The 72,089-nt window shown below is 48.7% G+C and overlaps 1 protein-coding gene and 2 pseudogenes across 1 annotated transcript; 1 reads left to right on the top strand and 2 right to left on the bottom strand.

Moving 5' to 3' along the window:
* The first annotated feature begins 14,484 nt into the window (after positions 1-14,484).
* Positions 14,485-15,322, top strand: LOC120682510 (protein indeterminate-domain 16-like). Its single transcript, XM_039964463.1, has one exon. It carries the CDS (start codon positions 14,571-14,573, stop codon positions 15,174-15,176), a length of 606 nt encoding a protein of 201 aa, XP_039820397.1. The 5' UTR covers positions 14,485-14,570; the 3' UTR covers positions 15,177-15,322.
* Positions 15,323-29,478: 14,156 nt separating this feature from the next.
* LOC120680678 lies at positions 29,479-31,935 on the bottom strand (annotated as a pseudogene).
* Positions 31,936-49,619: 17,684 nt separating this feature from the next.
* On the bottom strand, positions 49,620-60,847 carry LOC120681065 (annotated as a pseudogene).
* Positions 60,848-72,089: the final 11,242 nt, after the last annotated feature.

Here is a 72,089-nt window from a genome sequence, read left to right as displayed (position 1 = left end):
GTTATCCGACATATCCAAATCCGTATCCGTACGAATCCGATCCGTTTCAATCCTAAGGGATGGAAGCTGGAAGAAAACAGAAATAAGGTTATCCGAGATATCCGAATCCGTATCCGTGCGAATCCGATCCGTTTCCATCCTTAGGTGCATGCATGATATGTGGAGGACGTTGCAGCGCAGGCAGAGGGCGAAAGAAAGAATCTAGAGGCATCCCTACTGCATATCAGATCAGACATGGTTATAATTAATTAATATAGTTTGTGATGTAAGACCTTGATCATGATAATGAGTCTTTATAGGATAAGAGCTGACTGCCCAATGCCAGAGATGATGCGCTATACCTGGTGACAGATTCTACATTCCCTATGACCAGCGTTCTGGCCCTCACTCAGGTTAAGATATATGTAAAGCTTGCTTGAGACAGTGTAAGGTCAGCGTCTCTCTCCCTTTTCCAATGACCTGAGCAACTGTGATGCCTGCAAATGTTGACAACACACCACCCTACATGAACTCGCACAGGGACTTGTACTGTGTAGTGCTGTGATGTGCCCAAAGTAGTGGCTTTTGGAGCAGTGGTTTCCTTGAAAGTGCAAAAGCAAAGGATGGAGAGCTAGGCATAGCAAAGGGAACAGTCAAAGATGTAAATGGGAAAAAACCCTTGTCTTGCGGAGCTGGCTGATTCATGCTATGCATACTTCGCCAAAGGCTCTCTTTCTCTTGCACCAGGTGTGGCAGCTGCCACCGTTGAAGGACCATGATGCCAAAATCATTGTCCAAAAGGACAGGCTCTTTGCCTCAAGCTCTCATACCAGCATGTCACTAGCTCACCACTAGTAGTAAGTAGTAACATTGGTGACATCATGTGATAAGAGTAGTAGTGGCATGTATTGGTGCAGTATTACAGTAGCCGTGCTAGCAGGCTAGAATTAAGTTAGTGGAGAGCACAAGGGCCCCTCAAAACCAAGAAAAGCTGGCCTAGGTAGAGCTTACATGCATGCATGGATACATAAATTCATGGTGGCCTGACATGCTCCATGTCCCCTTTGATCCCAGCTTTTCCCCCACATAAAGCAAAACCCACGCACTCGGATGCACTTGTTGGATCTTGTGCAGTCTTTTTTCCCTTTTAATTTTACCCCTGCATGCCCTGCCTTCTTTTTACCATGCTCCAGCAAAAGGTACTGCGTGCACCAAAAAGAAGGATTTGGCATGCTATATTCTCTGTAATATTATAACCAAGCATATATATAGGATCTGCTAAGGCTAAGCACAGTTCATCGACAAACATGGATAATCCTTATATATACATGGTCTTGCATAACAAAAAGTGTATATTTCAGCGGACTGATTAATTGTTTCAACAGACAGGTGAAACGGAGAATTTTGTTCATTTCTCTCACTCAAGTTGTACTGATTTCAGCTGCTTCTTTTTTTTTGGAAGAATAGTATTTGATGACACTCCTTCCGCAAATTTAAATTTGAGCTAACCAACCTCAAATATAATTAAGAGAACAGAGGGATTACCATACGATTTACGCACAAACACCGTACCCCTTCTATTCATCATATTCCAGTACAATATATAAACTTCATCAAGAAAACTAAATTAAGATGGCACTCATCATAAGCACATGCCTCCGGACCACATGGAATTGACAAACACACTTTCGCGAAAGGTTTGCATGCATGGTTTCCTAACATGACCGATCAGGATGTCACACCCAAATCAGTTGGGGTTTGCATTGCATATATGGTTGCTAAACACTACTAGCGAGCTAGGATCTTGGCAGACAAGGCCTACACATGGTGATGTAATCTCCCGGGCAAAAGCTAGCGCGGCAGGCTGCTTTACCCCATGCAGGTGCCTGGCTCTCTGCTGGTAGTCCGGTGGCGCCAGTCCGGCCGTTAGCCAATGACTGATTTGGAGTCACCTCAACGCGCCCCCCATCTTTTTCTCGCCACTAAGCTCTGTTATCTGGGGGAGCGCAACCCCTGCAGGTGTGCCAAGACTGCGAGAGCACGGTGGGTGTCGTCGTAGCGGCAGAGATCCCCAGGGAAAATAGAATCATGCATCTTTTTATGGCCCCTGCCCCTGTATGTGCCCTGGATGCATGCAGGCCTTGGTTTTTTTACTAGCTAGCATCTCGATCACTCTAATTGATGCATGCTGTGTGCAAAGAGTGAGTTAACAGCTGGGGGCATCACTGTCTCTACCACTTTGGGCAGTTGGACGACCAGCCTTTATACGCCCTACCGAATGGTTTCTCTAGCTTTCCCATATACGTACTACTCCCTCCGTTCCAAATTATAAGTCATTCCAAGAATTTTGGAAGTCAAAGTTTTTTAAATTTGACCAAAATTATATAACAATGTAATAACATTTATGATAGCAATTAAGTATCATTAGATTCTTTGTTAGCTATATTTTCATAGTACACCTATTTGATGTCCTAATTTTTTATGTTTCTCTCTATAATTTTGGTCAAATTTTGAGATAGTTTGACTCTCCAAGATTTTTGGAATGACTTACAATTTGGAACCGAGGGAGTAGGCATTATTCCAGAAACAAAAAAAATCATGTCAAATTAAATGCTTTATGCTTAGGGGGGCAATAAATTGCATTGTAAGCATGTTTATATTTGTCACTGAATATATAGTGGGACTGGGAGTATAATTAGAGCCAGATACATGGGTACGGTAACAAGCAGAGACAAACACAAGAACTCGGAAGACCACGCGCGCGCACAAGAATTAGTGAACGCTCCCAATGCAATACACGCACAAAGCAGTAGATCAAAGCTGCAAAAGAGCAAAGGCAACGATCGAGGCAAGCTCCAAAGAAGAAGCTCCAATGCCTGTAGCCTAATTGTGTTTCCATCATCTATCTCTCTAGATCTCTCTCAGTCTCTCTCCGCCTAGCTTTTCGAACCCCTCGCGCCTTTTGTGTGGTTTCAATCTTTTTTACAGGGCGGACAACCTAGGCCTACCAATAAAGCTCTCGCCCAGCATGCACGCACCCAAGCAGGCATGCATGAAACTTCTCCCCGGCCGTCTCGCGCGCGCGCGGGAGGGTCGGAGAACATGTACGCAAATGCAACGCATTATTGCGCCATTGCCAACCCGTAAAGCTAGACACGCAGCATGTGGAACAAAAGCGGCCATGAAAGAACATCCTGAGCTCCCATCTGTGCCCCATTCCGGATTTGGTCGGCAGATAGCTAGCTCATCAAAGGTCATCCGTGCATTCACTAGGTAAAAAAGAAAACAATTCAAGGTCTTGCAAGCATAATTAAAAGCGCGAAAAAACCCTAGTAGATTCTCCTTCTTAAAAAAACATCCATATTTTCGTAATAGTCTACATTAGAGTACTAACAGCTTGATGCATTTTTTTTCCGAAACTTGGTACGTACATGGACCGAGACGTTCACATTGCACGAATGCACCACTACGGGACTGTGCCTATTTGCCGTGTGCCAAGGGCACACCGCAAAGCCAGTTTACACTCGGCAAACACTTTGCCGAGTGTAACACATGGCAAACAGCTCACGGCAAACAGCTCACGGCAAACAACAGCCGGCAAAGAGCTAGTTTGTCGTGTGCTACATTTCAGGCACACGGCAAACACTTTGCCGTGTGCATTATTGTGCACACGGCAAAATAAAGTGCACTGGTGGCAACCCCGTTGAACAGCCTGTTTGCCGTGTGCCGTAACAGTAGGGCACACGGCAAACACAGCAAACAGAGAACCGTTGAACAGCCCCTTTGCCGTGTGCCCTAGCCCAGGCACACGGCAAACGCAACCCCTTTGCCGTGTGCCCTGGCCGAGGCACACGGCAAACATTGGCTCATTTGCCTTGTGCCCTGGCCTTGCACACGGCAAAGAATGGCACCTTTGCCGTGTGCCATTGCCCTGGCACACGACAAAGGTGCGTTTCAGCCTGTATTTTTTTTTAATAAATAGCGTATATATAACCCCAATCAAATATACAATGACATATGCAGTTCATATATACGTCGATACAAATCCCGATAATATTCGATACGAATCCATACAATACTCGAATCAAATCCATACAATAGTCGATACAAATCCATACAATAGTCGATACAACTCCATACAACAGTCGATACAATATAGAAGTCCAAATGCAAAGCTGCATATAGTCGATACACTAGTCCATACAACATATAGTGCATACACTAGTCCAAATGCAAAGTTGCATACAGTCCAAAGGTCATGCTAGTCACGGGGCAGACGGCGGCGGCGGCTGTGACCATGGCGGAGGCTGCGAGTAGCGCTGCGCGAAAGCCATCCACACTGCTGCGGCGTTCTCCTGAGGCGACATGTCTTGATTGACTGGCACATCATTGGACGCCGCCGACTGAGGCTGCACATAATTATTGAAGATATTATATGCGTTAGCCAAGATTAGAGTTTGTTAGTCATTATTTCAAAGTCATTGTAGTTATACCTGAAGTCTTTAGTTCTAAGTCATGCTGGAGTTGTTTTATTAAGCAATAGAGAAATTAAAAATGATGAACATTGCTTGGATTCGAGTTGTTCTATTAAGCTTTGTTATCCCAAAATAATCAATGCAACTGACTAAGATTTAATTTAGCTCTTTAGCTCTAAGTCACGCTAATTCCTAAGTCTGTAGCTCTAAGTCTTTAGATATAAGTCATGCTAGAGTTAGCTATCAATCAAATTGCTAAATCACTATGACAAATGAAATTAGAAGAATGTGAAGTCACTCACAGGCGTAGGAGTAGCTGCACGATAAGGAAAAGGAGAGGGAGTGAATGGCGGCGGCGGCGAAAGACCCATCGTCGAGCCCAGAGTCTGCATGTACTGAAGAGCCATATCCAGCTTTTGGCGTTCGACCTCCTGTGCTTGTTGAAACTGTCGCTGCATCACCTCCCACTCGGCCTGCCACTTCGCCTCCTGCTCCTCCTGCTGTGTTTGGAGCTGTGCTTGGAACTCAGCTTGCATTTGGGCCTACAATATGTTATTAAATGGTTAGAATTCAAAACAAACATCTTTAACAATCAAGGAACGACGAATGAAACAGAAATAACCTTCAGTTCCGCCATCTGCATCTCCGTAGTGCTTGGCCGTGGGCGTATGGCCGGGCTTGAGCTGGTGCTCCTAGCTCGAATCTGTGCAAGAGTGGGAGTACTGGCCGTGTCGATTACACTGTCACCAATCCAGTACCGGCCATGCTTCTTGCCTCCTCCCACCCTCATGACGATTTCTGCATCAATGGGTGCCGTGCTTGGATTTTACTCCGGCCCATGGACTTCCATTGCCATTGAGTTGTATTCATTGAGGCGGCTGTGGACGGTCGCATTGCTGTATGCTTCTGGAGGGGCATTAGGGTTGTAGGTGACATCGGATGTCGCCTTCCTTATGTGGGCCAAAGCCCACGCCTTGATGGGGGGGGGGAAGGCTCGCCTTCATGTGATGCCGACTGTAAAAAAAGTAGATGATTACAAATTGTGTACTGTTGAGCGTTAAAATGAAGAAATGAATTCACATACCCATCTGGCCGCGTACTGTCGTAGGTGACTGTTGCCCTGATGGTGCGGTGCACATGGCATCATCAAACGCCGCTGTCGGCAAGACTCGTGCATCTCCACCCAACCTTCCGCATACCACCTGTCGATTATCATGTCCCAGCACTGTTCATTCCCGGCTAACCACCAAGGAATCACCTGCAGGTCATACATGACATATAAGAAGATCAACTGTAACGTACTTCATTTTAGCAAAAGTCAATATTAATAATATTGTATATTTACCCTCATATATTGTTCACGAGTCAACCTGAGGTTTCGCACAACCCCTTTGTTGGTCTTCACTTTTTTGATGCGACGTTTGTAATCACAGTTCGCCTGGATGCGCGCCTCATAGAGCATATCCGCCACCAGCTTGTGACAGACCGTGTTTGCCACCTCGCGCGCCACGGTCATCATTCCCTCCTCGCACCTGTAGAAATCCTGCACATGATGATAAACGAAGCCATTATATCAAGAATGTCCAATTAATGAGATGTATTGACAATTATAGTGCGTACAAGACTTACCCACAGTTCCTGCAACACCCGCTCTGCCTTGCTCGCAAAGCACCTGCCTTCCCGGTCTGGTCTATCAATGGCTTGGATGTAGTGCTCCCAAGCCGACGCCAACTGAAGATGTCCATCAATCTCGATGCATCCAGGGTAGTGGTCCTTGCAATGTAGGCCCAGAATGCTATTGGGGATGCGTTTGTGAACACCTGGAATGACGATTACAAAGCTCCTGCAAAAAATATTTGTGTAAAATTAGAATTGAAATATATATAAGTACGAAACATAATGAAATCGGCTCAAGTTACTTACCTTTTACCGTCCGGCCGAATAATCGGCCATTGCTCGAGCGGTATAGGTCGGTTCGGGAGACGAGCGGGGCCTCGCATCCAGACAGCAGGTATGTCTCCCTGGTCGTCGTCCTCCTCACTAGAGGCGTCCTCCTCCTGCTCCTGCTCATGCTCCTCCTCCTGCCCGTCCTCCTCCTCCTCCTCCTCCTCCTGCTGCGGCGGCTCCTCCTCCTCCTCAGGCGAGGGTAACCTCGCGCGAGGCCCCCTCGTCCTCCTGCTGCTCCTGCCGCTCCTCGTCGTACGTGATGGGCCAGCGTCCTCAGCTGGTAGAGGTACCGATGAACTTGCCTCACCACTCCTCCTCCTCGTCCTCCCTCCAGCCATCTGGGAGGACTCACCTGTCCCAGTAACTCTGCGTAGCACGGCCTCCAACGACTGCATCATACCTCCGCCGCTCCCCACCATCTTTGATCTATCACCTGAAATTAAAAGGGGCAAACCAATCAGAACAATAATTAGAAATTAATTAATGCAAGTAGTAAAAAAATAAACAAAATCCGAATATGTATTACAAATTAATTATTGCAAGTAGTAAAAAACAAACGTAATTAGAACAAGTGAAAAACTGATATAATTGTTGAAAATACGGATCTTACATGTATTAGAAATACTCTTCAAGATCGGGATTAGCTAGATCGTAAGTCTCATCATCGCTATCACGTCCGTCGATATCATCAATGGCGTGCTCCAACGGAAGAACGCTTTCATCATCACTGTCATTGCCTAAATGTAATCGCTCAAGTAATTCCAAGTCCTTCGCATTATGAACCTCATCCCTGGCATCCTCATGAACAACACTTTCATTGTCTACTTCCATTCTGATTGCTTCAGTTAAATCTATTTGGAAACTCCCTTGTAGCCCATCTTCTTGAAAGAACTCTCCTGCATATGTGTTTGGGTCTATGTTGTAATCTTCATTGTTAGGGAAAGGTAGTTTACTGTGAGGGGACACCTTATACACAATATCCCAACCCTTGAGACGATTGTCGGTTTGGCACGGGTATGACAGATAATAAACTTGTGTCGTCTATTGAGCTACATCATACACATCGTCTCCTGGGTACACGGATGACCGCTGAATTTCGACTAGCCCAATTTTCGGGGTACGTCTCACAGCTTGAGGATCAAACCAATGACATTTGAATATGACAGGTTTCAGAGGTACGGACCCATGAAACGATAGTTCGTATATTTCTTCAAGTGTTCCGTAGTACTCGAGCCCATCGTCTCCTTGCATAAAAACTCCGGTATTTGTTGTTCTTCGATTGGGCCGAATCTGCTTGTGCTTTGTTGTGTGAAAGCGTTATCCATTCACGTCATAAGCTCCAAATGACTTGACCCTATAGGAAAAGCCATTGGCAACCTACCGCAACTCGGCACTCATAGACACATCATTTTGTGCTTGCAAGTTCGTCTTATTATTCGCACGTACGAGCAACTTGTAATGCCATATACTACAAATGAGCTGAATTGGACATTACCTTTTGTTTGAACCAAGAAATGAAATCAGGCCTTCCATTTCCCGCGCCCTGTCTAAGTAGGGTCTCAGTTTCATGGAGGCTAGGCGCCCTTGATCGATGCCAAAATTACATATGAAATTCTCTGTACAAAAGACGAAGGATAGGGTTGGATGTAGAAAAGGGAAATGACTTGAGAACTAAATGAATGCTGAGAACTTACTCTATGGATGGCAAAACTTCGGAAAGGTTGGTCAACACATATAGCATGATAGCACGCCACTCTTGAATATCCAAAGTCTTGATGGTTGCAGCACTTGCACTTCCAAGTTGGCCTCGGAAAAAGGCTCAGGGTGGAGTTAGATTCTGCAGTATTGTAACGAGGGAGTGGATTATGGATGCTAGGAAGGTTGTCAGCATAGTATTTTGACGTGAAGTTTGATACCTCCTCCAGAATGTATGCCTCTGCGATGGAAGCTTCAATTTTGTATTTATTTTTACATTTAGTTCTAAGTATCGTTTGACACCTCTCAATTGAATAGCACCAATGGTGTTGCACGAGCCCACCCATTCGTGCCTCGTACGGGAGGTGCAAAATCATAAGCTGCATCGGATTGAAGAAGCCGGGTGGAAAAATCTTCTCCAGCTTACAGAGCAACACATGCACCATTCTTTCCATTTCTTCGACTACTTTTAGAGATAACTCCTTAGCACAAAGCTGGCGGAAGAAAAAACTCAACTCTGCCAGCACTTGCCAGACTTGATCAGGGAGGTAGCCTCAAACCATAACTGGAAGAAGCCGCTCGATCCATATATGGTAGTCATGACTCTTGAGCCCATTGATTCACATAGTGGTCAACTTCACACCCCTCCTCAGATTCGCCGCATACCCATCACAGAACATCAAGGTTTGTAACCATTCTAGAACTTCTCTCCTCTAGGCCCTCGTCAGAACGAAATCGGCCTTAGGCTTTCTCCACGCCTTGCCTGATCCGGGAGGCCTCATTTCTAGCTTTGGTCTATCGCATAACATTGCTTGATCCACTCTGGCCTTAACATTATCCTTTGTCTTATTAGAAATGTCCATGATTGTCCCGAACAATGCCTCGCCGACATTCTTTTCGGAGTGCATCATATCAATGTTATGTGGAAGAAGAAGATCAGCCATATAGGGGAGCCTCCACAAGCCCGACTTCTGCGCCCAAGTATGTTGCTCACCATATCCCACAAAACCCCCACCTTCAGCATTGATCACAAGACCATCTAATTAAGCACGAATGTCGGCACCCGTCATCATATGCAGTGGATGGTTTTTAACTTCAACACCTTTCGTAAAGTTCTTCTTATCTCGTCTGAATGGATGGTCAAGAGGTAGGAATTGACGATGTTTATAGAACGAAGAATACTTGCCACCCTTCCGCAACCAAATGAACATCAAAGCTGCCTTGCATACTGGGCAAGGAAACTTTCCGTGGACACACCAGCCACAGAATATCCCATACGCCGGCAGGTCATGCAGGGAATAGTGGTACCAAATATACATTCTGAAGTTTGTCTTTGTAGCTCGATCGTATGTCCAAATCCCATCGTCCCAAGAACGGAGTAAATCATCAATCAGGAGCGCCATGTACACACTCATATTATTTCCAGGGTGTCCAGGAATTATCAACGACAAGAATATGTTCTGTTGTTGAAAAATAACGCCAGGTGGGAGATTCAGTGGGATAACGAACACGGGCCAACAAGTGTAAGGGGCAGCCGCCATTCCATAGGGATTGAAGCCATCTGTCGCCAGCGCAACACGTACATTACGAGCCTCCAAAGCTTTGTGATTGTGAATCCCGTCGAAATAGGTCCATGATTGAGCATCGGATGGATGCACAAGCTTATCAGGATTGTAACGAGTTCCCATTTTGTGCCATGTCATCTGCTTTGCGGATTCCTCGGTCATGAACAGATGTTGGATCCTTGGTGTGGGCAACAGGTACCGTAGGACTTTCACGGGGACTGCGAGCTGCCTCTTCTGACCATCACCAGAGTCTACCTCCACGAACCTAGAGGATTCGCACTTTGGACAGTACTTTGCTTCAGCATGTTCTTTCCTAAATAAGATGCATCCCTTGGGATAGGCATGTATCTATTCATATGGCATCTTCAGTGCACGAAGGAGTTTCTGTGCCTCATACATGCTCTTTGGAAGAATGTGCCCTTCTGGAAGCATGCGGCCAATAACTTGTAACATAACATCAAAGGTGTCTCGACTCAAGGTAAACTGGGACTTCGCGGCCATTAGGCGGCCAATGGAATCCAGCTGTGAAACCTTGGTATGACCGTGAAGGGGTTGCTGAGCTGCAGCCAACATATCATAGTACGCCTTCGCGGTTGCCTCTGGCTCCTCCTCCTCCCTACGTCCTTCATCAAAGTGTGCTTCATGAAAGTCATCTAACATGTCTGCAACCCCAGCATCAGCGTCATGTTCTTCGATGCGTAGCCTAACGACCTCGTCTCTCATACGATTGGCTTCGTCGTGGTAGGTCCACCGGGTGTAGTCTCTCGTAAATCTATAATTGCAAAGATGATTCGTCATGACTTCGCGTGTTTGTTGACGCGTGTTTCCACATTTGTTGCACGGACACCAGGTGGTATTGCCTCTTTTGAGCTTTGCAAATGCTCCGTCCAAGAAAGCCTCAATCTTGTCAATCCACTCCCCGAACAACTGACCCCCACATTTCCATCCAGTATACATCCACGCACGGTCATCCATCCTCTATCATATCAATGAGTAATATAATATAAAAGATCATCCTTGCAACTACACGATGTCTACCAATTCTAATAGGTTAAGATAGGTCCTAATCTCACCCGAGAGGATGCGTAGCTGGGGTTGGTTCACATGCTCTATACCGATCTGAGGCAGAATTTCGGCAGCACCTCCCCGCTATTCTCCAAATACACGTCCCGGAAAAGGAGATTGTGTATCCGGAGAACAACGAGGAGATGATGCCGAGACTCTATCTCGGATCGGCGTAGACCATGAGAACTAACCCCATCTACGCACCCTACCGGGCTGTCCAAAAAACGTGGACAATTCGAAACAGATACGGTCATACATATGCAAAGATCTGCATATATCCAACCATATCTTCTTCGAACAGGTGACGCCTAACTCGGTTACCTCCTATACGAACATGATCTCGGAAGTGGCCGGTGGCTGGGCTTACCGAGTGTCGTCGGTGTAGGCGTCGCCGGACTGGTGTGGGCTCGCAGTTGGAGTCATCTCCGGCTTGTCGGACTGGCGTGGGTTTAGGGTCTCGTGGAAATCACACGGCTGGACGCGGGCGATGCAACTGTAAGAGATCAACACATCCATTGGTCAAATAGCATGACATGCAAACCTGTAAATATAAATCTGAAAAACATCTATTGGCTAATAATTCACTAAGCACCTCAAAACAACAATTACACTAACCCTTTTCAAAATATGTGAGCAATTATTTATATTGTGTTAGCTAAGATCAGCACAGATGCATTCATAAAAGATGTTATCTTCTAAATCATTTACTCTAGTTAACCACACAATGTCGCGACTAATTGTTTCAAATGCTCAAGTAAAGTAAGCAATGACCTCACTGCGACGTGGACGGCCCGGCGTAGCTGTGACGGCGCTGTGGCGGCCCGGCGTAGCCGTGTAGACGGCAATGCGGCTGGCCGGTGGCGGTGCAGGGCCCGCCGGTGCACCGCTCAAGCCTCGGTGGCTGGTGGGGCGGGGCGGCGTGCCTGCGGGAAGCTTCGGGGCCGCCGGGTGGTGGTGGGGATGCGGCGCCGGCGTGCTGGAGGCGGGACCGCGGCGCGCCGGCGTGGTGGAGGCGGGGCCGGGTGACGGAGCTGTGAGCGGCGGCCGGCAGCGCAGCGGGTGTGCCTCACAGCGGGGCACGGGCCGCCGGGGGGCCGAGCCGGCGTCCCTCCCCGAAGAACGCCCATGGGAGGGCCGGGGCGCCGTGCCTCCGCAAAGGCTCCTAGCCGCCAAGTCGTGGCGGGGCCGCGGCGCCGGCGTCGTGGAGGCGGGACCGCATCGAGCCGGCATGGTGGAGGCGAGCGGCGGCCGGATCGGGTGGCGGCGCTGCGGGTGGGTGGCGGCACGGCGGGCGTGCGGGTGGGTGGCGGCACGGCCAGGCGGTGGCGTTGCGGTGGGCCGGAGGCGGCGCGGCGAGCGGGTGGCGTCTTGGAGGCGGGACCACGGCGAGCCGGCGTGGTGGAGGCTAGCGGCGGCCGGACCGAGTGGTGGCGCGGCGAGTGGGTGGCGGTGCGTCGAGCGAGCGTGGGAGGCGAGCACGTGTGTGTGGTGCGTGGATGGGCCGGCCGTGGACTGAGCGCTAAGTATTGTGGCCGGCCTTTTGCCGTGAGCCTAGATCCCGGGCACACGGCAAAGACACTGTTTGCCATGTGCCACGATCCAAGGCACACGGCAAACACTGTATTTGCCGTGTGCCCCTGTCCTAGGCACACGGCAAATAAATTATCTATTAATATATATTTTCAGTGAACTAATTCAATTTCAAAAATTGTTTCATGAAATTTTATCAAATGAGCTTTGAAAACACATTGCCAAAGACACTAAACAACTCACGTTTTATAATTCAAACCAAAAAAATTCTATTATTTCATGTGTTTCAAATTGTATCAACCAAATCATTTTCAATTGTGTGTTTAACCAAATTTGATTTGACAAACTTTAGTGTCTATTTGGCCAAAGTGCATAAACATTACATGTTGGGTGATTCTTTTCTAAAAAACATTATTTCATGTGGTTACAACTCGATTTTAATGTATATTAAGATGAAATGGTTTAACCGCAAAATAAATTTTAAAATCAATATGTGGATCCGAAAAATGACCAAATTTTGGCATTAAGAAATCTAAGTAGCATACTGCATATAGAAAAATTTTAAAATTGAAAACCCAATTCGACCATCACTTTGACTTGGAATACGTACGATTGGGTCTTAACCACTATGGACCTTCTCTGGATATGCTTGGGTTAGTAAGGAGTGCACGTCAAACAAGCGAGAAACCGACTCCATTTTTTACCATAGCCATATGACACGAAATTATTGTATCATGAAAATTTTTAGGATTTTTGCACTTCATATGCTATTTATAAAATTTTAAAATGATTCGACCTCATGTTACCATTCATGGTTCGGGATAAGGGTAGTCGATATTGCCTCTGAATTCATACACACGGCTTCAATTTACAGTCAACAACATGAATTTGATTTTTAGATGAATTTTACTACAATGTTCAAATCCCTAGCAGTACAAATCAGACTTAAATCAAAGAAATGTGGTAAATCAATTTAAATGATTAAATATAGCAAAGACAATTAGAAAAATACCAGATGTTAACATCAAGGTCAATTTACTACAAGTGTATTTCTGAAAAATTTGGGACTGCTAATTTAACTTTTTGACCAATATTTTGCCGTGTGCATGGGCCGAGACTCACGGCAAAATTGGAAAACACACGGCAAAAGGTGTTGTTTGCCGAGTGTCCCTGCTGGGCACACGGCAAAACATTTTCCCGTTACGGATTTCAAAACATTTGTCGTGTGCTTAGAGTTTACCGTGGGTTTCATCAGTAAGTACACGGCAAAGTAATCAATTTGCCGAGCGGCTTATGTTTGCCGTGTGTTGTAGTCAAATGCACACGGTTTTGCCGTGCGTCGAATCTGCGGCACACGGCAAAGACCACTTTTGCCGTGTGCCCGATATATGGCACACGGCAAATCTTGTGGCACACGGCAAAGCTTGTGACACACGGAAAATGTGGCATTTCCTGTAGTGCACATCCAACCTTCTATTATTAGCGAGAGCTTAATAGTGCTTTCCATGCGAAGAGGACGCAGAGGCAACAAAAACAAAGCAAATGCGCCATTTTGACACCAAATTTCAATTTTTGTTTTTGTTTTTATTTTTTGAACGAACCACACAAGATAGTGCGTGTTTCATTGATATAGCAGAAAAGTACAAGGCTACGGCCCTGGAAGGTCATAACTAGGAAAAAAGAAAAACAAAACAGAAAATAGAACTCACCCGGTTGGATTGGGACATCAACCCAGAAAACTCAACAACTCAACTTACCCGGTTGGATTAGGACATCAACATAGGAACTCATCCACTAGATTGTGTTTTTTATATCCACAGAAGAAAACAATAAGAACAAGCTAGTATACATGCATCATGGAAACGACGTCAAAACTCTGGGCTATGACCCCTGATATACCAAGTACCGAAATCGCACATGGAAAACAAGTACAAACTATGCATAGGCAGTCTACAAAAAGTAGCAAAGAATTTGATTAGATGCAGCTGCGTCCAGAAGCTAGGTTGGTGTCCAGGCCTTTTGATCATCCTGGACCACACAAATCAGCAGCTGCCTAAACCATGCACTGATGTCCGTAACTAGCTGCACTGTCTTTATTTCAGAAAATAACAAGGGCGTTTCGGTAAAATCACATACTGATCTGCTCACTAGCTAGCTTGCTCTCTCTGAGTCAGAGGTTACATATAGACACCATACAACTACACAAAGCTAGCAATATTACAAACAAACACCACAACACCTACCTACCTAGCAAGAAGGTCAGCAAGTAAGAGATACCTCGTGCCGACTTGTTCTCCCTTCTTGGTTTCTTTCCATGGAGGAGCAAGGCCAGAGGGAGATCCAGCTCCAGCTGCTGCTGCTCCCCGCGCCGGCAGGCCGAGCCCTCTGCGACAACGTGCCAGCGGCGCCACCCAGCGACGCGGACCACCCGCAGCTGGACCTCGACCTGTCCATCAGCATCGGGCCGAGGCCGAGGCCGCACCCGGCCGTGGCGCCACCGCCGCCGCCAGCGCCGCCGCCGCGGGGGTCTCCACTCGCGAACGAGAACAGGAGAGCGTCGGGGGTGATGATGGCGGCGGCGGCGGCCGGCGCGAGGCAGCAGCAGCAGCAGCAGAAGCACCAGCAGCAGGCGGCGGCCGACGCGCGCGCGGTGAAGCAGCAGGCGGCGGAGCAGGCCCGGATGGCGTGCGCCGAGCGCGCCTACGCGGAGCGCGTCCGGGAGCTGGCGCGGCGGGAGCTGGAGCTCGCGGAGCGGGAGTTCGCGCGCGCCAGGGCGATCTGGGAGCGCGCCCGCGAGGAGGTGGAGCGGGTGGAGCACATGAAGCAGATCGCGGCGAGGCAGCTCGTCGGCTCGGCGGCGTCGTCCGCGGCGGCGCTGGAGATCACCTGCCACGCCTGCATGCAGCGCTTCCACCCCTAGTCCTAGCACGCTGCGCTCGGTACCTGTATGTGATGCGCAGCTGGTTGGCGATCGATCTCGACAGCTGCTACTATTGTTGTAACTCTTTCTCCATAGCTTTTAGCTCTTGTGAATTAATGCCATGCCGCCATGTTACTTCAGCGTCAGATGATCATCGTCTGGTTCATGCATGTTCGATGCACTCGACAAAAGGAGAAATGCTTCTCTTAGCTGCCACTCCGTTCCGTCTGCAAGCTTAGTTTACAGCAGCTTCCTAAAAGAAAAAGAAAAACAACCACGTTGTGTAACAAAACAAAAGGCTAGTTGTACAGGGCTAGAAGAAAGAATTTAGAAAAAAAATAATATTTACATTTGGGAAAACTATAAGGAACTAAGTTAATCTTAGTTGGCGGAAGGTGGTGGACACTTTTTTTTTTGAAAGGGAAATAGTTCTAACCTCTGCGACCGCACAAGGCCAATTCATTACAGATTTCAGAATACGGAGAAATGAAAAGAAATAGGTTTTATTGGACAAAAGTAAAATTATATGAAATAAATGTGTTTGATTGGACACCATCTAGGTTCGTGAGTCTTTTGGACATGAATTTGGATATGTATTTCTTCTTATTTACAATTTCACCTAGTTCTTTCTATAGTCAAGTTTTAAAGTTATTTTTATTAGGGTGTTGATAGTGTACAAGCAAGATCATGGACCATTGGACCGTCGTCAGACGGTCCACAATTGTTTTTCTTCCTCCAGACATTGTTCTGGTTCTTACTAATTCCTCCAACTAATCAAAAGCAGCAAGGAACCACGAATTTGGCTAGTGACATCACTCCCCTATCTCTTACCCTCCATAGGCAGTTCCTAGAGGCTTCCTCGTATCTGAGCCCACCTTTGTGTATGCCATCACCGCCATGCTCCCACTATTGACCTGCCTTCAGCCCCTTACACTGGCGGCTAGCCAGTGGCAAAGCTAGAGCAACTTGGAAGGAGTGCACTAGCCTTGTGGGTGCATGAAGTTGAGCTATGGGGGTGCATATATTGTGAAAAATTAGATCTAATCACTGTTTTTGCAAAAAAAAAATTGAGTGCATAGGCACCCCCTAATTACTACAAACATTCGCCCCTACGGCTAGCAGCGCCTTGCCATCACACTTACCACCATTCACCATCGTGATTATTAGGGTCAGGCATGGTGAGCTTGCTGCCCGTCATGGACGGATTTTAGAGGAGAATGCCCCTCAAGGTTGGAGGAGAAGAGAGAAAAAGCGAAGGTGAAATGGAGAAAGAATGTGTTTTCTAACCAAAACTGATATATCACAGTACACGACAACCACAACGCCCATTGTGAAGATTACCACAACAACAAAGTTGCAAGCGAGTGGCCAACTCAATGGAGATCAATAGCCACCCTCACGCTGTATCAACATCCACCGTGGGAGGGATTTTCCAAGATGACGCCTCTATGAAGAAAACAATGCCCGCAGATGCCGCCATTGCTGACCTGGAAACCTGTACTATAGGTTTTTTATTCTAAATCCCTCGATACTAAAAGAGGGGGCTCACAAAAGTTTCCTCTAGCGAGGGATGCGGTAGTGCGGTACCAAAGATCTCAGTCAATCTCAGCAAAAACCGAAAACTGATTAGGGTTGTAGCCTGAAAACCTCTCACCTCACAACCACAAGTGTGTCACGTGGGCCACTGTTTGCCGAGGGCCCTCGATATGTGATGTATGGAGAAGGAAGAAGAATAGATCCCCCAACCTTCAACCTACCTCCGCCATGGTGCCTTGCTATGCATTTACATCACCTGAAATCATCTTTGATTCAAATCCTCGTTCCCAACGTGCGTGGAGCCGTGGACTATAGTTGGCGTACCCAAAATGCATAGCCAGGTGTCGTACGTATAGAGATGGAAGAAAAAGCCCCCAACCTCAAACCTCTACCATTATGCCTTGTTATACTTATACATCTATCATCACCTAAAATCATCCTTGATTAAGTCTTCCAGCATATAGCAGGTGTGTTTTTGTAAAGATATCGATGTAGATCTGATTGCCTATTATTTGCTACCGAGTGTGGATCCGTTTACACTGAAATGTACGCGATCCGACTAACTAATTATACTGTTTGGCCCATGAAGCATTGGTGAAGTTTTGGGTGAGCAGGAAAGCAATCAAGTCAAAACTGCATACGCTTTTTGAAATCCCTAATTTCAGTTAACCGTGAAGTACGACCTGATGCTGCATGGTTCTCATTCGGCCGTAAACTGTACATGGACACTGTTAGCAGAGACTGTGCAATGGACTTAAAGATGATGGTGTTTCCATGCATGCATATGCGAGGGTAATAACCACACATGTCCTGTCATCAGAGAGACCTTGATGTATCAGGGCCTCAGGGGGGGTCAGCACAGTGCCTTCCGTGCCCTCTGAGTTGAATGGTGTACTGTTCAGAGCTGAATGTAGCACAATAGTTTCATCCTACCTCTCAGCTAGCCAACGTTCAGACATTGTTGCCACTACTACTATACTTTCTACACTGCAGTGAAGATACGGCAACACGGCGAAGAAAGAGGCGACGAGGTACGTCGCCGTATCTGAGTGCATGATGGGTTCTGATGAATACAGGTGCATGCAAGGCGATCGAGCATGGAGATCGAGACGTCAGGCGGTAGTAGCAAATGATTGAGGCGGACGAATCATGGGCGCGCCGGGATCATCAGCAACAGAGGTGGCTGCTGGCTGGCTTTGGTCATGTTGCCGGCCGGCCTTTTCATCAACGGACCAAACAGGGCGGAAAAGAACAATCACGCACAGTACTCCTGGTACCATCTGCTATCAGGAGCTCAAGACTGAAAGCACAGGACAGGGTACCCATGTGCATTCCCGGCACACTTCGTCTATTCTCACTCACTCACTCACCTAGGTCAGTTCTTTGCTCTTGCAGCCTTGCAGCCTACTCAGCCTATGACTATGATGCGGCCACTCCATCACTTCGGCATCAACTTTCATTTTTTTGGCTCGCAAATGAAAAGAAGAAATCAAGCTCTTGTTTAGTTGCATCTAAAATTCCAAAACTTTACAAAATTTTCCATCACATCGAATCTTTGAACGCATGTATGAAGTATTAAATGTAGCTAAACAAAATAACTAATTACACAGTTTATCTGTAATTTGCGAGACGAACCTTTTAAGCCTAGTTAATCCATGATCGGATAATAATTATCAAATACAAACGAAAATGCTACAGTACTAAAATTCCAAAAGTTTTTGCAACTAAACAAGGGCCGAGAAAGATTAGAGAGGCATTCATGGGACTAGGTATCTGTCTGCCCGACTGACCGACCTCTCAACTCGCCGGCCGTCACCGTTGCGTCATCGCCTGCGACCAAGCAGGCCAGCATGCTCCACTCCACAGGCATGCATCGCCGAAAAAGGAGCTCCAGACAAAAGTTACCCTCTCGCTGCTCATTGCGCTTACTTCCCTACAAGCCTGACTCCGCTCTCCCCCAAGAACGCAAGTCAATTGCCTAGCTTTCATCAGAAGGTACCACACTGCGTCAAGGAGGGCATCATGATGCCACTGCAAGGATCACATCCGTGCTGCACATTCGCTCCTAGCTTTTTTCCCTTTTGAAACCACCCGCCCCCATCTTTCTTACTGAAAAGATTGGACGAATCATGGGTGCCCCCGAGCATTGCGGCATTATTGACCTTATCATTGATGCGAAAAACTGCCTCCCCAAGGAGGTTAACTAGAGGTAACTGCATTTACACTGCTAGAAATTCCCGCATTAGTACCGGGCGGGAACCCCCAATTAGTACCGGTTTCCCGCCTGGTACAACCAAGACGGTACTAACCTGCCAGCAATTTAGTACCGGACGTTGCACCCGGTGCTAAATGGCGCAGTTAGTACCGGCTGGTACCTCCAGCCGGTACTAAACTGCTGCCCACGCTGCGCTGGTATACATCCCACAATCACAATCACAAAAAAAATCATATGAATACATCTCAATCGCACAATCTTGTGGTCTTACAATCACAAGAAAATATCACAATCACACCAAAAAACACCTCCTGACAATCAAAAAATCTTCAAACAAAATTCCTCACAATCTTGTCGTACAAGGGACGGAGGCCAACCGCACCTCCTCGCCGGGGCTGCCGCGTCACGCCATGCCTCCAGGCCTCCCGGCCGAGGTAGCGCCGCACCTCCAGGCTGGGGCCGCGAGCGCCTCCTGGCTGGGGCTGCCACGCCGCGCCTCCAGGCCTCCCGGCCGAGGCCGCGCCGCGCCTCCAGGCTGGGGCCACGCGCGCCTAGCCCACCTCTTGGCTGGGGCCGGCGCGCCCGCCACTTCGCAGGCCAGGACCGCTGCGCTCGTCGCGCATCAAGCCAGGCCGGCCGCCCTCCGCGCCCGCCGCTCCTCAGGCTGGGACCGCTGCGCTCGTCGCGCATCAAGTCAGGCCGGCCGCCCTCCCGTGGCTCTTCCTCCCGCCGCCCCTGACCTGGAGAAGATAGAGATGGAGAGAGGTGAGACTCAGAGAAGATGAGGATGAATGCTGGATGGAATGAATGGCCGGGGGAGAGAAAAAGTATAAGGCCAAGAACCATCGGCGGGGCATTTAGTACCGGGTGCAGTCTTCACCCGGTACTAATCCTTCTTGGCTCCAGTTAGTACCAGCTGGAGGCACCAGCCGGTACTAAACTGCTACAGGAGGGAATCTAGCCGTTGCTCCCCGGGGCACTGTAGCCCCGGCCCGGTACTAAATGGCTGCTTTAGTACCCGCTGAAAGACAACCAGTACTAACGGCCGCGGACGAATGTGCGTTTTTCCAGTAGTGTTAGGACAATGAAGATTCCTGAAAGGATTGGCAAAGTGATTACGCCGATGATCGAGCTGTAAAGTTCACAGCTTAAGATGCATGCTCAACCTATATATACTAGCAAACAAAAACAAGGTGCTGAAGCTAGACATATGTACTGTGCTATGTATATGTACTGCTCACACCCATGCTCTATGTCCAGTTATGCAAAACCAGTGAAACACATGAATAGTTTCGGCGAAAAGATAAGAGCATTTCCAGGAGGTTAGGTGTAATACTAGCTAAAAATCGAGAGTTGGAGGTTAGGTAAAAAATATAAAGCTTCCAAAACTAAGAGCTAAACCAACAGAGTAGCAAAAAAGCTGGACTCTCCATATTCAAAAGAGGTCCACGTCAGCTTCCCCCACCCCATCTCCACCCCCGTCGCGCCACCGGCAGTGGCCGTGACCAACACTGCCGCCTTCCTCTTCATCACGGGCGGCCCTGACCCCCATCTCCACATCCTATGACCCCATCTCCACCTCTATTGTTCCTGACCCCATGTCCACCCCTGCCACGCCGCCGAGGCGGAGAACGGCATGGGCTTGATGCGCAATAGCGCGGGTGGCCCAGCGGCCCGTCGGCGCGCGAGGTACGCGGCGGCGGCGGCGGCCACCGCGGTGAGGACGACAAGTACGGCCAGGGCCGCGGCAGCGCCGACCGTGACCTGAACCGGCATGCCGAGATGGAGGGAGGTCCTAGCACCACCGCTGCCAGAATTGATTGGGAATGCGAGGGCACGGTTGGCATCTTAGCCCCTTGCGTAGGCGTAGCACCTCAGGCCTTGCACGCGGCGGCGGCGGGTCAGGGAAGGCGTGGCGTCGAGGGCTGGAGGAGGAGGAGGCGGGACGAGGAGGGCACGGTGGAGGCACCGTGTTCCCAGCTGGAGGAAGGCGGCGGCAGGACGAGGAGGGTACGGTGGAGGCGTCGTGTCCTCGCCCGGAGGGAGGCGGCGGCGGGATGAGGAGGGCACAATGGAGGCATGGGCAGCGGCAGGAGGTATGCCTCTGTTTGCCATGGCATACCCATCATTTAAGATCAAACATTAATAAGTATGCATTTTTATACATATCATGTACATTCAGTCTATGAAGAAATAAAGCCCACTAGTTCAACAAAGGAGAAACTTCCTCCCATCGGTAGCGGGGGTGTTTGGTTACTTAGGCTTATAATAAGCCCATCCCATAAGCCTCAAATAAGTCTCATCCCATCCAAACACATAGGCTTAAACGTGAGGATTATTATAAGCATCTTCATAAGCCCAAAAGCTCTTCTAAGAGGTCTTATGACGTTTATTTCCTATGGGCTTCACTAAGAAAACAACAGTTTCCAACTCCTACCCTCCACAACCCTATCCATTCAGCCCCTACAAAGCTCATTAATGAGGGCCGGGGCACAAAAGTTATTAGCTAGTAAAGAGACTTATTATAAGTGCATACAACCAAACACCTATTTGGGCTTATTATAAACCTCTCCATGTGAGAGGCTTATGGACTTATAATAAACCTCAATTAACCAAACAAGTCCAGACTCACGTAGTCGCGTCTCGCGAGTGGCGAGTCACATCGTATCACCCCTTTCCTCGCTCACCTCAGCAGCGGCGCATCGCGTAGGCTGCAACGGTGCATCCTCGGCTCTGCGGTTGGCGCTCGACGGCTGCCCCACTCACTCACTCTAGCGACCGGCGGGCAGCACCAGCACCTCGCATCCTCGCCCCCATCGGCCATCACTCGTGGGCTGTGATTACATTCGTTAGGCGGTTATATTTGCTCGGCATACCCAGCTGTAAATTCCTGGCTCCGCCACTGAATGGAGGCACCGCATCACTGGCTGGAGGGAGGTCGCAGCGGGACGAGGAGGGCACGATGGAGGCGCTGCGTCCCTGGCCGGATGGAGGCTGTGGCAGGACGAGGAGGGCGCGCGGTTGAGGCGCTGCGTCCACGATCGGAGGGCGATGACAGCAGGGAAGCACTGCGTGATGGCAGGGATTGGTCAACAGCGCGACAGCAGCAGGGAATCGACGGCAGGAAAGAGGTGGGGGCGCGTGAAAGAGGCGGAGGAAGAGTCCCGGGAGGGAGATGCCGAGCGGTGGAGGCTCGGCAAAGATGTCAAGCGAGGGGGAGGAATGAAGAGCCGTTTGGTGAGGGCCAAGCTATAGCGACTCTGTTGGATCCCTTTTTTTGGGACGGATTCACAATTTTTACCTAGCCAGACTCTTTTAGAGAGACTCTTGGAGATGCTCCTACCTCCATATCCTTCCTTTCTAGTGGAAAAAACTGCCAGCAGTTCGGTCATTACTATCAACTAGTAAGTCGTGAGATTCTGCATTTATGCCACTGAAAAAATGATCAAACATTACAGATCCTGGACCTCCAAGAGTTCTTGCATGGAGATCTAGAATCAGTTACCATAAAATGGAAAGGTAAAGATCAAAGGAAACATGACAACAGCTATGATCCAAAACTTGGAATTTCTAGAACAGGAGCTAACAGGTGATTAACTAGCACATATACCTTTTCCCTCAAACAAATAAAGGAATCAAACAAACAAGATGCTGATTGTCTGAAGGATTGACGAGGACAGATGTCTTATTCCATTGTGCAGCTATACCAGTTGTCTAGCAACATTTTTCTCATCAATTGTAAAAATTAAAATAGACTCCTATAAGGAAGATGAATTTGTACTTTTTTCAACACTAAATAAAAATATATATTTTTTAGAAAGGCAATTTTGTAGCATAAGAGAAAATATAATGAACTGAGTTAATCTGATCTTGCTCAATAAATCCATGATAGACACGCTGGTTGGATGATGGAAATAATTGACGATGAATCAAACTACCTTGTTGCTAAAGTTGTTAGGGGCATGCAGAGAGATAAGATCATGTGACCTCCTTGTCCAAACCAACAAAAAGAGAAGAAAGAATTGCAGCAAACGCTGCTGGTGAGAGCGAAATGGCACGACAATGAACATAGCTATCCGAGGGTCTGGTCCTGCAGGTGACCACCCACAGGTGAAGTGATGCATGTGCGATGAGAGCTTTGTACCAAACCATATGCCGGCCAGCAGGGTGGGGATACATGCATGTGCAATGCAGGCCACCACTGCGACAGAGCCGTGTTCCAACTCGGAAAGGCGAACGATAGGGAGCCAACCGTACCGAAACCCATGGAGATGTGAACTCTGAATCAATCACTTTAATCCCATCTTATCTTACTATTACTAAGTCTCCACGTGAAGCATCCGGCCATCAATCAGACAACTCTAATCATAATAGTCATTGGATCTGTAATCTTTCATAAGAAATTATCCACCTCCACCATTATGAAAATAGACTAAAGTAACCTCCTAAACATATATCTAAATTACTCATCTCTACTATTATAAAAAAATCTGAATAAACCCCTAATTTTTATGTAAATTACCCACCTATGCTATTATATAATAATGCACCAATAAAAAAATTAAATTACTATTTCTATTATTATTAATTATTAATATATTATTTATATAAACATACTACCCGAAATATGTGTCATCATATATTCAAATGACTAGAAAAGATAAGAATACCATGGAGGTGTGATGCAAAATGAAAGATATTCGCTACTACAAAAATCTTTTTTGAGTCGGTTGAAAAATATTTTCAGATGTATGCAAACACAACCGCCTCTGACCAAACGTCTCTGTAAATGAAGCATTTAGAAAGACTATTGCCTGCCCGCCTATATTAATCAAATAGAAAAAACAAAAAAAATGCAAAGCCTGCCGAGCCCATTGGCCGCGGCCGCCGCCGCCCGCCCGCGAGCCCGAGTGCAGTCGCCGCCGTGAGCCCGACCGTGGCCACCGCTGCCCACCCGAGGCCGCCGCCGCCGCCGCTCACAGGATCTCGTGGAGGAGGAGTGCCTGAGGGGGGAGCGAGGGGGAGGGAGAGAGACGATACACTTTGTGGAGAGGGAGAGAGATGGCCAGGAGAGGGAGGAGTGCGGGGGGAAAGAAACCCTAACTCGTCCTTATATACTCCAAGTAATATATTGGGCTGAGATGGGCTGTTTGGGCTCCGAGATGGGCTCGGTCTATTAACCGAGGCAGACTTTTATAATTGGATCGCATCTGAAAATAGGAGTATCAACAGACCGCCTCGCTATTAATTAATTTTGCGAGGCGGTTTCTTTAACCATCACGGTTAATAATAAATGACTACCTCTATTAATGCTGATCATTAATGGAGACGGTTATTTTTTATGCCCACCTCAAAGGTGCTAAAAATGTTGCAGTAAATCACTTTTTGTAGTAGTGTATTGTGACTAGATAATAATAACTATGTATTTAAAATATGTGTTTAGAATATTTAATAGATGAGTCGTGAGATATATAATTGCAATTACTAGTTATAAATTATTTTTTATTAATTCTAATTTGCTCGTGCGGGAGCACCGATTGATAGGCTAGTGATTATTAGCCAGGATTGTTCATCAGGAACATGATCTTAACTCGCAAGGATGAAAGGGAAAGGAGCACCATAGAACTAGTGGACTCGAATCAGCTGCGAATCTTCAAATAAGTTGATATACTAGCTTGATGAGGTGATTGATCACCAACTACCGGCAGCAAAGGTGGAGCAAGGGGTACCCAAGAACTGTAAAGTGATATGGTCCTGACCTGGGACATTGTGAGCTGGGTCACTGAAACAGCAATCAAACGGCAGACCACAACATGGTGGAATCCACAGGATGGCCTTCGCTAAAGCGACAACTCGTCGCCTAAACTGGTCCTGGAAATTAAAAGAAAGCAACAACAGGGAGTGTGTATGCAATGGAAAGACTAAGATTACTCAGGGTTAGCAAGATGAAGAAGCTGTAGGCACAATCAACCATCAACACATATTCTGTCTGTCGTTGGTACTTCTATCAGTATTGGAGATTATTAGAGCTGACAGTTCAAAGGCTTGAAGAATGAAGGTGCCATCGCGGCCAGCTTCAGCGCCGGCGCCAGGGCCTCCACGAACATCCTCTCGCTGGAAGAGAGGAGGTTCGAGCGAGGGTTCGCCGTTGCCACCAGTGCCACAAGCCCACCAACAACAAATGCGCTCGCTCAAAAGAAAAATGCGATCGGGTGGTTCACATGGCGCCTGGCCCATTGGGCCTATTTTCTCGGGCCAAAGAAAACATGATCTTTTGTATATCCAAATTAAAAGATCTGGTCCAAGTTCGAGAAAATAATGTTCTCTTCAAATTGTAAATGCTATGGAACATGCAAAATGCATTTTTAAACAATTAGCACAAGATCTACTGGTCCATCACTATGGAACATGAGTACTTGACCTGCATTTTTGAAGAATTAACTTGTTCCCCAATGCATCATACCATACGATGGTAGTTTTTTTTTCTTATTCCATTGTTTTATAATTTATTCCTTTACTTCCTCTTTCCTTTTTCTTTTCTCCTTGTCACATGCATACAACAATTTTTAGTATTTTGTTTCTCCTATTCATTTGCTTATTTTCCATTTTATTCCACCTTTTATTTTTATTTCTTATTTATTTATAATATTTTAAGTTTGTCTATAATTTATTTTTCTTCATAATTTATATTATTCATATTTATTTATTATAACTAGATCTTGGTAACCATATAGATACTTTGTTGACTCTTTGCAAGAATGGCTTGTACGGCTTGTACTTAGTGCAGACAAATTTATTGATAAAGATAAATTATTTGTTTGTTTGATACACTAAATTATTTGCCTTTAAGAATGATTTGTTCAGGATGTGTAAGCATTTGATCTCTATATGGAATCACTTGTGCGCATGTGGATCCATTTGTTCAGTTTCTAGAGTCATTTGTGTATCATGTTTAGTTATTGTTTCTTAGAAAACAATAACCATTTGTTCCAATCATCTAAGTATTTGTTTGTAATAGAAAAACTTTTTGGGCTTAATTAAAATAAAATATTCGTAAAATAACATCCAAATTAAATATAGTCAAGTGTGATCTTATTTTACCAAAAATCTTATCGTAAGAAGCAATATGACACACATAAAATTTAATTTTGATATATGGATTAAGATGTTGGTCTTTTTAGTTCCCAACTTATTTGCATGTGCGATGGTATCATCAATTTTATTTATACATGCATGCGCACCTGGTTCTCTCCATTCAGAAAAATTATTTATACATGCATACACCTGCTTCTCTCCATTCATGAAAACTAATACGCATGTGTGGTGCGAGCTGATTGGGTAGTTCGCTCATTTGGCCATTTGGAGATTTTCTCTTGAGGTGACGCTTCCAAAAGTTATAGCCTCTAGTGACACATAATCTTGCCCCTTAAATGCTTCCTACCATATGTTGTTGACGATGATTTCTATAAAGCCAAACATGCAAATTGATTGTACAAAGTAGGAATATCCAATCAGCATAAAATCTCAAGATGCCATTTGAACTGATGCCTTTTAAACTCTAGCTTGGAGATTGTGAGTTTGTGACACTGCTTTTATGGACTCTATACGGAATTAGAGGCGGTAAGATTTTGGTTAATAAGTAATAGAACTGAAACTACTGTATATTATGATCTCACTAATCATAGCCAAAATCAAATGAAGACACAGTTTAATGAATGAATGAATGAATGTTAGTTGAATTGTTCTTTAAAATTCTAAAGGGATCAGATGAGATTTAATTTGGTATAAATTTCCGGCAGACAAATATATGGATGAAGGCAATTTCTTCAATTCTAAAAGCCAAATAGAAAAAGAGGCGACTATAGTTTGTCTGGTTTTGATAGTTGAGGCATGCAAGATTTCTATTTTTTTTTTTTGAAGTGGATTTCTAGTTTTGAGTTCGAGGTTGTTTTTCAGATTTGGTAACAATTTCTATTTTTTGAGGGCGGGAAGGGGGAGGGGGGGCAAAGTGCCTCCGAAGCCACATACACCCCCACTATATCACACATGTTTTTACCATTCGAATTAATGGAAAACATCAATTTTAGCCCCCTTCTACATCGAGAAGCTGATTTACATTAATTTCCTTACATTAAAGGAAAAATAGATTTCATTTATACTTATAATTCAAGTTGGCAAAAGAAAAACCTTTCGAAATTTTTTTGAGTCGACTCTGCCCTTGTTTTGTTGCAAAATTTAAAATTCCAAAACTATCACATCGAAAGAGAATCTTACATGCATAGAGTATTAAATCTAGATGAAATAAAAAATAAATTGCATAGTTTGCTTGTAAATTGCGAGACGGATCTAATGAGCCTAAGTAGGCTATGATTAGACTCTAAATTGCTACAGTACACATGTGCTAATGATAGATTAATTAGTCTTAATAAATTCGTCTCATAATTTACGGACGAGTTCTATAATTATAGTTTTGTAATTAGTCTATATTTATTACCTCAAATGTAAAAAGATTCCATTTCAAAAAGTTTATGGGAACAACTAAACAAGACGTGTAAACTCTTTTCTTTATGTAACCTGAAACAAGTTTACTTTTATTTATAGTGCAGCTAGCTAGCTAGTGTCCAGTAAAAGAGATAGGGAACCAAAGCGCGAATGGTGGTTCCGCACATTTGTTGGGTGAGGTATTAAGTACCTTCCCGTAGTTCACATCAGTTAATTTTGTCTGCATGTGAGCATCTGTTGCTTTATCCATTGAAGGGCATCTAGGCCTGTAGATGCCTTCGATAAGTTTTGGTGATTAATGACGACCGTATGTGACTAACTTGTGTTTTGAAGGAAATAACATTTACAAGTTATGTCTCATATTAAATGTGAAAGGAGACCCCTCAAAATTCATGATCAAACGATTCACGGAATCAATTTTCAAAATTAAGGACCATTCTAGATTTAAGTGTCACAAGGAGATGAAGGACATTTGATTTAGTTTGAGTTTATAGTTTTTAATTTGTGATCGTACTATTGAGAGGGGTTCTCGGGTTAGTAGGTTAACTCAAATCGAGTTGGTCTTAGAAATCTCGCACACTTGCTCAACTCTGCACAAGACAGCTCAAATAAGCCAAGAAAAACACTTGGAAGAACAAAAGGTCGAAGAAGAAATCAACTCCAAGTCAGTTTAGCTGAAAATAGAAAATTACAGTTGCACCGGTTAAACCGGTGAGTCAGCACCTGTGTAACGGAAGAGCACCGGTTACACCAGTGCCTAGGCTGCGGTTTAACCGAGCAGGCCAACAAGGATCAAGTTGAAAAATCTTCAGTGTGACCGGTTGAACCAGTGCCCCAAGGTCATGCATCGGTCTAAGCACAGTACTATTCTTCAGAGAGCATATTTTAGGGATAAAACTTTTTCTTTAGCACCGGTTGCCGACTGCATCAATGAGAAGCACCGATGCAACCACTGTACTAATGACCAGAGACAATGTTTTGGGCATTGAAGGAAATTCTTCAGCACCGGTTACACCAGTGCCTCAACGGAGCAAGCACTGGTGCAATGACGCAAGCCTGCACAGCCTGACAGCAATCCAACGGCTACTATTGGGTCACAGTGTGACCGGTTGAACCAGTGCCCTACCTGCGGTTCAACCGGTGCCAACGACTATTGTGCACCTTGACTTCCAACGGCTAGAGGTGTTCCTCCACACTATATAAGTCGACCCCCTGGCTCATTTATGATGCTTTTAATGCATTGAATACCTGAGGCCACCCCAGAGAAAAGAATAGAGTGCTTTGAGCCATTGGATGAAGATCTAGTGCTTGCAATTGTTCCAAACTTGAAGAAATCAATCATTCCTTGAGTAGCAAGTGTGCTAGAGCTTAGGGCCATCTCAGTGAGGGTCAAGTGAAGCCTTGAGAGTTTGTTACTCTTGGTGTTTGACGGCACCTAAACGATCTTGGTGATCGGAAGGTTCTTGGTGAGCTCTTGAAGATTGTGGGAGCCCCAAGAAGAGAAGATTGTACATGATGTGAAACTCGTCATTCGGGAGATGGAGAAAGAACATTCTTAGTGAAGATTTGCTTCTTGGTAATGTAAGGGAGTGATACCTTAGTGGGTGCTCCAACGTGGATTAGGGGGAGCGTCAACTCGATACCACGGGAAAAAAATTCGGTTGTCTCGTGTCTCTCTCATTTACATTTCTAGCATTTCATATCATTTGTGAATGCTTTGGCTCTTGCTTGGTTGCTCTTTCCTAGAATTTTTCTCATGCTAGTTTGTTTCTATTGACTAAGTTGCATACTTGTTAGTGTGATCTTTTCTTAGGAAGATGAGCATGTTAGTGTGCTTCCCAACCTAGATTAATGATGCTAGTGTCCTCTGGTTGATCCCGATCCGTAATAGCACTTCTATCATTTGTGTGTCGTCTGGACCTGTCAAAATAGTGTCCCCATCAATTGAACCTAGCTATATGCTTTCAGTAGAAGCAGAGTTTATCTCTTCCAAAGAAAAAAAAAGTGTAGCGCGTGAGTTCCAATGTCCAGGCCTCAAGGGTCAGCTAATAAACTGAAACATTCACGTGTTCATCAAATGAGGAGTGCGGTGGAACAAAATGAAAGCAAATTTGCACCAAGAGGAGCAACCTCTTTTTTATTCTATTTTTATTTATTATAGGTGGAACGATCAACCAAGAACGGCATGATACTCTTCTGCCACCGTGGGATTGGGATCATTCAAACGTGATGGATATGGGGCTTCTGACGGTGTGCATGTCGGACACCCACCGGAGCGCGCCCTGCACCACCTTCGCCGTACCACTCTGCCCTCGCGACACGGACACCGTGAAGCTCTTCTCCTCGTTCGCCTTGCTGAACCGCAGCGAGCTCGGCGTGACGAGCACCTCCGCGCCGGACGGCAAGTCCACGTACGGGTAGTACACTGCCGGCGCCTCCCCGACGTTCCTCACCGTGCGGCGCACCACCACCGTCGTGGCCGTGGAGCTCGACGCCGGCGGGAACGAGACCGAGATGGACGGGTAGTTCAGCGCGTGGTCCGGGATCACCGTGACGGCCGAGCAGTCCACCGCGCGCCGCGCGATCACGGACACGAACCGGCTCACGTAGAGGCTGCAGAGGTGGCCGACGTAGTCGGCGGTGGCGATGTCGTAGACCAGGCCGGGGGCGACGGCCTTGTCCGGGCTGACGTGGCCGGCGCCCGTCGCGAAGAAGCTGGCCGGCTGGTGCTGCTCGTCGAGCATCGGGTTCCCGGAGAGGTCGTTGGGGTCGGCGGTTGTCATGATGGCGGACCGGATCGCCGCCGGTGACCAGTCCGGGTGCTTGCTCTTAATCAGCGCCGCGACGCCGCTGAGGTGCGGCGTCGCCATGGACGTACCGGAGTCGAAGTTGAAGGCCGGTCCGGAGCTCGCCGCCGCCGCCGAAGGGCCGACCTGGAACGGCCACGCCGCCAGTATGCTCACGCCGGGGCCCGTGATGTCGGGCTTCAGAATGCCGGGGACGCGCAGGCTGGGCCCGCGCGACGAGAAGGAAGCCATGACCGGGGCTGGCCTCGCGCCGAGGACGGTGCCCTGGAAGACGATCTTCGCCACCGGGTTCGCCGTGGAGCTGATGTACTCCTTAATGGCCTCCCCGGCGGCGTAGCTGACGTGCGAGGCTGGGAGCGTGTGCGCGTCGGCGAGCGTGCTGTAGCCATGCGAGAGCTCGTTGGCCATGATCATGCCGACACCTCCGGCTCGTTTCACCTCGTCTCCTTTCGCGACCCGGCCGGAGCCGCCGCCGCGGTAGCAGAGCACGATCTTGCCCTTGACGTCCAAGCCGTCCAGCGAGCCCTTGCCGCAATACTTCGAGGTGGCGCCGGCGTAGACCAACGGATGGAAGACATCCGCCGCGATGTCTGGCTGGTACACGGACTCGCCGTCGAACGAGAGGCCGTTCCCGAGGCGCACCTGGGCGCCGATCAGACGGTCCACGGTGCTCGCCGCGACGGAGAGCATCCACGGCGCGTCGTTGAACAGCGTGCTGGCGCCCGGACCGCTGTTGCCGGCGCCTATGCTGACGAGGACGCCCTTCTCTACGGCGCCGAACGTGGCGACGTCGAGGGGGTTCTTGTAGTACACTAGTACGGTATCTCCGGCCCGCCGCCGGCGATTGAGATGGAGAGGACGTCGCAGCCGTCGCCCACGGCCGCGTCGATGCCGGCGAGTATGTCGCCGCCGCTGCACTCGCGGCCGCACACCATGTATATGGCGACGTGGGCGCGGGGCGCGATCCCGGAGGCGGTGCCGAGGCCCTGGCCGAGCACCTGGGCGCCGGGCACGAGAGCCCCCGCCGCGGTGCTCGACGTGTGCGTGCCGTGCCCGGTCTCGTCGAGCGGCGACGGGTCGGACTCGAATGACTGCGCGCCTATGAGCTTGTTATTGCACGCCGAGCCGCTGAAGTCGCAGCGCCCCTTCCACCTCGCCGGCGGCGGCGGCATGCCGTCGCCGCTGTACGACGGGTGGTAGGGGAACACGCCGCTGTCGGGGACGCCGACGATGACGCCGTCGCCGAACCCTGAGGCGCTATGGTTCCCCGGGTTCGCGCCGCGCGGCACGTCGAGGCCGAGGAACCGAGGCGTGTACGTCGTCAGCAGCTGGTAAACCCCGCTCGGCTGCGCCCAGAGGAACCCCGCCGCGGCGGACATGGCGTCCAGCTCCCGGCGCGTCAGCCGGTCGGCGAGGCCGCTGGCGACGTGGTGGTACGCGTGGAGCAGCCGGCCGTCCTCTGGGAGGAACGACTGGTACCACGCCGTGCGGTCGTCGGCGGTGCCGAACACGTGGTTCTCGGGCGGCTGCACGTGCACGATGAACGTTCGGAGCTCGTCTTCGCCGGCGGGGAGCTCGATGAATGTCCGGGGCACACCGTCGCCGGCTGTGAGCTCCTCGGCAACGGTTGAAGCAAGGAGAAGGAAGGGAATGAGAAAATTGCGGAGCAAGGATAGCTTGAAGCTTCCCATGGCAGCCAGCTTGCTCTGATGTGGTGGAGTGCCCCTGTATCCATGGCGGCCTTTTATACAAGAACAAGGCGCACGTGCGTATTCCTTCGTGGTTCAAGCCGTCAGGCTTTCCAACACTGTTTGTGTTATTAGCAAATCGATTAAGAAACGGTTTGGAGGAGCGCTAAAATTGAGTGCTAAACTTTGGCACATATTAATACTCGCAGGTACGCTAAAATTTAGCCCACCCAAGGAGCAACTCTAGCAAACCCTCTAAACAGCCTTTAATCCTAAGTTTAGAAAGCTAAGCAAAAAAAAAATACTCCACCAAACCCTCTACTGATCCCTTTTAGGGATCGGTCTCCAAGATCGCTACTCCACCCTCCGTTCGTAGAGGCTCTCTAGGGAGCTCTTTATTATAAATTAAAATTGAGGATTATTGTTGAAGTTGAAGTAATTTAGAAGCCCCTAAAAAATAGAAGCAGCCCTCATTTAATATTTAGAGGGTTTGATTTAGATATTATTGTTGGAATTGCTCTTAGCACTCCGTTCTGAATGAGCTAATGCTAAAATTTTGCACTTATTTCACCTCTAATTTTTATTTTAGAGGACAGAGGCTGGATTATCCTCCAGGTTCATTGGAACCCTAAGTAGGGGCTAGGTTTCTCTGCGATACGCCTGTCCGGTGGCGTGCTCACTTCCAACGAGCCGTTTCACCCGGGGCTCGAACCCGGCACCCCATGGTCTGAAGTTTGGCACTTAAGCCAACCGAGCTACAACCCCTCCCATTCACCTCTAATTTTTATGATGTTTGCAATAACAATAAGGCCAAGCTAGTCTAGCTACCACGTTCGTGTATATAGTATAACTACTATCTTTCTTTCTCTCTCTAGTCTCTATATGTATATAAGATAACAAATTAACATGCGCCACCAGTGTGCTATACTCAATTTTGGAAGCGATCATTTGGAGTAAGCTAACCAAACATGCTCGATCGTTTGGTCACTCAATTTATTCAGGATTTAGCCACTAGTTGTCCTGCTGACAATAAAATTTCTTGTAAGACAGACTTCTTCTTGGGAACCCTTTCTCAACAAAAATGATTGCACTTATTGACACCGTTTTTGGCATGCGTCAATCTGATAAACAGGCGCCCCATGGAGAATGGACTGACGCTAAGAAAATTAGGAAACAAAAGCATATTGGGCCCTTGGGCCGGGATAGGCGTCACAGCCTGTGGAGCTTGAGGGAAGAGCTGACGAAACTCGTCAGCAAATTATCTATTAAATTTTTTATTATTTAAATTAGGCAAATTTATTTTTTTGTTTGTCAAGTTGTAATCTTGCTGTATCAGCAACAGGATCTAGGTTTAGACGATAAATAGCAGACCTCCGGCATTTGTAAATTTTGAACAACCAAATCCAACCAAAACCTTTACATTCATTGCTTCTACTTTTCGTGCAGGCGGCTTCGTCATAGTTGCAGTAGATTTTTCTCTTTACGAGTTCTTCTCAGCAGGCACGTTCAATGTTTGCTGGTAAGTTCCGAGTTGCTTAGATAGATCCATGTTGACGGCGCATTGCTTCTCCCTCTATATATAGCACTCAAAATTATCGAGCAATTTGGATCCGTCTGGCCGGGTTTGACTTGTTCACCAATTTATCGATAAAAGCTATCAATCATTAGATTAATTGGTCCGTTAATCTAGCTTGTTGTTGCTTTTATCATCAGTTATTAGTATTCGTTTAGATCTTGCTAAGTTAATCCATTTAATCTAACATGTTTTATGTTTTTATCATAAATTATCGACATTTGTTTAGATTGTGCTAGGTTAATCCGTTTAATCTAGTTTATTTTAAGTTTTTGTCACAAATTATCCACCTTATATTCATCTTGAGCGGCTACCTCCTGTGATCTGATCATACATGCTGATTTGGATTTTGATCTAAGTGTTGCTCGCGAGCTACGTTGCTTTAAGAGTAGTTTGCTCTTCCCCAATCGGCTGCACGATAGCCGATTGGTGGTATCATCAATATCGCCTGGCTAGCCGATAGCTTCTGGAATTTAATGTTTATCCTACTTGTCAATTGCAGGTCAAATTGACTGGCACGCTTACGCACCATATACGCGCCTGTTGGTTTCGGTATGTCGAAGCGAAGCATATCTTCCTGATCCTAGCGTATGTGGAGCGCGAGGATTTTTCGTGGGACGGAGAAATTTTCACGTCAACAACATTTAATTTATATTTGCTAGGGAAACAACCCTATACTATATTGGCATGTCAAGTATAAAGCCGGATACAATTAAGTAGCAAGACCTACTGCTGTTTGTCTGTTTGTGTGTCCATGAAGAGATAATGCCAAGATTGTCCTTGTCCCCCAATCATGTTGCTTGGGTAGCCTCCGATCCCTGTGCAGATCTTGTTGTCATTCGGAGAGAACGATTGAATCAGTTTGAGCGTACCCGCGGCCGGTAACATCCGATCCAAAACCGAACGATCCTCCTCATCCAGTTTAGGAGTATCGGAGGAATTTTGCCAACATTTTGTCGAGCAGCAACATCACATTCATCCTCCGAATGATGCGGTCTCTGTTGGTACCCTGTAGCAGAGATACTCATTCTTACTGCGGCAAGACAGGACCCGCATAGTTATCCGTAACTGCGCGCAAAGGACGGAGTAGCCAGGCAACACGAGTCAGACTCTTTCCTCACCAGGCCAATGGCCCCGGGCCTGTTCTCCGCCTGTGGATAGGTTCGGAGATGCCACGTGCCCCTAAGGAAGGGAAGTTCCATGTCGACAGCCGAGGCCTCGGACCCCCCATAGGGGTCCGGGACCTCCTGCGTCCATCCGGACCTCCCATACTGCGTGGGGGTCCGGTGCCGCAACGTGTCCCGGAGGCACGGGTTTGAGCGCGAGCCTTTCGCTGGAAGACACGTCCACCCACTGCATTTAATGCAGATGGTTGAGGCGTGCTCTGCCGCCGCGGCACGCGGGACAGCCTTTGTCAGGCCTCACTGTGCACCGCGTATTACCAAGGTACACAGTGCAGCCGCCTGTGCCGCACCCACGCAGAGCCCGTCTGCAGCATTAAATGGATACGATGGCACGGTACTTTTCCATCATGCCGCCTACGCCGCAAGCTACGTCTGGCACCGTCCCGACAAGACAGCGCCTGGACATGATGAACGAGGGACTCCAGGAGCAGGCAAGGGAATCCAGGAGAGAGATCTCCTTTGACTGCGACGCCATAATATATGAACAGTACGTTATTTTATACTACATCGTTGGGCCCATCTGTCGGGGACCCAACAGCCATGTACGCGCCTCCCTTGAGATATAAAAGGAAGGCGCTCGCTGTGCACTACAAGCGAACGAGATCACACACAACACACAAGCTCTCTCGAACTCTCTCGAGGGAAGGCAATACAACACATAGTGGACGTAGGGTATTACGCTCCGGCGGCCCGAACCACTCTAAATCTTGCTGTGTTCATCGTGTTCTTGAGTGAGATCGAACTAGGACTAGCTAACCCCCGAGTACACACCCTCTGGGCTTAGGCGGGTGCCTTCCGCCACCCGGCTGTGGTTTGCAGCACCACGACATTTGGCGCGCCAGGTAGGGGAGCTTTAGCTGGTCGCAGTTCATCTCTTCCTCGTCTCGATGGTTCGTGTGGACGACGTGTAGATGACAGAGGGTGTGGCGTCCTCCACGCCACACGCCACACGCCTCTCGCATTCCTGCTCCAGGGGCAACTGTGCCTGTGGAGCAGCAACCGTCGGCAGCGGCGCGCGCTGCTCGCCGGCAAGAGTCAGGGCGCCCATCAAGGGCCCCCTCACAAGCTGCGAGCGGCGGAGCGCTGGCAGCGGCTAGGGAGTTGCTTCGCAACCCCCCGGCTGAGGCAGCCTCGCCAGACGCCCTGAGGAAGTGGCGGGACGACGTTGACCGTCTCCTCCACCTGGCTCAGGCCTCCCCCAGTTCTGCAAGGACTGGGCAACGACATCCGCCCGGCAACGCGGTTGTACCTTACCGCCAGCGTCAGGGCGGTGCGTCGGCGTCCGTGCGCTCCCCCACCGTGAGGGCTGCACGAACAGAAGACCTGCGGGCGGAGCTCAACCGCCGGCACGCGGGAGAGGATGCCCGCATCTCCGTCGAGAGGGCGCGAGAGCGCCGACTTAACATTGAGGGCCGCAACCTCAACGCCGAATTGGACGTGGTGGCGCCCAAGCCCCCGGTGAACGCCCGGATACAGTCAGGCGGACCAGTGGCTGGGGTGGGCTGTGCTGCACTGGCGGAGCACCTCCGCACCGTGGCATGGCCGTCCAAGATCCGCCCGCACCTGCCGGAGAAGTACGACGGTACCACTAACCCGTCGGAATTCCTGCAGGTGTACGTTACCGCCATCACAGCGGCTGGTGGTAACGGCGCCGTCATGGCGAGCTACTTTCATGTAGCCTTGTCTGGGCCAGCCCGGACCTGGCTCATGAACCTCACACCTGGGACGATCCAGTCCTGGGAGGAGCTCTGTGCGAGGTTCACAGCGAACTTCGCCAGCGCATACGAGCAGCATGGTGTGGAGGCACACCTTCATGCCGTGAGGCAAAAACCCGGAGAGACGCTCCGGGCCTTCATCTCGCGCTTCACCAAGGTACGGGGTACCATTCCTCGTATCTCCGATGCATCTATTATCACCGCTTTCTGCCAGGGGGTGCGTGACGAGAAGATGCTCGAGAAGCTAGCGACGCACGAGGTGGAAAGCGTTACTACGCTTTTCTCCCTGGCAGACAAGTGTGCCAGGGCCGCTGAGGGCTGTGCATGGCACTCAGCCCCCCAAGATGGAGACACTAAGGCTGGTGGCTCCGGTGCTACCGCTCAGGGCGGTGGCAAGAAGAAGAAGAACAAGAACCGGAGCCGTGGGGAACCGCATTCTGGCGGACCAGATGTTGCAGCAGCAGCGCCAGCAGCGGCTGGGGGCCAGAATGCACATGGCAAACGCCCTCGCCCACAAGGTGGAAGCGGAGGTTCATGCCCAGTGCATCCCACTGCTCGCCACAGTGCCGCTGACTGTCGCGAGATCCAGAAGCTCGCGAAGCGGGTCAGTGGGCGGCGTGAGCTGTCCTCCAAGGAAGGATCACCCCCTCCTCGCCAGCGGCCTGGCAAGGAGAAGGCCTCCGACAGTGAAGCCGCTGCTGGGAGAAGGAGCTGGGGTACCAGTCCCCCGCTCGGGAGCTGAAGGGCGTCTACCACGACGACGACTCCGATTCCGACAACGGCGACCGCCGTAAGAAGCTGTACGTAATGTACGGCGGGAGCTGGGAGCTTGTATCCCGGCGGGACATGAAGACCCTTCGCCGAGAGGTCCTTTCGGTGAAGCCAGGGGTCCCGAAGGCGGCGCCGCACCAGAGGTGAATGAACACCACCATCTCTTTCGGGCCATCCGACTGCCCGGAGAATATGGCTGGGGCTGGTGTACTACCTCTAGTCATCGCCCCTGTCATATCCAACGTGAGGCTCTATCACGTGTTGATCGACGGTGGGGCTGGCCTCAACGTAATCAGCTATGCAGCGTTCAAACAGCTGCAGATCCCGGAGTCCAAGCTAACTCCCTCTCGCCCATTCTCCGGAGTGGGCCCACATAAGGTGTTCCCTCTGGGAGCATCACATTGCCGGTCACGTTCGGGACCGAGGAGAACTTCCGCACAGAGAGCGTTCTGTTCGATGTTGCGGAGGTGAACCTCCCGTTCAACGCCATCATTGGTCGACCGGCACTCTACCGCTTCATGGCCATTGCTCATTATGGGTATTTGGTCTTGAAGATGCCTTCTCCTGCCGGTGTCCTAACCGTGCAGGGCGACCGCACCGCTGCCGTCGCTGCAGTTGAGAGGCTGCGCGTTCTGAGGAGGATCCGTCCACCTCGCAACCCAGGGCACCTGCAAAGGTCCCCAAGGTCCAACCGTCTGATCCGGACCATGTTCCCGTGAAGACGGTGCAGATTGGAGCGGACTCCACCAGGACCACCCGCATCGCGGGGAACCTGGAGGAGAAATAGGAAGACGCGCTCATCGCTTTCCTCCGGGCAAATGTCGACGTGTTCACCTGGGAACCGTCGCAGATGCCCGGGATCCCCAAGGAAGTGATCGAGCACAATCTAAGGATCTACCCCGATGCCACGCCGGTGCGCCAGAAGCCTCGGAAGTAGTCCGTGGAGCGGCAAAACTTCATCCGCGAAGAAGTCTGCAAGCTCCTACACGCTGGTTTCATCGAGGAGGTCCACCACCCTGAGTGGTTGGCCAACCCGGTCGTCATCCCAAAGGCCAACGGGAAGCTTCGGATGTGCATCGACTACACCAGCCTCAACAAGGCATGTCCTAGAGACCCCTATCCTCTTCCGCATATCGATCAGATCGTGGACTCCACCTCCGGGTGTGACATTTTGTCTTTCCTAGATGCATACTCTGGTTTCCACCAGATTCAGATGTCTAGAGAGGATAGGAAGCATACTGCCTTTGTAACAGTAGATGGGCTTTATTGCTACATTGTCATGCCATATGGTCTAAGGAATGCCTTACCCACGTTTGTACGAGCTATGAACAAAACCTTCTGTAATCTAATTAGAGACATTGTTGAGGTTTATGTCGATGACATTGTGGTCAAGACTAAGGTAGGGTCAACACTAGTGGAGGACCTGTCCCTCGTCTTCGACCGGCTCCGCGCCACGCGCACGAAGCTGAACCCCGAGAAGTGCATCTTCGGCGTCTCAGTAGGGAAGCTGCTGGGTTTCCTGGTCTCACATCGAGGCATCGAGGCAAACCCAGCCAAGATCAAGGCGATCGAAGCGATGAGGACTCCTGGCCGCATCAAGGACGTCCAGAAGCTTACTGGATCTCTCGCTGCTCTTAGCCGCTTCATATCGAGGCTGGCTGAGAGGGCCCTTCCCTTCTTCAAGCTATTGAGGAGGTCCGGTCCATTTTCTTGGACCAAAGAGGCTGAACAGGCCTTCCAGGAACTGAAGCAGCACCTCACCTCGCTGCCAGTATTGGTGGCTCCAGAGCCCGGTGAGCCGTTGTTTCTGTATCTTGCTGCGTCTGCGGAGGCAGTCAGCATGGTGCTGGTCGCCGAAAGGACGGAGCAAGCTCGCCATTGGAACACCAGGGTCTCCCCGGCCAAGGATGGTGAGCCGGACCCCGGACACAGGGGCCCGTCAGCCTCACCCCAGCATGAAGGTCCAGACCCCGCACAAGCGGGTCCGGAGGAGCCTCGTCCCAGTGGGAACCCAGAACCGCTGAGGGCCCAAGGACCTGATGTGGTGGATAAGGGCGAGCCGGACCCGGTAACTAGGGTCTGGACCGTCCAAAAGCCAGTTTACTACGTCAGCGAAGTCCTCCACGAGGCGAAGGGCAGGTATCTTGAGACGCATAAGCTTATCTATGCGATATTTATTGCGTCCAGAAAACTGCGCCACTACTTTCAGGCACACTGAGTTGTCGTAGTGACCTCTTACCCGCTAAGAGCGATCCTGCACAACTCCAACGCCACAGGCAATATCGCCAAGTGGGTGGCAGAGCTGGCTGAGTTCCAACTGGACTTCTAGCCTCGCCATGGAGTCAAGAGCCAGATCCTGGCTGATTTCATAGCGGAGTGGACTCCTTCCCCAAGCAATTCTGGGGGTCTGGACGTCAACGCCGGACCCCCGGAGCCGGAAATCAGGACACCAGTTTTCACCGAGCCCCACTGGACACTCTTCTTCGATGGGTCCGCCCGCGAGAAGTGGGCCGGAGCTGGTGTGGTCCTCTTCGACCCAACCAGAGATCAGCTGAAGTACATGGTGCACCTTGAGTTCAAGGCCACCAACAACATGGCGGAGTACGAAGCTCTGATCTTTGGCCTGACGCAAGCCCTCTCATTGGGGGTCCGCAGCTTCTGGTGAAGGGGGACTCTCAGCTGATCATCAAGCAGGTCCGAGGGGATTGCGGCTGCAACAATCCCCAGATCGCGGCATACCTCATACACGTGAGGAAGCTCGAGAAGGACTTCGACGCCTTGGAACTGCAACACGTTCCCCGCGAACTCAACTCAGCAGCGGATGATCTCTTTGCGAGAGCATCTACCTGGGCATCTGTGCCCGAGGGCGTCTTCGAAAGACGGCTGCTGAGACCTACCGCCCAGCCTACCGAGCTGGGTGAAGGGGATCATGCTAGCACCTCGAAGCTAGCAGTCCTGGCGGCATTCCACCTATGGTGCCCGACCTGGGCTGTGTGCTCTATTGAGGATCCTGGAGACCTCATAGAGCCACCCCCGCCTGCTCAGGGAGCTCCCGATGCATGGATCTCCGAGATCCGGGGCTACCTGAAAGATAACATCCTCCCTGATGATGATGTGTCCGCCGAGCGCATAGTCCGATTGGCTAAACGCTACGAGGTGGTAGAAGGGGATCTCTACCGCCGTGGCGCCAATGGTGTCCTCATGCGATGCATCTCCCAGGGAGAGGGCCGCGAGTTGCTCGCGGAGATCCATGGAGGCGAGTGTGGAAGTCATTCTTCATCTCGCACGCTTGTTGGCAAGGCCTTTCGGCATGATTTCTACTGGCCAACAGCACTCCAGGATGCGGCTGAGCTGGTAAAATCCTGCAAAGCATGCCAGTTCCATGCAAAGCAAATACACACACCGGCTCAAGCTCTGCAAATGATTCCGCCCTCATGGCCATTTGCCGTGTGGGGTGTGGATATCCTGGGGCCATTCCCCCGGGCCGTCGGCGGGTACCGGTTCCTCTACATCGCCATTGACAAGTTCACAAAGTGGCCGGAGGTTACCCCTGTGGTGAATATCACAAAGAAATCAGCAGTCGCATTCCTCAAGTCCATTGTGTGCAGATTTGGCATCCCAAACCGCATCATCGCGGACAACGGGACCCAATTCAAAAGCAGACTCTTCCAAGAGTACTGCGAGGACATCGGCATCCAGCTATGCTTTGCGTCCGTGGCACATCCCTGCAGCAATGGACAGGTTGAGAGAGCGAATGCAGAGATCCTCAGGGGACTCAAGACCCGCACCTACAACTGCTTGAAAAAGCATGGTGCCAAATGGGTTGATGAGCTTCCATGTGTACTATGGGGCAACCGGACCACACCCAGCCGAGCCACCGGGGAGACTCCGTTCTTCCTGGTCTACGGGGCTGAAGCATGCCTTCCCCCAGAAATTCACCTGGGCTCACCACGGGTCCCGGCTTTTGACGAATCCATGCAGGAGCAGCTGTGGCGTGACGACGTGGACTTCGTTGACGAACGAAGGTGGCGAGCAGCAATCCGAAATGCACGCTACAACCAGGCGCTCAGGCGCTATCATCAACGGTTCGTGCACAGTAGGGAGCTCCGGGCTGGTGACCTCGTCTTTAGACGGATTTTGAACCGAGCAGGGCTCCACAAACTTTACCCAGCTGGGAGGGGCCCTTTAAGGTTACAGAGGTATGCCGGCCCGGATGCGTTCGCCTCACCACAGAAGATGGAGTGCCGCTGCCGAACCCATGGAACATAGAACATCTGCATAAGTTTTACACCTAGGCAGAGCAGGGAAATAAACTTTTCCTTTGTAATAAGTTAGAGTTAGCGTGCGGCCCAGAGCAGTTGGGGGCCACCCTCGTAAACCCGACCTCTGGCATCCATCGCACCGTTGGCTAACACGCGGCTCAGAGCGGTAGAGGTCCGACGTCGTAAACCCGGCCTCTGGCATCCATCGCGCAAGGCCATGTACATCAAGATTGCAAAGGAAATAATTTCTCCCAGTTCTGTCTCTGTGTCAAAATTTAATTTCGCATTCTGATTCTCGAGATTTTACCTTTCTAACCCCCGCGTGGACCTCTACTCTTGTTGCTGCAACTAAGATCTGTATTGAGTCGCTGGACTGCCGTACAGATCCAGACCCTCTTGCTGCTGGGAGAGAGGTCCGGACCCCTAAGAACCAGCTCTGGAGAGGGGGGTACTTGTTTCCTGGGGTGGTCCGGAGCCCTGTGTAGCTGCTTAGCCGGTTCCGTACCCAAAGCCTACACACTCCACCACCCTGTAACGAGTGCCCTAGTACCCGGGGCTAGGTAATTAGGGGCCTGGACCTCATTCCAGCTCAAGAGTTGGCTTCCTAAGTCCTACACGGCATGTCCAGCCCTTATCTCAAAGGATCGAGTACAACAAAGTGACCTCATCCACTGCTGCGAAGGGTCTGGGATGATGAAGCCGGGTCCGAAAAGATCGTGCTGTTTCCTAGAGTGGTCCGGAGCCCTGTGTAGTGCCTTAGCCTGGTTCCGTACCCTAAGCCTACGCACTCCACCACTCTGTAACAAGCACTGAGCTACCTGGACCTGTGCATCTAGAGCCCCGAACCTGGTACCAGCCTGGGACCGGTCCAGGATGAGTCCCGCGGGCCTGCTACTAAGCTGTAACTTTGATATGGTACACAGGTTAAGCCCTGACTAGTGGTAGGCAGCCTCAAACCATTGAGCCTACCTACCAGGGGGTCCTGGCATCCGCTTCAAAGGTTTCATGCAGATCAAGGTCCAGTCTCAATGGTAGACAGACTCAAAACAACTGAGTCTATCTCCCAGGGGGCCCGGAGCATCCGCTTTGACCCAATACATCATGAATGGATTCTGCATGTGTCAAACAGCTAAGTTGCAGTATCATTACTACCATATAAGCGAATTTGATTCTTCTCTCTGTAGTTCTGTATGCTACACAGGGAACAAGACGCTTGATCGCCCTGCAAACTATGCGGCACCTATGCCCAAGGAGGTCCGAAGCATCTTCTACAGCTCAGGTGGCAGACAGGTCCAATCAATTGAACCTATCCGCCCGGGGGCCAGGGCGCCGGGGTGCTGCATACCGCAAATCAGCAACTGACAAACAGCTAAGTTGAAGTTTTTTTCTATTTCAAAGATTTCAACTAATGCAATGTTTGTTACATAATGCAAAAGATACAAAGATACAATCCCCAGCTCAAGGGTCTGCTGGCTCCCGCTTGAAGTAGGCGGCAACGATGTCGACGACCTCCCGCACGCTGTTCCGAGCAGGCGGCGCACCGTGTTCAACTCCTTCTCGGACTAGAAACGGCGGGGATGAGAAAGGGATGCCATCTCTCTGTGGAGGTGAGGAGCAGCCTGCGTGGGGGAGAAAGGGGCAGGGAAAGCTCGAAGGCAAAGGGGCGCAAAGGTTGGAAGGAAGAAGGCGAATGCGGGAAAGTAACCGCGGTATGCGGTTCGCCCCGTTATAAAGCCTGACTCAACCGGCGCGCCCCGGAACCGTCGCTGGAACCTAAGCTACGCCCGCATCTGGTGTTAACCGCCCAGTCCCTAACAAGGGGGCCTAGGCCCATCTGTCAGAGAGGGCGGGTAACCAACAAAGGTGTGAAAAGGCGGGATCTGAACCGTCGCCCATGCGCGAAGCGAGGCGGAAACTGAGCTGACGTGCGCGTATTAAGCGTTGGCGTGGCCAAGCTTTTCGGGAACTGCGCCGGTGGTAAATGTACTGTTTACTCCGGCCGCAACAATGCCGAGCGTCGCGCGCATGACGAGGTGAACCACTGTGCATGGGGGCCATGAGTCAGTAAGCCGTTGCGATGTGATGAGGCAGCAAACAACCCGACGGATGGTCAAAACCTGTCAAGGCCCCTGCAGTAAGAAGCTTCAAGCTATGCAGAGCCAAATCTCAGTAGTGGCCCCACCTGCGGGTTCGTACCTCCCCCAAGGTGGGCCCGGGGGCCACTGTCGGTACCCTGTAGCAGGGATACCCACTCTTACTGCGGCAAGACAGGACCCGCATAGTTATCCGTAACTGCGCGCAAAGGACGGAGTAGCCTGGCCCCACGGGTCAGACTCTTTCCTCACCAGGCCAATGGCCCCGGACCTGTTCTCCGCCTGGGGATAGGTTCGGAGACGCCACGTGCCCCTAAGAAAGGGAAGCTCCATGTCGACAGCCGAGGCTTCGGACCCCCCATAGGGGTCCGGGACCTCCTGCGTCCATCCGGACCTCCCATACTGCGTGGGGGTCCGGAGCCGCAACGTGTCCCGGAGGCACGGGTTTGAGCGCGAGCCTTCCGCTGGAAGACTCGCCCACCCACTGCATTTAATGCAGATGGTTGAGGCGTGCTCTGCCGCCGCAGCACGCGGGACAGCCTTTGTCAGGCCTCACTATGCACCGCGTATTACCAAGGTACACAGTGCAGCCGCCTGTGCCGCACCCACGCAGAGCCCATCTACAGCATTAAATGGATACGACGGCACGGCACTTTTCCATCATGCCGCCTACGCCGCAAGCTACACAGCCCGTTCAACTACGTGGCAGGCGACGCCACTAGCTACGTCTGGCACCGTCCCGACAAGACAGCGCCTGGACATGATGAACGAGGGACTCCAGGAGCAGGCAAGGGAATCCAGGAGAGAGATCTCCTTTGCCTGCGACGCCATAATGTATGAACAATACGTTATTTTATACTACATCGTTGGGCCCACCTGTCGGGGACCCAACAGCCATGTACGCGCCTCCCTTGAGATATAAAAGGGAGGCGCTCGCTGTGCACTACAAGCGAACGAGATCACACACAACACACAAGCTCTCTCGAACTCTCTCGAGGGAATGCAATACAACACATAGTGGACGTAGGGTATTACGCTCCGGCGGCCCGAACCACTCTAAATCTTGCTGTGTTCATCGTGTTCTTGAGTGAGATCGAACTAGGACTAGCTAACCCCCGAGTACACACCCTCTGGGCTTAGGCGGGTGCCTTCCGCCACCCGGCTGTGGTTTGCAGCACCACGACAGTCTCGGCTGCCGTTCCTTTGGGGGGGGGGTGGAGATGCATAGGACCACCCATCCTTCGGAGCGCATCACGGCGGCGACAGGACGACGAGAGGCGATAGTTACGGCGGCGGGACAGCGATGGGGAGAGACGAGGACACTGGTACGGTGGTGGTCCTGGGCCGTAGCTCTCGCTGGAGGCAGGCCCTGCCAAGTGCCAAGCGAAATGGCTCGGCTCAGCCGGCCCGAAATGGCTCGGCTGCACGTCGCCGGCCGGGCTCTCTCTTTCTGGGTCGTCCTCGCTAATTTTGCCTCCGATCCGGATGACCGACGGATGGGTCGGGTCACTGTTGAATGTTAATTGGTTGATGGTTCCTCGGGGTCGCGGCCGGTGGCATGTGCAGACTCCTGGGAATGGATTGGAACTAATGCAAATCTAATTGGATTTTGATACTTAAACTCAATTGGATTTGAATCTATTTGGACATGGACATCCATTTACTGTGGATCGAATATGATTGGATTCTATTGGATACCAAATTATAGGATAATCCAAACATTATTGGATAAGAGTAAGGGAGCGCTGGACAGGAAGCCAGCTGCCCGAACATCTTCTCCCTCGGACGCCACACGGCTTCTTCCCGAGCTGTCGCGCCTCTTCTCGCCTGCCCTGGTCACGCGGATCATCTCGAGTCTCGGAAACCTCACCGATGCGCGTTGGACCTGGCGGCGGTGGTATCAATGTTGACCAGAGCTTCTTCCATTACCTCGACAGCTTCATGATCGAGATCTGCAACCGTGACGACCTCCTGTTGCCCCGCTCGCCGGCCGCCCGTCCTTGGGGCCTGCAAGCGCCCCGCCGTCGTCAAGCAGCAACGCTAGCAGCAGCATGGCGGTGTGGTGCCCTGAGCTCCGGCGGCGGCCGCGCAGTGTGTGTTGTCGGCCACGGCGACGCAGGCCATCCGCGTCGGCGAGGAGGCACACATCTCATGCATGTGATCGAGCAGCTAGCGACGGCATGCGCGACTGCGTAGTGGCTGTGTCAACGGCATGCGCGTCAACGGTGAGGCTTCGGAGCCGTACATGCGCCGCCGTCGATGGTGGTGATGAGGCAAGCCTGAGGTGCCCGTGTGCGGCTGGAGTTGGATTATATTGGATGGATTTGGATTAAAGGGGAGTTGGATTGGACTCAATTGGATGTTGGAGATTATTTGTTAGGATTGGACTGGATGGATGCTAATTTCCGTTGGACTTCAATTGGATTCCCTCCCGTTGGATTTTGGATATCAATCCATTCCCAAGAGTACAGCACGAGGAGAAGAGAAGATGGGCCGGCGCGTCACTGTGCGCCATCGTCGTCTCCGAGAGGAACGTAACCCTCTCCGGCCCTCTGGTATGGCGCAGGTCGTCGTGCGTGCTCCCGCCGCGTTAGCAACTAGCCCCAGCGAGCGAGCGACGCCGTGGACGAGAACCTCGGCTATACGGGCCGCAAGAACGACCACGACCTGTACCGGGCGCGGCAAAAAGACGATTAAAATTTGGTGCAGCCCCCTATGGATCTTCGCCGCATGGACGGAACAGAGCATCGAATGGCACCTTCCCTTGGCTTGGCTCCGCCCTGGAAAAAATCTAATACGGCTCGATTCCTTCAGTCCAGCTTGTTGCGGCGATTGGCTGGCGGCGCCCTCCAGCCCGTGCATCGACTTGCCCCCACCCCTGCCGGCGGGCCTTGCCGCAGAGCTTGGCAGCCTAGCTCCGGATCGATCGCGGCCGCCAGGCTCAGCGTCGCTCGCGGCCGCCTCCCCTGCGCCGCGCCTCCATCAGGAGGGCTGCCGAAGGAAACCCGCGTACCGCGTAAGCCTGAAGCCGAGCTGCTGCGGACGCAAGCCGAGATGCGGAGCCGTCGCTGTCTCCGTAACGCTGCTGAGCCCTCCTCAATGAACCGTAGGATCTCCACGTGGACGACATCGGAGTAGGGCTGCAGGGAGTGCGGTTTGCAGCCCACCTCCACCAATTTTTATCCCAAAAAGATTGGGTGGACCCCGGGTCCACGGGCGCTCGCGTGGCGTGCGCCCGCGCCCCCCGCCCGAGTTAAAAATCCCGACCGGACCGACTGGTCAAACCAGTTCCGGTTCCGGCCGGGTTCAAACCGACCCAAATTCAAAATTTAAATTTGAATTTTAAAAAAATTATAAAAAATTTCTAAAAATACTTCAAGTTGCGATGAATTTAATGGTGTCAAATTTTTTCAAATATTCGTTCATTTAATATACTTTACGAGCATTTGAAGTTAAACAAAAAAAACGTGCATACAAAAGTATACAAATATAATGTAAAAATAGTACAAAAGAGGGTTGTAGGGTTCATTTAAGCTAAAACATGTTATACAAACATTCATTTAGTATACTTTACAGGCATTTGAATTTAAACTAAAAAAAGAAAAAACTTGAATTTGACCTGTTACCACTCAAACCGACCGGTAACCGGTCAAACCAGATCGGTAAACTGATCCAACCGGTCGGCTAGCCAATAGGAACCGGTTGAACATGAGTTTTTGGTTTGGATTTTGAATTTGACCGGTTTTTTCCGGTAACCGGTCAAACCAGTCCGATTTACCGCTACCGGTGGACGGCGGTTTTGTCTTGTCCCACCGGTCGGTAAAAAAACCTGGCTCCCCCACGCAAGGCGCTCGCACGGCTTCTTTTGCTAGCGTCGGCTCACTCCATTTGTATTCGATTTAACAGATTTATTAGGCGCACAACATGGGTTCAGAAACAGACAAGGAACGTCATGGATTTATTAACAGATTTATTAGGAGCGGCAGAGAAAAGAGACCGTGTTAATTGCAGAAAAAAAATAGAGACAATCTTTTGCTTGTTCAACTGAAGCCTCTTTCTCCTTATATTAATTAACGCCAGAATCATTCCGGGTCTTTCGAAAAAAAGTAACTGACGCCTCAAGATTGTCTTAAATTAACAATTCTAAACTCGGTTGTAGGTTAATTACTTTTACCGTGTTGATTTTGTGCCTATATATTTTCAGAAAGGTATAACTCTACTATGTTTTATAAGATTTTAAAGTAAAAAAGTAATACTAAGATTTTCTTACGGCCGTGTCAAGGTTCAAGATGTCACTTACTTTTTATTGGTTAATTTTTTTCTCCTTCCACCTGCATTTGCCAGTTGCTTGAGAATGGGCTAGCTTTCTTGCCACGGAAGAGGGGAGTAGCTATGCGTGTATTTATAGAAGTGAATGTGCATGTTGTGTATGTGAGCATTTGTGTTTGTACTGTATTTCATTAAAAAAAAGTAGAGTTGGAGGAACGAAGAGACACTACTGAAGTTGAATTAGTGGTAGTAAGTAGTAATAGAGGCAACCATATGGACTCAACGAAATAGGAATATCTAGATCCATTGAATGAGAAAATCATTAAAAAAAGGCACTTGCATCTATTTTTTTTGAGCCATATGTTTATTTTCATCATATTTTCCTTTCTTTTAGTATTACCACACCATCTTTTACAAGGCAGTAACTCTAATGAATTGGTGGATATCAATATATTTGGTGGAAAAATTAGATTGGTTTAGTTGGTTAATAACCAAAACCCTCATACATTGGAGAGGCTTGACAGAATTTTGGTTTCAAAACCCTAATACCCTGGTGCTTTAGTATAAGTTGCCAAGGGAGTAGGGGTGGATACAACGTGGGGCAGGGTGGCTGGAGCCCCACCTACCCCATGAATCTTATGAAGCCCTCCCAAAACCTCGCCAACATTTTTCAGCCATGGATAAAGAAGAGGAAGAATAAAAAGAGAAGGAAGAAGAAAAGGAGAGGAGGGAGAAAGAAGAAGAAAAAGAAGAAGAAATAAGCCCCCCCCCCCACCCCTATCCAACTCTTGGATCCACCACTGCAAGGGAGGTTTCTAACCATAACTCCCTAGATTCTAACCTCTTATTACTTTAATCAACCTCTGAAAAATCTATCATTTATGTTCAAACTTTCTTGGGTAAAACATCTAGAGTTTATATCTCTTGGGAATGAGATTTGGTAGATTTATGTTAAAATAGCTTTGGATAGGGTGCAAACAAACTGAAATATTTTAAGCAATATCTCAAAGGGTGGGGTTCAATAAGCAAGGGGAAAATAGGAAGATTAGGATGCAGTTACAAGAGGAGTCGCTGGTGTTGGAACAAATGGAAGAGGATATGCTTCTTGATCGTGATCAGCTACTAAGGAAAATTAATATTTAAAGCTCCTTACTCAAGATGCTGGAAGAGGAGGAGATGTATTGGTCTAAAAGATATCATGGAAAATGGCTACATGGGGAAAACAATATCATAAGTTCTTCTATAGAATTGCTAATGGAAGGAGAATGAAAAGAAATTATACATCTTTTTTTTGGAGACGATAGAATTGAGGGGTGTGATAACTTACTCAAACATGCTACTGAATATTGTAAACAATTGTTTGGACTGGCTCAAGGGAATCCATTTCTTAATATGAGATCAAACTGGCATTATTCCAAATGGAGAGAAATATGGAAGCTAGCCTAGATAATATTCATAATGAATTCTACCAAATTTGCTTGGAGATTATCAAGGATGGTATAATTCAAGTCTTCGATGACACTCACGGGGGTTGTTTTCTCGTCGATAGACTCAATTATGGAGGTATTACTTTACTCCCAAAAGCCACAAATGCTAGAAAAATCTAGCAATTTAGACCTATCTGCATTTTGAATTGTTTATACAAATGGATCATTGTGAGTGATCTCTAATGACCTTACATTAAGTTATGCATGAAACCAAAATAATGGTGATGTGGGGGTGATTCTCAAATTAGATTTCGAAACACCATATGACAAAGCATGAATTTGAGAGGCTTCAACAATAAAATGGTGCACCCGGATTGGACAGGTAGTGACAGGAGGAACTGTGAGCATTAAGGTGAATAATAAGTTCGGACCTTACTTTATTTTGTGAGTTGCAGGGATCAGGCAGCGAGATCCCTTACCTACTTTATTCAACTTTATAGCTGATTGTCTTGCTAGAATGGTGAGATAGGCCCAATGAAATGAGGTGGTTGTTGGCCTGGATGATACTCTTCTCCGACAATGGGATCATTCGATTGTGATGGAGATGGGGCTTCTCACGGTGTGCTTGTCGGACACCCACCGGAGCGCTCCCTGCACCACCTTCGCCGTGCCACTCTTCCCCCGCAACACGAACACCGTGAAGCTCTGCTCCTGGTTCGCCTCCGTGAACCGCAGCGAGCTCGGCGCGACGCGCACCACGCCAGCCGGCAGGTCCACGTAGGGGTAGTACACTGCCGGCGCCTCTCCGACATTCCTCACCGTGCGGTGCACCACCACTGCCGGGCCGGCCGTGGAGTTCCACGCCGCCGGGAACGAGACCGAGATGGACGGGTAGTTCAGCGCGTGGTCCGGGATCACCGTGACGGCCGAGCAGTCCACCGCGCGCCGCGCGATCAAGGACACGTCCTGGCTCGCGTAGACGCTGCAGAGGAAGCCGACGTAGTCGGCGGGATCGATGTCGTAGACGAGGCCGGGGTCGACGGCCTTGTCCGGATTGACGTGGCCGGCGCCGGTCACGAAGAAGTCGGCCGGCAGATGCTGCTCGTTCAGGATCGGATTCCCGGAGCGATCGATGGGATCGGCTGTTGTTACAATGGCGGACCTGATCGCCGCCGGAGACCAGTCCGGGTGCTTGCTCTTGATCAGCGCCGCGACGCCGCTGAGGTGCGGCGTCGACATGGACGTGCCGGAGATGATGTTGAAGGTCGGTCCGACTCCGATGTCCGCCGACGACGAAGGGCCGACCTGGGACGGCCACGCCGCCAGGATACTCACGCCGGGGCCGGTGATGTCGGGCTTCAAGATGCCGGGGTTGTGCAGGCTGGGCCCGCGTGAGGATAACGAAGTCATGGCCGGGGCCGGCGACGTGCCAAGGACCGTGCCCTGGAAGACGATCTGAGCCACCGGGTTCGCCGTGGAGTTGATGTACTTCTTGATGGCCACTCCGGCGGCGTAGCCGACGTGCGAGGCAGGTAGGACGTGCGCGTCGGCAAGCGTGCTGTAGCCATCAGGGAACTCGTTCACCACGATCATGCCGACACCTCCAGCTCGTTTGACCTCGGAACCTTTATCAACCCGCCCGACGCCATTGCCACGGTCGCAGAGCACGATCTTGCCCTTGAAATCGAAGCCGTCCAGCGCCGTTGCCGCAGAACCGCGCGTCGGGTGCCGAGCTGGCGCCCGCGTAGACCAACGGGTAGAAGACGGCCGCCGAGATTTACGGCTGGTACACGGACTCGCCGTCGAACGAGAGGCCATTCCCGAGACGAACCTGGGCACCGATCCTACGGTCCACGGTGCTCGCTGCGACGGTGAGCATCCACGGACCACGGCGCGTAGTTGAACAGCGTGCTGGCGTTGGGGCCGCTGTTGCCGGCTCCGATGCTGACGAAGACGCCCTTCTCCACGGCGCCGAACGTGCCAATGGCGAGGATGGTTTTGTAGAATGGCACCGCTGGCCCGCCGGTGGCGAGGGATATGGAGAGGACGTCGCAGCCGTCGCCCACGGCCGCGTCGACGCCGGCGAGTATGTCGGCGGCCGTGCACTCGTCGCCGCACACCTTGTACATGGCGACGTGCGCGCCGGGAAAGATCCCGGAGGCCGTGCCACGGCCTTGGCCGAGGACCTGGGCGCCCGGCACGACGGCGCCCGCCTCTGTGCTCGACGTGTGCGTGCCGTGGCCGGCCTCGTCGAGCGGCGAAGGGTTGGACTCGAAGGAGCGCGCGCCGATGAGCTTGTTGTTGCACGCCGAGCCGTTGAAGTCGCAGCGCCCCTTCCACCTGGCCGGCGGCGGCGGCATGCCGTCGCCGCTGTACGATGGGTGGTAGGGGAAGATGCCGGTGTCGATCACGCCGATGATGCACTACTAGAAAATAGGCCTTCAGCACCGGCTGAGAAGGGCAAAAGGAACCGGTTTCCCAACCGGTGCCCCGCAACCGCGACCAATGGCCTCGCCTTAAGACACCGGGTTTTTCAACCGGTGCCTTAGGCTTCTATTGGTACCGGTTGGAAACACCAACCGGTACCAAAGAGGCTGCCACGCTGACGCAAGGTGGCAGCCCCTTTGGTACCGGTTGGTCTTTCCAACCGGTACCAATGACCTTTTTCTTTTTTTTCCCAAATCCAGTTTTGTTTGTTATATTTATTACTATTTACAAATCATGTTTGTAGTCCAACTACTGGTCCCCTCAGGAGGTCGATGGAAGTCCTCTATGGATGTGACCGTCGTGGTAGAACTCGCCTCTAGGATCCAAGATCTCGTTCAAAATTAATCCGGCGAGCTGCTCGCACACGGCGTTGATCCGATCAGTTGAGTAATATTCATCCCCCATTTGAGACATCTATCATTTAGAAAAAAAGGATTAACATCATGTGCGTTAGTACAATTATGAAAATATACTAGTGAACGGTTTGGACGCATTCTCGTGTCTTCATCAGTAGACTTCCCGCATGGAGTCATGATGTGCAAGTAGTCGCATACGTAGTACCCGCACCAATCAGTTTCTTGTTGTTGTCTCGCACACTTAAGGAGAAACAAATAAATTACTCAATTTAGAATAATTTAGGATTATATACTTAACTAGATAAATCTTTATGAATCAATATACCGGGTAATCCATGTTAACGTTCAGTTCGGGCCTTCATTGACCACGTCCTTTGTTATTTTTCACAAAAAAATTTCCAAACCCTGCGCTCAAAGTTAAGTTTGATATTCAGGAATTGTTATTAACAGAAAAAAGATTTGATTGTACAAACTGAACTTACCTGTTCAAGAGGTCTAGGATATGTTGGATTGCGGACTTTGGATTTCTCATTGAGTCAAAGACTATAAGATTGCCGGTCTCTACGGAAAGTATGAGTAAAATTCAATGATAACTGCGGATATAGATAGGATATATACATACATGCATTAGACGACTTAGTATTTATTTAGTAATATAACAGAGGATTGAGTCGACCAAGACTTACCCAAAGTTGTATGGTATGAATATATAGGATTTGTAATTTTGCCTAGTCAACGAATCATACATGTTTTGGCACGTTTCCTTGTAATTTTTGTTGAGCACTTTCTGGTTGACTAGCAAAGGAGACATGAAGCCGATCTGATGGTGCCATCCATGTTTTCGACTTCTTTGGGTCTCCTGTCTAAACGATACAATAAAAATTTTATAATGCACACATATAATTATGTTCTTGTTAACAAAAAGTATTAATGTAGAGGTAAGTGATACTTACAAATCCCAAATGGTGATGATAGAGGCGTCGAGGGCTTGTCGATGGTAAATGTGATATAAATTTTTGAAGTACACCCAGAAGTCCTCCTCCCCGCGAAAGAAATCATGGTCACGATACTTGACTCCAAATATTTTCCCTTGGTCATTCGACATTCGCAGGTACCATCTATGCAAATTGAACATCTGCGTGCCTAGACTTTTCTCCTCTTCGTCAGTGACAAAAGGTTTTCCATGCTGGAATGGAGTAAGAACGGGAGCGACAGGGATTTCCGCCTCCACTTGCCCCATTGCCTCCTCTAGCGTTAATAGAAAGAAATATCGCGGCCTGTAGGTCCGCCTGGAGTTGTACGTCCATCGGGTGTAAGAGTGGCAACCCTGGCACCCGGAGGGGCTCGAGTCCTTTTTGTTGTGTGCCAAGCTGAGGAATGGTCTTGCCACATTTTTTCTTCAGATTTCTCACCTTATGTGCTTTTGTCAGAGTACGATCATAGTCCGAGGGTAAGCTTTTCCTTTTTGGTGGGTTGTCTAGGTTTGCGAGAAGCTTTTTCCCTAGTTCTAGAGGTACCTTTTGTCTCGGCGGGGAGACTTTAGGCTTCAATTGTTCTTTTATATATCGAGCAGTCTCCTCTTCCAACTCCTCAGCAGTTTTCTCGTAGGTTAATTTTCTTTCGACCGTTTTCTGCTTCTTCTTTGAGGGTCCAGCCGCTGGGAGGGAAGCTGTCTTTTTCTTTCCTTTTTCTGGGTCAGGAGGAGTTGGAGTACTCGTGGCCCTTTGCGCCGGCGGAGACGGTGGTGAAAGAGGTGGTTGTGGGGACGGCGGTGAGGGAGACCGCGGAGACGGGCGATCGGTCTGCACGGGAGCCGTTGTGCTTGCAGTAAGTTTGATGTCGGCCTTGCGCCATAGAATGACCCCGTGCAGTGCGTCTCCCAATGTCTTCTCTCCATCCCCTCCAACGAAGTCGAGCTCAAGATCCTCATTGTTTCCAACTATCTGCTCGACTGTGACGGAGGTGTAGCCAGGGGGTATCGGCCTTCCATGAATTGTAGTAGAAGGATTCAGGGGCAGGGCTGACCCATATGCGACATCAATGGATATATTTCTTGCTCGCACATGAAGCTCGCACGGTGTCGGCATGGTGACATCATCCACTAGATACCTCTGGTCATCTACCACCGTTGGCTCAATCTGGGGTTGCTGTTCCGCTTGTACATCGGGCGCCGCTGTGGATGCGCAGCTGCTGCGTCGCTGAGAGACCGGGCTTGTCACAACATCCGGGTGCGACCCAGCAGTGCCCCTTTGGCTCAGAGCTAGCTGCACTACCTTATTGACCCTGGCATCCATCTGAGATTCCAAGGACGCAACCTACCTTGTCATCTCTTCTTGCATGACACGAAGTTTCTCTTCATGTTCGGCTTTGCTCTTTCGGTGAGTCTTGTAAGAGGAATCTCCGGCCCAAGCAACTTTCCATGGGACCACGCCGATGCCGCGGGATCGTCCAGGGTGTTCCGGATTCTTTAATGCCCTTGTCAGCTCATCATTCTCCCTTTGAGGCTGGAATGTTCCTTGTTGGGTCTCATCTATTGCAGCGACTAGATCGCGGGACACTTCTTGCATATGCTCGGGCACGACCAAATTTCCATCCAACTGGTTTAGTGTCACACCATTAGCAAATAACCAACACTTGGATCTATCCGGCCAATCCCAAGTCGTCGGCCTGATGCCTCTATCCATAAGGTCATGCTCTATCTTCTGCCATTTTTTTATTTACTTTTTGTACCCGGCAGCCCCAAGGTGGTGGCTGTACTTCTTATTTGGTGCATTCACCTTGGCCTGTTCGGATTTTTCATGGGATTCCTCTGATAGTTTGTATTGTTTGAACTCCACCCAGTTTGGTTTAACCTGAGGAAGATCGTCCCAGTTCGGCTCCTTATCCTTCTTGATGTAATTGACGTACAACTTCTTCTTGGGAGTTGCAAAGGCAAGGGCCATCTTTTTCAAGACACATTTCTTCACAAGTTCTTGGTCAACTCCTTCAGGAAGAGTGAACATATCCTTGAGTTCTGCCCATAGCATTTCCTTCTGATGTGCAGGCACGGCGTGTTGCTGTTCTTCGGGTTTGCTCGTTTTCCATAGTCTTGTGGTGATCGGAATTCTTGCCCGAGCAATAACCCCACATTGGTTGACAAATATTGTGCTTGCAGCCTCTGGAGCACTTGGACAGCCCTCTGCGTCCACTTCTGTGACGACATGTCTTCCCTCCATTTTCTTGGTTGGCCGGCGTCTCCCTTTTGACTGGCTCAACGAAGTCGATGCGGAGGTCGACTAAATTACAGAAAAGATATGTTAATCGTAAAACAAATCTAACGAAGTCACCATGCATATAGTTTTAAGATTCGTACTGGAACATGCTGCTGTTGATTGGGCGGTGGCGTAAAGTCATCATCTTCTTCATCGGCATCTCTAGACATATTCAGGAACGAATCAGCTGTTCGAGCATCTTCTTCAGTGATTGGCTGGGTGGTATTGGCCCTCGTATCTTCGTTTATTGCGTCCAACATGTATTGCTTGGCGATCTCGTCATCACCGAAGGGGTCCATCCTTAACTGAAACCGTAAAAATGTGTTAGAGTATGTGTCCATCCTTAAGTGAAGCAGGAGAATTCAATTCTTTGAACAAATATGCGTGTTTGAGAGAGAGAGAGAGAGTGTGTGTGTGTATGTTAGAGGGACAGAGAAAGAGAGAGAGGGTTTGTGTGTGTGTGTGTGTTAGTGAGAGTGTGTGTTAGGTTGTGTTTGTGTGTGTGTTGGAGAGAGAGAGAGAGTGTGTGTGTGTCCGTGTGTGTGTTAGTGAGAGTGTGTGTGTGTTAGAGAGAGAGAGTGTGTGTGTGTGTCTGTGTGTGTGTTAGAGTGTATTAGACAGTGTGTGTGTCTGTGTGTGTTAGTGGGAGTGTGTGTGTGTGTCGTGGAACGGGGTCGAGGAACCGGGGTTGAGGGTCGAGCTCTAGGGTTGAGGGTTGAGGTCGAGAGTCGAGGGACGGGGTTGAGAGTCGGGGTCGAGGGTCGAGGGACGGCGAATGCGTGAGTGAGTTAGAGAGCGAATACGAACGGGTTCGAGCTCGAGAATTAATTTAAATTAATTTAGGTGCATAACTAATTATTTTAATTGCATAATAAATAAAATAATTGCATAATAAATCATTTAAATGCATAATATTTCTAATTACTACATGATAAATCATTTAGCTGCATAACTAATCATTTTAATTGCATAATAAATCTTAATAAATCAAATAATTGCATAATAAATCTTTTAATTGTCCAATAAATATTCATTGCCTAAGAAATTTAATAATGTTCATAGAAAATATTACAAGACATAATCATTCAACTAAGGGAATATTAATGATGGTTCGCTTTACAATCGTCCCTTCATTATGATCATGACGTGCGTACGGAGCCTCCTCTTCGGCTAAAAGAATACTTGTGTCAACCTCTATTGCGAACGGAGTCATATCTTCAACCTCATTGTATGCTTCTTCATCTGTGACATCGTCGACTCCCACAATTTTCCTTTTTCCTGCCAGAACAATATGGCGCTTTGGCTCATCTCCGGCACCTACAAATCTTGATTTATTCCTGGACTTGTCCTTTCTCGGTTTGCTAGACATGTTCTGCACATAGAAAACTTGAGTGACATCTTTAGCTAGGATGAATGGTTCGTCTCGATAGCCAAGCTCTTTGAGGTCTACCGTTGTCATTCCGTACTCGTCGATATCGACACCTTTTGCTGTGAGTTTAACCCATTGACAACGAAATAGAGGTATTTTCAACGACCCATAGTCGAGTTCTCAGATCTCTTCAATGTAACCAAAATATGAGTTCGTTTGGCCACTAGAGTCGGTGGCATCTATACGGACACACTATTTTGATTGGTGCTCTTGTTATCTTGGGCTCTTGTATAAAATGTGTAACCATTAATTTCATATCCTTGGTACATCAAGATTGAATTTGCCGGACCCCTGGCCAGCCAAGCTAGCTGCTCATGAATTTGATCGTTAGCCATGACTTCCTTCTGCAACTAGGTGGCGAATGTATCGTTATGATGTTTTGTAATCCATGTCTCAGACTTCAAAGGGTATATGCTTCGCACAATTTGCATGTGCTCCTCCATGTATGGAGCCACCAAGGCTGATTATTGCAGAACTGTGAGATGTGCTTTGCTCAACGTGGCATGATCTGTGGCATTTACTGATTTTCTTCCAAGTGTGCCCTTTCCAATCAGCCGCCCCTCATGACGTGATATACTGGAATCCCAATTGGGCAGAGTTCTTCCACATAGTCAACACAAAACTCAATGACCTCCTCTGTGACGTAACCCTTCGCAATGCTTTCTTCTGGACGAGCCCGATTACGAGCGTATTTCTTTAGTACTGCAAAGTATCGTTCAAAAGGGAACATATTATGAAGGAAAACATGACCGAGAATACCAATCTCTTTGACCAGGTGAACTAGAAGATGCGTCATAATATTGAAGAATGATGGAGGAAATATCATTTCAAGACTGACTAAACTTTGGACAACATCCTTTTGTAGCCTGCTTAAACTCGATGGATTGATTGCCTTCTGAGAAATTGTGTTGAGAAAGGCGCATAGCTTTATGATTGTTTCTCTAACATTAGCTGGTAGAATACCTCTAAGTGCAACTGGAATCAATTGCGTCATCAACACGTGACAGTCATGGGACTTTATGTGTGCGAATTTCTTCTCTTTCAAGTTCAGTAGTCTCTTTATCCCTTTTTTCTGGATTAGGGCGGCCTGTTGTTTCATACGTTGAAGATCTTACCGCGCTTCCAATGTATCATTTGTCTTACCGTAGACACCAAGGAAGCCTAGAAGGTTTACACAAAGATTTTTTGTTAGGTGCATCACATCAATTGCGTGGCGGACGTCTAAGACTTCCCAATAAGGTAACTCCCAAAAAATACTCTTCTTCTTCCACATAGGTGCACGTCCGTCATCACTCTGAACTGATCTGCTACTGGGTCCTTTCCGAATACTACTTTTATATCTTTGACCATTTCAAATACCATTTTCCCACAACGGTGCCTAGGCTTGGTACGATGATCTGCCTTTCCATCGTAGTGAGCATGCCTCCTCCTTAATGGGTGCATGATCAGAAGAAATCGACGATGACCCATATACACGATCTTCCTACAGTGCTTGAGGTACATGCTGTCGGTTTCTTCTAAACAATGGGTGCATGCCCTATAACCCTTATTGGATTGTCCAGAGAGGTTACTTAGTGCTGACCAATCGTTGGTGGTTACGAAAAGCAATGCACGAAGGTTAAAATGATCCTCTGCGTGCGCATCCCACATACGAACACTCTCCTCTTTCCACAACAATAGAAGATCCTCAATCAGTGGTTTCAGATACACGTCTATATCGTTACCGGATTGCTTCGGGCCGGGGATAAGCACCGGCATCATAATGAATTTCCGCTTCATACACACCAAGGGAGGAAGGTTGTATATACAGAGTGTCACAGGCCAGGTACTATGGCCACTGCTCTGCTCACCGAAAGGATTCATGCCATCCGTACTTAAGCCGAATCTTATATTCCTCGCATCTTTTGCAAATGTTGGGAATGTCCTGTCCACTTTTCTCCACTGCGACCCATCAGCGGGGTGTCTCAACATATTGGCTTGCTTACATTCTTCTTTGTGCCATCGCATCAATTTAGCATTCGTTTTGTTCATGAATAAACGTTTCAGACGTGGTATTAGAGGAAAATACCACATCACCTTGGCAGGCACCCTCTTCTTGACACGCATCCCCTCAACGTCGCCTGGATCATCTCGAGGGATCTTATACAGGCATGCGTTGCATACAGGGCATGAATCCAAATTTTCATACTCACCTCGATATAGGATGCAGTCATTAGGACAAGCATGTATCTTCTGTGCCTCTAATCCTAAAGGACAAATAACTTTTTTTGCCTCGTATGTTGTCTTCGGCAAGGTGTTACCCTCAGGGAGTAAGTTTTTTATAAGTTTCAGCAACTCCTCGAATCTCTTGTCAGACAAACCATTTGATGCCTTCCATTGCAATAATTCCAATGTGGTACCCAACTTCTTTTGGTCTTGTTTGCAATCAGGGTACAATAATATTCTGTAGTCCTCCAACATACGCTTCAGATCTCTTGATTCCTTTTCTGTTTCGCAACCTTTCTCAGCTTCGCGCATCATCTGACCAAGATCATCTTCTATAACGTATCCTTCAGTATCTTCTTCAGGCTCACCAATTGTAGTGTCATTGAAAAAGGAATTATAATTGGCTGCAAAGTCAGGAATCCTGTCCTCTTCTTCTACATTATTATCCAGCACAATTCCTCTTTCGCCATGCTTGGTCCAAACATAGTAGTTCGGCATGAAACCACTATTGAATAAGTAACTATGAATGGTTCTTGATGATGAGTAATCTTTATCATTCTTACAGAATTTGCATGGACAACGAACGAAACCGCCATACTTGTGTTTCTCGGCCGCTTCAATGAATTCATGCACGCCATCCATGAACTCCTTTGAACGTCGGTCGGCCATGTACATCTATTGCCGACTCATCTGGGTCCACAATACATTTATATACATCATTGTACTGCACAAATAGTTCATTCATACTACCAATTTATAACAATATATTTATATAATTGATAATGCATATAACTATAATAAATAGATAATATTCACTTATCAAATAAATTGATAAAACATATAAATACAATAATTTGATAGTATTCAAATATCAAATAAATTGATAACGCATATAACTACAATAAGATGCTACAAATAAAAATAATTATCACATGTTTAAACTAAATCAAGTAATAACTGTTTCTAAAAATTAATTGCTAAGTTATAAAGAAAAATAACTAACCTTTTTTTTCAAAAAAAAGCAAAAATTCGCCTCCCCTCACCTCACTCAGCTGCCATGAACAGTGAGTTCACAGCAGCTTGAGGGGGGAGGGGCTGGGGTATTTATAGGCTCGGGCCAAACAAACCGGTTGGTTTCAATGACCCGGTGCTAAATTTTGTTCAATAGCACCAACCGGTGCCTTAGGCCCGAGCTCCTGGCAGCTGCCACGTTTCATCACCATAGGAACCGGTTATTACCATCAACCGTGCCTATAGCGCCGCCTTCATTTGGTACCGGGTGGTGGTTCAAACCGGTTCCTATGCTGGCGCATTGTAACCGGATGGAACCACCACCCGGTGCCAATTATCCTCCACTAGGTCGGTCGAATGCCAAAGGTACCAACTGCTGTTGCAGCCGGTACCGATGGTACCGGTACCGGCTGCAACAGCAGCTGGTACCTTTGGCCTGGACCGATGGCCCATTTTCTAGTAGTGATGACGCCGTCACCGAACCCGGAAACACTGTTGTTTCTCGCACTCACGCCCTGTGGTACGTCCAGTCCGAGGAACCCAGGCGTGTGCGTCGTCAGCAGCCGGTAGATCTCGTTCGGCTCCGCCACCGCGAGGAACCCTGGGGCGGCGGACATGGCGTCGAGCTCCCGGCATGTCAGCCAGGCGGCAAAGCCGCTGGCGACGTGGTGGTAGGCATGGAGGAGCCGGCCATCCTCCGGGAGGAACGACCTGTACCACGCCGCCCGGTCGTCGGCCGTGCCGAACAAGTGGTTCTCGGCCGGCAGCACGTGCACGATGAACGTTCAGAGCTCATCGTCGTCGCCGGCCGGCAGCTCCGCGGCAACGATTGAAGCAAGGAGGACGACGGGAATTACAATGCGGAGCAAGGATAGCTTGAAGCTTCCCATGGCTGCCGGCTTGCTCTGATGTTGTGTGCCTTATTGTATCCATGGTGGACATTTATACAAGATTAACATGAGTATATTATCTTAGTGGAAGAAGGAGCATTTTGGAGCCATGCCGATGGTGGGAGATGTTTTTGAGGACGAGAAGACCGAGTCTCTGATATGGACATGGGGGTGAACCGCTAGCTGCCTGTGGTTGATCGATCACTTATCTGATGATGCTGGCCGTGAGCAGAGGCATGGGAGATGAGAAGCATATGGTTGTTGACCTATTCCTTCTGATGCAGAACGTATAGACAAGAATCTACTACCAAAATCGCACTTCTTACTAGTTACTACCTCCAAACCTAGAGAGCTAAGTTTTTTTTTTGTCACGGACAAACAAATAAAATTAGCAGCAAAACAAACAGATTAGATATCAAAATAAGATGTACTTCCAACAAACAGCAGTCTCCAAAACGCTCTTCGTTAATTCCATTGTTTACGCTTCAAGTACATATGTCAATGCCTAGTTCACAGCCAATTAGATACCAAAATAAGATGTATAGTATAAACTACAGTCTTAAATAGCTCTTCACAATTCCGAAGTCGTCCACGCTACAACGACACATGGAGGCCATTATTTACTCATACACATGTCGCGACCAAGGAGGGCCGGACCAAGTACAACGAGCCACGGACCGACGAGGTTGAGAAGGCTTTGCTCGCGACCAAGGCGCACTACTACAAAAACAATTTGTAGGAATGTCTAAGATTTTTTTTAGAGGCGGCTCAAAATTTGCCCCGTTACTACAAATAGAGAGAAAGTATTGTATCAACCGACCCGCCGCTGAAAATATATTTTTTAGGGGTAGATCGTCCCATCAGCCACCTCTAAAAATAAGTTATTTGTAGAGGCTGGTGATGCGGTAAAAATGGCATTTCTAGGGATGGCTCATCCCATCATCCGTCCCTACAATGTTTGAATCGAGCGAGCGGCAGGTGTGAAAAATTTGTGTGGACGGGCGGCCCGAATAGGTACATCTATTAATATCTCCTCGTCTCTCTCCTCTATCTATCCACTCATCCCTCATATCTCTCCTCCATCTTATCTCTCACCTCTATCTCATCTCCCTCCTCTATCTTCAGCGGCAAAGGGAACGGGGCACGGCCAGGAGCAGCGCTGGACCTCCGGCGGCGGCGTGGAGGCCCCCGGCGGCCAGGCTCAGCGAGGCGGTTGCGGAGGCCCAGGAAGTGTGGCGGCCGGGGCCCAGGCAGCACGCGGTCGGGTCGCGGCGTGCGGCGGCGTGCGGCGGGGGCTGCAGCGGCTGCAGCGACGCGGGCAGCGGCTGGAGCGGCGACGCGCGGCCACGGATGCGGCGGCACGCGGCGGGTGGTTGCAAGCGCGCGGACGCGGCCGGTGCTCACCTGGCGGTGGCGGCACGCTCGACCTTTTTTTTATTTTTTTAATCGATTACTAGTTGCGGGTAATGTGGTGACCCGCCCCTAGAAATTGATTTCTAGGGCGGGTGATGGGGTGACCCGCCCCTGCAAATACAGTTTTAGGGGCGGATAAAGGGACGGGTGATGGAGTGACCCGCCCCTGAAAATATATTTTTAGGGGCGGATAACGTACCCTCCCCTGCGAACAGCTATTTTTAGCTGCGAAAAAGCAGGGGCGGGTGCGGCGTCCGTCCCTAAAAATGCTATTTCACCCGCCCCTACAAACCTTTTATGCAATAGTGGCGGTCAAGGAATGCGGGTTGTTTTAACTTCGGAGGGAGCATGTCATGCTGACCGAGGCGCTAGGAAACCCCGAGCACCGCGGGTGTGTTCGGGGCGTATCCTTGAGGCAGAACTGGAAGAAAGTGGACTCATGGCAATCCAATGCCACCTCTTACCACAAGAGGTTGAGACAAAAGGAAGGGCTTATCCAGAAAGGTAGAGATGAGGCAATGAAGGAAATAATCATGGGGATGATACAAGATGCTTTCACGAGCACCGACCCAAGATGGTGGAGCTGAGGACGCATATGTTCCTTCAGGCTGGCGTGCTGCCACAACAAGGTCAAACTGCCATACAACATTAGATGTTGCCGGGTACCTCACAACCCCAAAGGTACCTAGTCGATGAGATCACGGAGCCAACATTTGGCATGCTCCATGTGCTCTGGGGTAGGATGGGGAGGAAGAAGATTGTGGTGGATGGAAAGGTACAACCGCCTGACCCTGAAGCCAGGTATCACGGGCAGCCTATCCCGCCCGAATATGTCGTGGTGTATGTGGTGTGGACTGCCGATAACTTCAAGACTGATCAAATTGACATTCCCACTGAAGAGCGAGGTAGGACCATCTGTAGTACTCTCGGCAGTCGCGTGCTATGGAACAAGGCAGATATTGCCTTTGAAATGCGGAAGTCGGCGTCAAAACCCTCGCAACCGTCTTCGTCTCCACTGGGTGGACCAAGTGATGACGATGACGGCAATGGTGGCAATGACAATGGCCACGATGGCAACGGCAATGCTGTCGACCCGGCCAGCACTCCTCGATGTAGCTCGTCGCCCGACACGAGCAACCCACAAGTAGGTACAGGGGGTATAACGGGCAACGAAACAACGCCTCCTAGTGGTCCAAAGGGCATAGGGCAATATCCTCCTGCGCCGAAGAAGCCTACAACAGAAGATGAGGACAAACCCACCAACCACACTACAGAGGAATGGGCGGCGTTCAACATAGCAGAGGAGTCACTACTACATAAATCATTTCAGAGGCGGTTAAAAATGATTTTCAGAGGCGGGCACCCCTAACCGCCTCTAACCTATGTGTAAGCATCTAGGCCCTCAAGGTATGTTTCGATGATTAATGACAATTATTATTGTGACTAATGAGTTTGTGCAGCTTAATGAATCATTATTGCTCATTTGGTCATATGTCAAAAGAGGCCCCTCAATTTCATTATTCAAAAAGGCGATCTCGGTATTCAACTCAAGATTATAACAAGACTAAGGATCTTTCTAGTCCTAAGTGTCGTAAGGTTGAGAAGGACACTTAGGTTAGTATAGGTTTTATAGTTTTGTAGTGATCACACTATTAAGAGGGGTTAAGGCCAAGTAACTTGAGCATGGACATGGTCAATCAAAAATGGATGCACACTATGGTCACTCAGGTTTCCAGAAGTTCAAATAAGTGGTTTTCAACTTATATCTCAAGAATATTTGGATTTAATTCAAGACTCAAATCAGAAAAGGCAAAATCAGGAAAAAGTCTATACACCGGTTTAACCGACACTTTCATTTTTCTATACATCGGTTAAACGAAGTCAGCAGAGTCTGGACAAGTCAATACACCGGTTAAACCGACGTGTTTGAATTTAACGTCGGTGCATTAGTCCAGAGTTGGTTTTTCCAGGGTGTTTCAAGGTTCTATACACCGGTTAAACCGACGCTGTTTGAATTAAGACGTCGGTGCAATTGACCAGTGAGATGGTTTTTCCAAGGATTTCAGAAGTTGTACTCACCGGTTAAACCGACGATAGGTTTGAGTTAACGTCGGTGCAGTTGTCTAGAGACTTGGTTTTTCAGTTGATCAGTGGACAACTACACTCACCGGTTAAACCGATGATACGTCGGTTAATCTACCCAAGTTGTAACGGCTAGTTTTCAGAATGGGCAGTTTACAGTCATCGGTTAAACCGACGCTGACTATTGGAGGTACGTCGGATTAACCGGCGCTACGCAGTTTTCTGGCAGCTTTTCTCCAACGGCTCTATTCGTGTGAGCTGCCTATATATACCCCTCCAATGGGTCATTTTGCACACTCTTAACACCTGGACACATTCATACACTCATACATTGTTGAGAGCCACCTTGAGCTTCATCTTCCACATATTTGTTCATTCAATCAATCAAGAAGCAAGACTAAGGATTTGAGTAGAGAGAAGCTTGTGTGCATCCGTTCTTGGTGATCGGTTCTTGCTCAAGTGAAGGCCCTAGCTTGTTACTCTTGGTGATTGGCAGCACCTAGGCGATCTTGGTGATTGAAGGTGTTTCTTCCGGAGCTTGCCAACGATTGTGGGAGCCCGAAGAAGTTTGTACGTGGCTTGATCTCCACCACGCCGGGATAGTGAACGGAGACACTTAGTGAGCGTCCTCGTCTCGGTGACTTGGGAGGTGACAAGACTCTTAGTGAGTGTCACAACGTGGATTAGGGGTGTGTGCCAACACATCGACACCACGGGAAAAAATCCGGTTGTCTCTTGCCTACTTTTTACTTTCAAGCACTTACTTTCATGGAATTATTCATGTGCTTGACCTTAGAGATCATAGCTTAGCTTTACCTTGCTTAGTTTTATATCTAGTTGTATCTTTATAAGCTTGTGTAGTTTGCTTAGCTAGCCGGTTGGTGATTTGAGCCTTACTAGTATTGCATAGATTAAAGTTGCTTTACCTTGTTTTAGAAATTTGAAAAAGGCCCAATTCACCCCCCCTCTTGGTCCATCGATCCTTACAATTGGTATCAGAGGCTCGTTGCTCATTTGGATCATTAGGCTTCACCGCCTAGAGCTATGGCCAAGATGGGAGGTTCGCCGCCTCACTTCGAGGGCAAGAACTTTGCCTATTGGAAAGTTCGTATGGCCGCATACCTTGATGCGATTGCCCCCGAAGTGTGGTTGGCAACAAAGACCGGATTCACCGGAACTCCCGCCACGGAACAATTAAAATGGAATGCAAAGGCTAGAAATGCAATTTTCGAAGCCATTAGTGAGGAAGTCTTTGCTAGAGTTAATGGCATGGACTTAGCAAGTGATATATGGAAAGAGATAATTGAAATTCATGAAGGCTCCACAAAAGTTTGTGAGCAAAAGTATCACTTGTTTAGAGCTAAATATGATTCCTTTAAGATGCTAGCTCATGAAAATTGCAATGATATGTATTCTCGCTTGAATGTCATTGTCAAGGACATTAATGCTCTTGAAGTTTCTAAAATTGACAGTAGCTCCATCAACCGCAAGATTCTCATGCTCCTTCCGAAGCCCAAGTATAACATCATCAATGGTATGCTTCAAAAGGAGAATCTTGATACAATGGAAGTGGTAGAGCTTGTGGGCGAAATTCGTGCTCATGAAATGGGTATCCTTGGTATGCCCGAAGAGCCAACTACAAGCAAGTCAATTGCTCTCAAAACCAAGGCCAACAAGCACCGCAAGCTCAAGATGGTCAAGCAAGAATCAAGCTCAAGCAATGAAGAAGAAGATCATCATGAGAGCTCATCCGATGAAAAAGATAATAGAGAACTTGCTCTCATGATGAGAAAGTTCACACGCTTGAATGACAAGATCAACAAGAAGGGTTTCAACTTTGACCCCAAAAGAAGAATGTTCCGGCCATGGGGAGATGTCAAGAACAAAAATTGCTACAATTGTGGAGAAAAAGGTCACATTGCTCCAAATTGCCCCAAGCCGGACAAAAGAAAGAAGGACAACAAGAGCAAGCATCGCCATGATTCAAGCGATGATGATGAAGATGAGAAGAAGAACAAAAACAAGAAATTTGAGAAGAAGAAGAGCCATGACAAGAAGACCAAGCTCTTCCCGAAGAAAAAGGGCAACATCAAGAGAAGCTTCTTTGTAGAAAAACAAGAGTGGGTGACCGATGTCTCATCAAGCGAAGAGTCAAGTGATGAGGAAGAAGATATCGTCACCATCACCCTCACCAATGAAGAATCATCGCTACCTCCACCTCCCATGTGCCTCATGGCAAAAGGTAAAACAAAGGTATGTGAGGTGGATAATGACAATGATAGTGATGAAGAGCTTGACCCTTATGAATTCACTAACCTCATTAATGAGTATACATCTGTTATCAAGAGGGAAAAGGGCAAAGTCAAGATTCTTGAGAGCACTCATGCAAAGTTAGAGCTTGCCCACTCCGATTTGCTTGGCAAGTACAATGACTTGCTCAAAAAGCACAATGAGTCAATTGTACTTGCTAAGCAAGTTGAAGAGAGCCACAAAAAGCTTAAACAAGAGCATAGGGAGTTGGCTCACAAATATCAAGAACTTGAATTTGCCTATGAAGCAATTGACCCAAGTCTTGAGAACTTTATCAATGAAACCATTGAAAAGGTCAATGCTTCTACTTCATGTGATGACCTACTCATTAATGCAAATGCCACTAATATTGTGCCCGAGCTTGCTCCTTCTAGGGAAAAGGAATTGATGGATCAAGTGGCAAGCCTCAAGAGTAGTGTGGAGAAGCTCTCAAGAGGAGAATACATCCACAAGGAAATTCTCTTCAACAATGCACGTGACTATGGCAAGAGAGGTCTTGGTTCATTTCTGGAGCCAAATCAAGGCACTACTCCTTCTCCGGAGATCAAGACTAGCTTCATCAAGGATGTTGGTTCATATTGCCAACATTGCCAAGTCACCGGGCACCACACTAGGGAGTGCACCTTACCATCACGTCCTCTTCCCACTTTACCAAAGAATTACTCATCAATGTTTCAAAATAACCATTTTCTCTTGAGTAAAGTGAAGGGCAAGGTGAAGGCTAAATTCATTGGCAAAATTGCTAAGGAGTCAAAGAAGAAGCACCCCAAGCAACTTTGGGTCCCAAAAGCTCTTGTCACACATGTGCAAGGCCCAAAGCTTGTTTGGGTTCCTAAAACTCAAAAGTGAATTCTCATGTGTGTAGGTGAACTACAAAGCCGGTGGAAAACATTGGGTACTTGATAGCGGTTGCTCTCAACACATGACCGGCAATGATAGCATGTTCACCTCTCTTGAAGACCCCGGCGATCATGAACATGTCACCTATGGTGATAACTCAAGGGGGAAAGTCTTAGGTTTGGGTAGAATAGCTATCTCTAAAGATTTATCTATTTCCAATGTCTTGTTTGTAGAAGCACTTAGTTTTAATATCATTTCTATTGCTCAATTATGTGATCTTGGACTAACGTGTACCTTTGACAAGAATGGTGTTATAGTAACTCATGAAGAAGACAAGTCATTGGTATTCACGGGGTTTAGGCATGGCAACATCTACTTGGTGGATTTCTCTTCAAAGCAAACAAGCACCATGACATGCCTCTTCACCAAGTCGTCTCTTGGGTGGCTTTGGCATAGAAGAATTGCTCATATTGGCATGAGCAACCTCAAGAAAGCCCACAAGAGAGGGATGATCACCGGTTTGAAGGACGTTACCTTTGACAAGAACAAATTATGCAAAACATGTCAAGCCGGGAAGCAAGTTGCAACACATCATCCCATCAAGACGATGTTGTCTACCTCCAAGCCGCTCGAGCTACTTCACATGGATCTCTTTGGTCCAACTACATACAAGAGCTTTGGTGGTAACCTCTATTGCCTAGTAATCGTTGATGATTTTTCACGTTACACTTGGGTCATGTTTCTAGGCGATAAGGGTGAAACTCCGGAAGTCTTCAAGACATTTGCAAGAAGAGCTCAAAGAGAGTACAACTCCCCAATTGTGAAGATCCGGAGTGACAACGGCACCGAGTTCAAGAATATGAAGATTGAAGAATGGCGCAATAAAGAGGGCATCAAGCATGAGTTCTCCGCCACCTACACGCCTCAACAAAATGGAGTGGTGGAAAGAAAGAACAAGACACTTATCACCCTAGCAAGAGCAATGTTGGATGATTATGGCACGTCCGAGAAGTTTTGGGCGGAAGCAATCAATACGGCGTGTCATGCATCCAACCGAGTGTATCCCCACCAACTCCTCAAGAAAACTCCATATGAGCTCATCACCGGGAAGAAACCAAATATATCCTACTTTCGAGTCTTTGGTTGCAAATGCTTCATCTATAAGAAGAAAAGGCTCGGTAAGTTTGAGAGTAGATGTGATGATGGTTTCTTTCTTGGTTATGCATCAAACTCCAAAGCATATAGAGTATTCAATCAAACCTCCGGGTTAGTTGAAGAAACATGTGATGTGGAGTTTGATGAATCTAATGGCTCCCAAGAGGAGGTTGTTGGCTATGACAATGTAGGTGATGACGAGATTGATGAAGCGTTGAAGAATATGTCCATTGGGGATATCAAGCCGGAAGAGGTGCATGAAGACAATGATCAAGGGGGAGGACCTTCCTCATCTACACCAAGCACCTCCACGGCACCCCAAGTGGATGAAGATCAAGAAAAAGATGATCCACTACCTCAAGAAAATGTGCCAACGCCAACACCCCAAGTCCAAGAACAAGAAGAGCAAAATATTCCACCACAAGCACAAGCCACCCATGATCCACCCCAACAAGCATCCACGCATGTACCGCTAGTGAAGCATGGTCGCATCTCCAAGGATCATCCAATTGGTCAAATCATTGGTAGTCCTTCCAAGGGAGTAAGAACTCGCTCTAAGCATGCTTCATTTTGCGAATATTACTCATTTGTTTCTTGTATTGAACCCACTAGCATAGAGGAAGCACTTGAGGACTCGGATTGCTTGATGGCCATGCAAGAAGAATTGAACAACTTCACCCGCAATGAAGTTTGGGTCCTCGAAGCTCCTCCGAAAGATAAGAACATCATCGGCACTAAGTGGGTCTTTCGGAACAAACAAGATGAACATGGGGTGGTGATACGCAACAAAGCAAGATTTGTGGCAAAAGGGTTTTCTCAAGTTGAAGGTTTGGATTTTGTTGAAACTTTTGCTCCGGTCGCAAGATTTGAAGCTATCCGCATCCTTCTTGCTTACTCTTCATATCACAATATTAAGTTATATCAAATGGATGTGAAAAGTGCATTCTTAAATGACGTTATTAACGAACTTGTTTATGTTGAGCAACCTCCCGGGTTTGAAGATCCGAGGAATCCTAACCATGTTTATAGGTTGCACAAGGCACTCTATGGGCTCAAACAAGCTCCAAGGGCTTGGTATGAGAGGCTTCGTGACTTCCTAATCATGCAAGGCTTCAAGATCGGGAGGGTGGACACCACGTTGTTCACAAAAGACGTCAACGGGGATCTTTTTATTTGTCAAATTTATGTTGACGATATTATTTTTGGCTCAACTAATGATTCACTAAGCCATGAGTTTGCTACCATGATGTCTAGGGAATTCGAGATGTCCATGATTGGCGAATTAACCTTCTTCCTTGGTTTTCAAGTCAAACAAATGAAGGAAGAGACATTCATCCATCAAGAAAAGTATACTAAAGATATCTTGAAGAAGTTCAAGATGGATGAGTGCAAGCCAATCAAGACACCCATGGCAACCAATGGGCATCTCGACTTGGATGTGGACGGTAAACCGGTTGATCAATCCCTCTATCGTTCTATGATAGGGTCTTTGCTTTACCTTACCGCATCTAGGCCCGATATAATGTTTAGTGTGTGCTTGTGTGCCCGCTTTCAAGCAAACCCAAAGGAATCACACCTCTCGGCTGTGAATAGGATCCTTCGGTATCTCAAGCACACCCCAAGCATAGGCTTGTGGTACCCCAAAGGCGCTAGCTTAGATCTCTTGGGATACTCGGATTCGGATTTTGCCGGAAGCCGTGTGGATCGCAAGAGTACCTCCGGGGGTTGCCACTTGCTTGGGCGTTCTCTAGTTTCTTGGTCGAGTAAGAAACAAAATTTCGTGGCTTTGTCCACCGCGGAAGCGGAATATATAGCGGCCGGTGCATGTTGTGCCCAAATTCTATATATGAAGCAAACCCTTTTGGACTTTGGTGTGAAACTAGATAGGATACCACTCCTTTGTGACAATGAAAGTGCCGTAAAAATTGCCAAAAATCTGGTTCAACACTCTCGCACAAAACACATTGATATTCGCCATCACTTCTTGCGTGATCACGAAGCCAGAGGAGACATATCTCTTCAAGGTGTGAGATTCGATCAGCAATTGGCGGATATCTTCACAAAACCATTAGACGAGAGTACTTTTGTAAGGCTAAGTAATGAGCTTAATGTGTTAGATGCGGCAAACGTCATGTAAGTTGCCATGTCATATAGAAAAATGTATACATATAGGACACTTGTCTAACCATGGTAAGATAGTGATGAGCAAGGGTTTAGCTAGAGGTGGTGGTCCACTTGTTTTCCTCTAGGCTTGAAGAAAGGCTCATCATGAAGAAGCTTCCCGTGGGTTCAAACTTGACAAGTAGATCTTAAATTCTTGTTATGTATTTCTTGTCATATAGATGTGCACTTCATGTTTACTTTACTTTCATATGTGGTTGTAGTTTGCATTATCATTACATGTGTAAGGGTCACAAAGGAGATCACTTGATGAAAATGAGACTTGTTTCATATACAAGATCTTAATTCATGAAAAGTGAAAAGAGCAAAGTGTTAGGTACGTTATTGCCTAGTGAGCAATGTCATGATGAGCTTGAAGCTTCCTATCTTCAATTTTCCTATGACATGGCTCATACATTTTATTTGGCGCTTTGTCTCGCTTTACGGCTTTTCCTTGTGTTTAAAAAGAAAATTATTTAAGCTAGTGTGCTATCCTATTTATTTTGAGGGGTAAAGTCGCCTATGCAAGCCCATTAACTTGAGTTTAGTTGAATTTTATAAGTTTATTGGACTTAGCATAGAAGAGTGAGCTGAGAGAAGGGTTTTCGGGTTCACCGGTTAAACCGACGCTCAAAGGATTTAACTCGTTGGTTTAACCGGCGTTACTAAGTTATGTCTCAGCTCAGTCAGTTTCAGGCGTTCAACCGGCGTATGCAAAAGTCAGAACATCAGATCAACCGGTGATCCCAGCAATCAACCGGCGAGTTCAAAATGCATTACGTCGGATCAACCGACGCTCAGATGAATTTTTGCTGGAGTCTCGGGTGAACTGCACCGATGCAATCAACCGGCGTTCAAAACCTAAGCATCGGTTTAACCGGCGTTAAGGAAATTCGCGGGGCCCACTTGTCATATATGTGTCTTGTGCGGGCAGTCGGTTTCTCTTTTCCTTCTCTGTTTCGACCGACTCCTCCCGTCTCACGCCGCCGCTGCTCCGCACCCGCCTCCGCGCCGCCAACACTCGCCGTCGCCGCTCCGCCACAGCCGCCGCGCCCTACAAGCTCCACGCGCCGCGCGTCACTCACGCCGCCTGTGCACCTCCTGCTAGCGCCCGCGCTGCTCACCTCGCAGCAGCACCGCACGACGCCGCCGCCTTTGCCGCTCCGCGCCGCCGCCCGGACACCACCGCCGCCTGCATCACCCACGAGCCACACCGCCACTTGCTCACTGCTTGCGCAGCGCCCACGCAGCCGTGCCTCCACGCCACACGCCGCAGCCACAG

Source organism: Panicum virgatum, chromosome 7N, assembly GCF_016808335.1.
Source record: "Panicum virgatum strain AP13 chromosome 7N, P.virgatum_v5, whole genome shotgun sequence".
In the NCBI taxonomy this organism is placed as follows: domain Eukaryota; kingdom Viridiplantae; phylum Streptophyta; class Magnoliopsida; order Poales; family Poaceae; genus Panicum; species Panicum virgatum.
This window is presented reverse-complemented; position numbering and strand designations above follow the sequence as displayed.

Bases quoted from the DNA above. Each gene is read 5' to 3' on its own strand.
- LOC120682510 (XM_039964463.1), top strand. From the start codon at position 14,571: ATGGAGGAGCAAGGCCAGAGGGAGATCCAGCTCCAGCTGCTGCTGCTC.